This window comes from Bemisia tabaci, chromosome 9 (genome assembly GCF_918797505.1).
Source record: "Bemisia tabaci chromosome 9, PGI_BMITA_v3".
Lineage (NCBI taxonomy): Eukaryota > Metazoa > Arthropoda > Insecta > Hemiptera > Aleyrodidae > Bemisia > Bemisia tabaci.
In genome coordinates this window covers 859,376-915,771 of record NC_092801.1, presented here as the reverse complement: position 1 = coordinate 915,771, position 56,396 = coordinate 859,376, and the positions used below count along the sequence as shown (strand labels likewise).

At 38.4% G+C, this 56,396-nt stretch overlaps 4 protein-coding genes and 1 long non-coding RNA gene across 13 annotated transcripts in view; 3 read left to right on the top strand and 2 right to left on the bottom strand.

Moving 5' to 3' along the window:
- Positions 1-7,521: 7,521 nt before the first annotated feature.
- LOC109038977 (uncharacterized) lies at positions 7,522-18,730 on the bottom strand. Its single transcript, XM_019054263.2, has 4 exons — positions 18,285-18,730; positions 15,566-16,355; positions 12,579-12,990; positions 7,522-8,278 (listed from the first exon to the last, which is right to left on the bottom strand). Exons 1-4 carry the CDS (start codon positions 18,342-18,344, stop codon positions 7,582-7,584), a joined length of 1,959 nt encoding a protein of 652 aa, XP_018909808.2. The 5' UTR covers positions 18,345-18,730; the 3' UTR covers positions 7,522-7,581.
- On the top strand, positions 17,394-19,943 carry LOC109038982 (uncharacterized). Its single transcript, XR_002009659.2, has 2 exons — positions 17,394-17,772; positions 18,962-19,943. It is a non-coding gene; the product is annotated as an uncharacterized lncRNA (long non-coding RNA).
- Positions 19,594-35,550, bottom strand: LOC109038979 (luciferin sulfotransferase). 6 transcript variants are annotated; one of them, XM_072304630.1, is made up of 8 exons: positions 35,395-35,550; positions 31,636-31,852; positions 27,403-27,499; positions 26,487-26,667; positions 24,684-24,804; positions 22,729-22,823; positions 21,085-21,393; positions 19,594-21,021 (listed from the first exon to the last, which is right to left on the bottom strand). In XM_072304630.1, the coding sequence occupies exons 2-7, from the start codon at positions 31,841-31,843 to the stop codon at positions 21,094-21,096; spliced, it is 1,002 nt and encodes a 333-aa protein (XP_072160731.1). In that variant the 5' UTR covers positions 31,844-31,852; positions 35,395-35,550; the 3' UTR covers positions 19,594-21,021; positions 21,085-21,093. The 6 variants fall into 6 exon arrangements, with proteins under 6 accessions (XP_072160731.1, XP_018909812.2, XP_018909815.2 ...); XM_019054267.2 differs by having other exon boundaries at positions 19,594-21,393; positions 35,395-35,549; XM_019054270.2 differs by lacking the exon at positions 35,395-35,550 and adding an exon at positions 35,241-35,388 and having other exon boundaries at positions 19,594-21,393.
- Positions 35,551-42,039: 6,489 nt separating this feature from the next.
- On the top strand, positions 42,040-51,202 carry LOC109038980 (luciferin sulfotransferase). 4 transcript variants are annotated; one of them, XM_019054273.2, is made up of 7 exons: positions 42,044-42,245; positions 43,279-43,515; positions 44,473-44,569; positions 45,068-45,248; positions 47,040-47,160; positions 47,978-48,072; positions 50,737-51,195. In XM_019054273.2, the coding sequence occupies exons 1-7, from the start codon at positions 42,104-42,106 to the stop codon at positions 51,034-51,036; spliced, it is 1,173 nt and encodes a 390-aa protein (XP_018909818.2). In that variant the 5' UTR covers positions 42,044-42,103; the 3' UTR covers positions 51,037-51,195. The 4 variants fall into 4 exon arrangements, with proteins under 4 accessions (XP_018909822.2, XP_018909818.2, XP_018909817.2 ...); XM_019054272.2 differs by having other exon boundaries at positions 42,109-42,245; positions 43,299-43,515; positions 50,737-51,194; XM_019054277.2 differs by lacking the exon at positions 43,279-43,515 and having other exon boundaries at positions 42,040-42,245; positions 50,737-51,202.
- Positions 51,203-54,542: 3,340 nt separating this feature from the next.
- The window catches only part of LOC109038981 (luciferin sulfotransferase), a 13,942-nt gene continuing 12,088 nt past the window's right edge, over positions 54,543-56,396 (top strand). Inside the window, exon 1 of the mRNA XM_072304634.1 lies at positions 54,543-56,129. The gene's annotated coding sequence lies outside the window, so the exon portion shown is untranslated. The remainder of the gene's footprint in view (positions 56,130-56,396) is intronic.

Genomic DNA, 56,396 nt, shown 5'->3' with positions numbered 1-56,396 from the left:
GACTCGGATCCGCGGCAGTGGCGTGCGTGAATTGCGATATATCGATTGTTATGCCATTTAAATCTATGGAAAAATATCGATAAACAGGGTGTTCGCTGCGAACACCTTAATAATCGATTCTTTCTCATAGGTTTAAATGGCATAACAATCGATACATCGCAATTCAAGCCACGCCGAGTCCGGTGCGAAGTGCGAAGTCCGCTTTTGACATCCCCCTCCCCCCGGTGAGGTGACAGGGCGGGCTATTGAACCGCAATGGTAGCAGTAGTAATGTTTCAGAATTAAAAAAATATGTCCATGAAAAATTTTGGAAATAAAATATGTTCAAATCATATCAGTGTATTGTTTTTTCTCCTTATGCGTGAATAGCATTCAATAAAGAATTTTAACAAAAACAGACTCCTATCACTCTTGCAGATACTCTTCTTTCTTCTGATTCAATGGAATACGAGATAAAGTTAGAATCAAAGGACCCTCGCGATACGTGACGTCCTGAAATTTTCAATTGAAATTCGTTGGAAATATAAAAAAAATTCTGGAAATCTGAGTGATTTACTTTCCAGCTCGGCTGAAAAAGAGCACAACTCTTAAGTTCACTACGTCAGCACGACGCGTAAAAACAGGCGTTTGAACATAGCTGTCCTCTCTCCATCAAACCTCTAAAAAATATATCTCCTCTGTACCCGAGAGGCGTGTTTTTTTGTGATTTTTTTCCATTATCAGCGTTCGCTAGTCTGCACTTTATTAAGCCGCAAGTACGATGCAAAAATTTTGTACTTTCTCGTACCAGTCATCCTCTCAACCTTCTAAAGCAGAGAAAAATCTGAACTTTCAGTCTGGTAACGTGACAGTGTTTGAACAGAATCGTTCGAGTAATAACAACCTCCGATTAAAGACCAAAAGTGCCCTAATTTCGACTTAGCTGGAACCCATGATATCCCCAGCAAAAGATCCGATTCCAGTCTTGGGCAGTATTGGTAACTCTCATCAGCAGTTGTCAGCCTTGCCTTCGGCAGTTGGAACAGCTCTGCTAGTTTTTAGGGAAGATGCGTACCTCAATTTTCCTTTTGCTATGCCTGTTTGTGCTCTTTGTTTATAGTGAGGTAAGTTTAAATTTTTTTTCTGTGCGAAAAAGAGAAATATTATATTATCGACAAAACGTCAGCCAGTAAATCTAATTCGTTGATGTAAGTCTCAGGTATAATGAGAGTGTATTATGTTTAATTATTTGATTAAAATGTAAAAAAAAGGTTAATTTTCCGAAACATGATCGTCCTCATGATAAAGGGACCTTAGTCCGTGCTCTTAATTAGTACCGGCGCTTAGAATAATGTCTTACAAACACTCTGGCACAGAAAACGACATAAGTTACCAATTCCAAGCGATTACTATTACTATGAAGTTTTAATTTCCAGGGCTCAGTGAATGTTGTTTTGAAAAAAAAGCTATTAAAAGCTATATAGCTATCCATGTTCAGGACAGATTACTGTAAGATTATGCAACTGTATTACTGCACATCATTTATTGGTGCAAGAATAAGATAATGCACACAATAGGTCATCGATGGCAGCTTAAATTAACAATCCCAAATTCGGTTTTTCAACTCGATTTTTTGTGGCGTAGGCCTCATAAAAAAACCTGTAAGACACATTGAAAAAACTTCCAAGTCGCAGTAACTTGGGAGCACAACTCGTTAAATAGTTTTAAAAAAGAATTTTGTATGGATTCCAATTTTATGATGAAAAACCGACGAATTAGGTTTTTGTGTTTACTTTTTTTCAATCTAAAATTTTTACTTGTAAGGAAAGGTGGCAGAAGCCCGTAAATCTTAACCATTATTACCAGTGAATTTTTGAAAATTCGACGTGAAAAAAGTTATACAAATTACTTTTTTTTTAAACCAGATATTCCTGATACCTAGACTCTCAAAATACTCGTAAAAAATGTTTAAAAGAGTTGTTGATTCCACATCTGCTTTTCATGAGGATTATGCAATTCTGTCTTGACGCCTCATTCCCAGAGCAAACCATAAATTTTGATTTCAGGAGCGAGAAGACCCAGGAGGAACATTTAATAATCGAGTTTCGTTCCGTGAAAAACTCAGTGCTTCAATGAAATCAGCAAAAAACATTTGTTGTAATTATTGGTATGTGGCAAATAAATTAATATTTTTTTACAGAATGAATGATATTCTGAACTTCAACCGTCTCATATGGACATTTTACGTAGAGGTAAAACATACTCAACCAACTTGGATCTTTGTCATGTTCCTTTTCAAGACCCATAGGGCTGTTTACGGTCATTGAAATCATGGACCGTCGGTAGAGCTTTTAATGCTCTCTCGGTACTCGCACATCAATTTGGCCACGTTTTGCAATTCGGAATTATAAACTCTAGCCCGGAGTAACAACAACGTATGTGCTATTAGTTTCCATATACATATAAGTGTTTTTCCAGAAGAGCTAGAATTTATAGTTCAAAATTGCTAAATTTTAGTCCAAGTGGGCTAAAAGGAAGTGTCGAATGTTGCACGCAATCCCTATGCCAGGGTAGCATTTTTCAAGGGAACAATCGCATTATTTTGAAATTAAGTTGCGATTTTTTGGCGGTAAAGTAGCTAGGATCATCAACATCTGACCGGTTATCCTCAATCTTATCTCAATTTTATTTTCATAAAATCGGGCTTGATAAAATCGGAATTTATCTCAATTTTCCAAGATTTTTTGTTCATAATATTGCAATATACCGCTGTCAATTAAACCGCGATTTTATTGAAAATGTATGCAATGATATCGCAATTTAGCGCAATTTTTTATGCAATAATATTGCAAAAAATTGACGTCAATAAACTTGCGTGCATTCTCCGATCAAATCGTCTTTTATCGCGATCACTGCCACTTGAGTGGACAGAATTCCTTTTTAGCGTAGCTACATCCAATTGGACATATTTAACTAGAATTGGACCGCATCAAGCATAAAAGAACCAAGCCACATCAGCTATGGCCAAATTTAAAAGGGTAGTTAAACTTTTTACACGAAAACGAATTTTCTGCAAATTTTCAGCGCATTTTCTGCATAGAACATAGAAAATTCGTTAAAATTTTCAAAAGTATTCGCACAGACGTTCTCTTGTTAAAATGAAATCGCCCAGTTAAATTTGGCAAAAGCTGATGTTGCTTAGTTCTTTTCTGCTTAACGCGATCCAATTACCTTGATTGTATATCACGGTGCCTCATTTCCTCTCAAGTTGCATTGTTTGCAGGAAAATTGCGCAATATATCGCCTTGAAACTCTCCATAGAATATGACGAATATGTTCGAAAAATTCCACGGCGAAATGTCCCTCAGTTTTCATTAAACAAGTAAAGCATAAGAAAAATTAGGCAACATACGATATGGATGGGCTGATTATACACATAGTTTGCAATTCAATTATGAAACGGATAGCGGGTATAGAATATTATTTTCTTTACTTGAGGGTCGTGCGAGTGAATTTTGTGATTTTTATCATTTCCTTTTATGATTTTCTTTACTTGGAGATAACTGAGTGACGCGGAGTCTCTTAATGCTTAAAATTAGTTGACGCTTCGAATCAGATATAAGTAAAAGCTAGCGCAGAGAAAACATACATAGCCAATCTTGTTATCTGGCGACACTGGGATGGTTCAAAAAAATTTTAGTCCCAGATTTTAGTTTTCAGTAAGAATTCTGGAAAATACGTGACAATGATAAAGCTGAGAAAAATGTCGGGTCGATAATGTTAACACACTTTGTGCGTTAGAAAATCGGCTCCCAGTCCAAAAACTGTAAGAAGCAGAATACCTAAGTAGAGCTTTGCAAAATTTGGGGATGATCAGATTATTTTCAGGGGGTAGGGATGCGCGCCCCACTTACACGCGAAAAAACGCAGGTTTTGCTCATTTTTCTACGGATTCAGTTCGTTTCGAGCCGAGGAAGTATTTTTCGACGATCGTTTGTTCGGTGGGTGCGCTTGCACACCTCCAAAAAATAATTCGATCGTGCCTAAATTCTTCACGACTCCAATATGGTACTTGTATATTTCCATTGATATTCTACTCAGAGCCGATATTCCAAGCACACGTGTCTAAATATCCCGAGAGCGAGAAAACGTAGAACCAGAGGCGGATTCAGCAATTTGGCAACACTGTCTTCCTTCCATTTAAACCTGTGGTGGATAATCGATTCTTGTCGGAGCACCTGGCCCCTCCTAGAATCGATACATTTCCACATGTTTAAATGAGGAAAAAACAATGTTGCCTTTCTGGATCCGCCAATGCGTAGAACTAGATTTTTGTCTGAAAAAAGAGGCTGCGCAACCTCGAAAAATTGTTGCACGAACCGAACATTTTTCTCAGCTCTATTATTGTTACCTTTCCTCCAGAATTTCTACTTGGAACCAGAATCCGATACGAAAATAGTTTTTTGAATCACCCTATGGCAACACTTACTGTTTTCTATTCATATACATTGTGAGTAGTCCGATTTAGACAAGGCAACCCGTCTTTGCAGCTATTGTCTTAGGTGCATTTGAATAGACAAAACTTATTATGTTATTACCTGATTTATTTTTTCGTCCTGATTATCTTTTTCTTCTATTCAAGTAGCGATGTACATTTCGGAACACCTTATTCCATCTTCAGGCCACACATATTTCACTAGCACTATAATCCGTGCGCGTTCGAGTTTCGAGAATACTTTAAAATGTTAAAAACCGAAAAATAAAAATAAAACTACACGTAGACTAAAATTGACTGAGAACTGCACGAGGCGCGACCGATTTATTGATAAATAAATCAGGTAATAACATTTATCAAACCTGATAAAATGGAAAAATCAAATAACAAAACTTATTGTTCCCATCCTGCAAGGATCGCAACTAAATATACTTGAATCATTGACAGGGGCCGTAGGAATAGATCTGTCGAGAGAAGTCCATCATCATCGTCTTCTGAGGCACCATCCCAGGCATCACCACAAATACGTCAACAAACATCATTACGGGCACCGCAGCCATCACTACCACAGTCATCGTCACCACGGCTATCACCCCCGCAGTTATCACTACCACAGCCATCGCCACTACGGTCATCACAAACACGGGTATCACCGCCATCGCCAATACCATCACAACCACCATGGCAACGGATGCTACCATCACCGACCAGGCCATCACCACCAAGGCGCCGGCAGGAACCATCACGGAGGGGGGAATCTCCACCATTACAGCAATCACCTCTTCCGACAATAATACGAAACTACTCACCCGAACCATTACCACCGAGACAACCAACATTTCAACCACTACAAGCTTTCAAAATATGCCGCGACGAAAAGAAGAACGTAGTGCTGGATTGTGGACATAGAATTTGTGCTACGTGCCACGAAAGGATTAAGAATGGACAACCTGGACTTAGACGTGTTCGATGCCCAATGTGTGGCGATCGTTTTAGAAGCCAGGTCCAGTTCGGTGAAGAGCTACATTTGAAAGGAGGATTATGATGCAATTGATCGGATGGATTGAATAATGGGATAGTCATGGAAAAAATGGACATATTTCTACCAAAGAGACCTATGTGGAGGTGAGAAATATGGGATGTGCTCGTTGAAGCTGCATAAGAAGCAATGTAAAAGTGGGCGTGATTCCTTTTGAAGAATTGGAAAAGCGGGATATTGCATTCTATCAAACAGACCTATGTGTCAACTGGATGCGGAACTCATGAGCCGCGGGCATGGCAAGAAAGCGTTGTGGACAGGGCTCATGAGTTACAGCGCCCCGACGATGATCCCCGGCTCGTGCTCGGTCTCCTTCATTGCCGCTGACGTCACTGGCGCTTTATTATTCTCATTCACTCGCCACGCAAGAGAACTAACGAGCACACCCCATATTTCTCACTTCCACATAGGTCTGTTTGGTAGAAATACGTCCAAATAGGAGTTTACTGATATGAAAATGCCATTTAAGAGGAGGAGGAAGGAGACTGAGCCATGGTACCCAGGCGAATTTTACCAGCAATTCTACCGTGCTCGGAGAAATAGCTGTATAAAAATTCGGATGGTAAAATAATATATTTTTATAATATTTCATCTTGAAGAAAGCTGTGAATGTCCTCCTTTGAACTTTTCACATAATTTAAGTTAAAATTTCCAATAAAAAGAAAATAAATTAATACATTTTTTTGAATATTTTTATTCGTACGATTTTTATATATGTTAGTCAACCTAGCCTCTCGATGCAGTAAATCGTATCCGATACATCAAATCGACTTACTTTTGCTGAGATAGTATCGATTGGTTTAACATGTGCACATAGCCTAAAAAGTCAATCGAGTGAGTGAACGGGTTTCCTTGATTGATTATTGATTCGTAGGAGTAGAAAAACTACTTGGCTATATGTAAAGTGAAATTGTTCGGAATTCTGTCTGTTTCAGCTTTTCTAACTTTGTTCCTAAAATTTTTGTCCGAGGTATGTTCTCCCTCATTTTATCGAGATGCATCTCTATCTTGTTGGAAGTCAAAATAGTTGTATCACCTGTTGCTCCCTATCCAACTTTTTTACCCTGCATTAAATTCTCTGAGTCACCCGAAAAGAGATTCTCCTTCAAGTTGTGGATACGCAATTTTACATCCTTGGAAATCGGAACATTATATCGTGCGTCTCACCCCATCCAACTTTTCTAATCCCACGTTAAAGTCTCTGAAACAGCGAAATAAAAGTCTCCTTCATTTTGTGGGTACGCAATTTTACGCTCTTGCAAGTCAAAACTGCATATTGCGTTTCGTCTTGTCCAACTTTTCTACTCGCGTTAAAATCTCTAAGTCAGCGGGAAAGAGATCAAGCTCTCATTTATCGTTGTGGATGTGCGAGAGAGTTTTGTTGCTTCATATATAAGACCGGATTTGTGAAAAGGAACCTCATCTCCCGGAACAAAATGTCCGTAACTTTGAACTCATTGAAGTTTGCGCGAAAAAACGATCGGGGAAGCGCCTGCGAAACTGTGAGAATACTTCAAGCGGTACGCCGTCTTCGCGAGCCCGATCACAAGGCTTACTCTCGGTTCTTATGTAGCAAATCGCACTGAGTACCGATATGCGTACGCTACTCGGAAATGCGTAGAGTAGCACGCGTGCACAACTTAAGAGGGGTTACGCAAGGATGGAGCGCATCTCTATCAAACCGTAATAAATGATGTATCATTTATTACGAAAATTTCAATTAACTATAATTCTCACAGAAATGAAAAAGACAAAGAAGAGAGTTTCACAAAATTTTCAAAACTTAAAATGAAGCTTAGGGGCTGGAACCGTGTCTTAAATTGGATGTATTTATGACAAAATGAGTATCTTTCACGCAAACTCTATTCACATGGCTCTTTTTAGTTTTAAATTGGTTCAATTTTTAAAATTGACCGAGAAAAGAATCGCAATAGCAAAAAATACTGATTCATTAATCAATATTTTTTTGTTTCTATTGCGCATAATTTCTCAAAAAATCTACGTTAAGTAATATTGACCACGTAAATTTATTTAGTATTAACAGCGAATCGTAACAAAACTTCTGTCGTCAGTAGTGTTTCAGCGTCGGCCACATTTCAGAAGTCGAATCGCCTTTGAACGTAGTATAATTAAAATAACCGTAGACTTCTTTATCCTCAGTAATTATTAATCGTAAATCAATCTTATCCTTCCGATTGGGCAGCAGATCAAATTTTTTATCCACCGGTGCTTTTACAATCTGCCCCACGGCCCGTTTCAGGTCCTGAGGTCTGCATCTCAGCGTGACCACGATGGCTGCGTTGTCCCTTCTCCTCTCAGCAACAGCATCGTATCTGAGAAACGGGTCATCGTGCTTCTCTATCCGATACGCATAAAATTTGTCAGAATTCACAAGGGGGTAGAGCAAGACAGCCTGCATGAATTTTTCTCCGAGCGGAGCTTCGCTCCGAAACAAATTCCTCACGGATTTAACAACATCTTGAAACGTGCTGATTGTAGAATTAAGCTTGTCCATCGCTGTAACGTATTGTTTCTCGTCTTCTTTGGTGTAATTGTAGCGTTTATACAAATATGCGGTCCGATAGAAACTCTCGATCATTTTCGTTTGGACCTCGTAATTTGGAGCAGTGATGGTTCGCTCGTCCCCGTTACGTTCCAACGGCGTGAAATAACCGCTTTGGAACAGGAAAGCGAGAATGATATCACTCGTCACAGTGGGTTTTTCCGGTGTGAGCAATGACTTTTTCAGCTGCAGTAAATCGAACCTGTAAATAATGTAAGTATATAATAATTTTGTTTAAAAAATACAGTCGTTTTGATTATTCGCGGTGGCGAAACAGTGCTCAAGGAAACTGCATTTTAAAGACTCTGTTGAACGAGTTGTCAAATGGTGGATAGGAATGTAATTGAGGCGCTCACTGGAAAAAAACACATTGGATCTAGAGTTCAGAGTCTTGAAATCATTGACAAGGAAAAATACTCTTGATTCAATCGGATTTTTGCTTGAATCAAAACGAAATCCGCTTAAATTAAGAGGCTTGGTTCTTGATTTAAGCTAGATTCTGATTGAATCAAGGGTACTTTTTCTTGTCGATGTTTTTAAGAGTCTGGACTCTAGATCCAATGTGTTTTTTTTTTCCAGTGTTGGGTGCAGAAAGTGCATTTCTTGGTTGGTGTGTTTCAGAATCTCCACTGCTAATTCATATTTTAGAGAGGAAACTATCGGGTGAAGTTTCTAACATTATCAATGAAACATTGTCAATGTTGCCAACATGCGTTGGAAACGTGTCTTACTGCACGTCGGCGAGAAAAATCAACAAGCGGGAAAGCTCTAATACGTGGGTATTAGAGAAGCGCTCAGCGATGAGCGCAATTTTAATGAGTCCCAGATTTAATTTACTACCTATTAACTGAGTATGTTAAAATTTGCAATAATTAAAACATCTAAAATTGTGCTTCCTCCCCCCCCCCCGAAAAAAAATCCAAGATCCATAAGAAAAATAATGATCCATTACTTAAGTACCGAAATATTAATACATAAAAAATCCTCGATTTCTCATAAAAACAGAGAAAACTATTACGGCTCCAAAAAAATAACTTTTCTAGATCATTTGAAGAAAATGTATCAAAGATGAACGTATCACTTAACGAGGCCAAATTAATTGTTTTAATGATGCCCTAATTGGACACGTAAAAAATATTATAGGTAAATAAATGAACGAAATATAAATATTAATAGGTAAATGATGAGACAATAAACGAAATCAATCAACTGCAACTGATTGTGAGTACTGAAGGTAACTTTTCGCGAATCGAAGGCACCATGTGTCCGCTAGGTTGCAGCACACTACGCTAAAACCTTCTAATGACTCATGATCAGACACAACCTTTCCTATGTTTATTGTTTATGCTCTATGATACTCTGTCTTCGTGATAACAGGATTTCATACAGATACAATACAATAATCTAATACGTAATTACGTAAATAGAGAAAGAGAATTCTTGCAATACCAGAATTATAACCAGGGTAAACGGAAATTACATTCATTTTTTCCTCCTCATATTATGTTGAGCCTTAGTGAAAAATCTTTCCCACTTTCCTTCCGCAGTTTTCCTTCTGACAGCAAATTGTTAATCATGTTCTCCTGAAATCCTTGCTTTCATTTAGTAGATTCGGAATTTCTCATTAATTTTAGGAATTTAAATGCGTTTACAGAAATTTCTGGCCAACCAAAGGCAGAAGTTGCCTCTACGTCTTAATTTATAAAGGTAACTTACGTTCTGTGTAATTAATAAACCATGCTGGCCCAAATATCTGAAACCCTCTACTGTGATAACATTCGAATCAGTCACTGTTACAGGGACAGTAATATCTTCAATGTAATCTGTAGGGATATTGTAGGTATAGGTATATCGTAACAAGTCAACAGTGAAACTAGCAGACCATGTATCTCGTTTGCGGTGCTTAAAAATCTCCGCTCCCATTTTATTCTTTTGGACAGAGAACAAATCATTTTCCTCCTTGGTTTTCACAGAGTTTTCTTTGCACAGAGAAGAAAAATTGCAGAAGTTTTTATAAATTGATGTTGGTTGGTTTTCCGTGTAAAGAAGAAAGTATGAAAGGAAGTCTACGACGTCGCAAACCGAGATACGGGGTCTGGTAATTCCACCGTCCAACTGTATTTTACAGAAATTACATTGTGAGTATGGAGCTGATCACTAGAATTACTATGCATAGATATGTACCTAGGATAAGGGTGGTTGCAACAGTATTTGTCATGAATGGTCCATGACACCTGCAGAAAAGATCGGTGGTTCCTGAGTGATGATAAGAGGACTCGTAGGTTTCGTTGAAACGCATGATTCTCATATGTATCTGTAGAGGTATAGAGTTTTGGCCTGCTGAGGAGTTGAGTAAATTAGGAGCCATTGCTCATAAGCTGATAAAGTTAGGAGGAAACACGATGAAACTGTAGAACTTTTGATACTTTGAGAATGTAAACAAAGACTCAACCTCAAAAATCTTTCACAATAATATTGTGTACTCAATTTCCAAAAACTCTATGGTTCATGAATTTTTTAATCAAAGGTAAGTAAAAGTTCTCCAACTGGATGAGAGATGGCCGTAGTGATCATTCGACGAAATTCTCTCTGAGCCATTTTACCTATTCATGGAATCAAGTAAATGTAGGTCCCCGTTTATTAGACGATGCGACGCATTAAAAAATGCCAGGCGAAAGCAGTATCTTTTGTTATTGTAAGTCATAAAATCAGGTTATAGGTAAGAAAACTTCCTCACACATGGAGGTGATGTAACTTTCAACCTCATCTCCTACATAGTCTGGTGGAACACTTATTATCGTCTTACGGTAAGTAATGGAGAAACCTTGTTTTATCGTCTCAAAGCGAGTCCTTAAGGAAGGTTATTTACCCTCTTTACTGAAAAGTAGACATCAGGCCAGTTGAAATTTTGCTCTCATTGAGCGTTCAAATGTCTGTGTTAGGTCTGCGGAGATAACACATAAGGTGTCTTGCAATGAATCTGACGGAACCAAATTCACCAGAGAGTGAATGAGTAAATGAGTCATGAAACCTAGAATTTTTAGTACAAATAAGAGGCTAACACATACCTTTGTTATGGAGCAATGTGAGAGGTAGAATGTAGCGGTTTCAGAGTAGAGTGTTATAAGGAAGATTTATGAAACTGTCGGTGCCGCAAAAAATCTTAGACTTTGAAAGTACACAATTTTCTGTTACTTCAGATATCTCAGATTTTTTGACACCTAGTTAAACTCAATAATTAGAAGTTGTGAACTGACAGGGATGTGATGACGACATCGCTTTGAGAATAACAGATATTCTATGATCAAGGATACATGAGGTGGTGACAATTACGAAGGTACAAATCCCTGCGCTGGAGCTGCGCAAAATGCTCCAGTCGTTTATCTATGCTATTCAGCATAAAAATGCAAACCGTGTTGTAATTGGTGCTTGAGAACAACTTTGGTACACTAGTATAATGAAGCATTTTGCATGTATCGCAAATGGCAGATCTCCTACCTGACATACTTTAATTAACCCAAAAACACTAAAACAGTCTCTGAGGTAGCATGATAATTGGTCAAATAATTTCACAGCATTATACTTCAGAAACTTTCACAAACTTCACGAGGTGGGCAGAACGAGTCTGAAGACAAGACACATACGTTGAATAATTCCAAAATATTATGCTTCAAATTTCAGACAATTTCACAATCTTAAATTTCACAACACAATCTTGAACGAGGCGGATGGAGTATGGAATTAATTATGGATGGAGGGAGATGGACGAAATATGAAAACACAAAGTAGTAAGCGAGACGCGAGAAGCAAATACGGGAGAGTAGTGTCATCTGAATCTGAATCGCGGCTATGTACCTACAGAAAATGAACATTGATCTTATTAAGCCAGAAGAGGGCCAAAGACGCCAAAACTCATGAACCAATCAGAGAAGGGCAAAAGGATGGCAATACTCTCCAGTACCTAGGTCAAAGACACATAACCTAGATGTAGGCGAATTCTACTAAGGTCTCCGAATAAGGTTATCACCGGTGGAAAAGTTTTCGGAAAACAGAACGCGAATCTTGAACTTTCAGAAGTAATTATAGGATAACTATAAACCGCATAGCAAAGAGAGTTTTAGGACTGTTATTTATTTCTTACGCTAATTTGCATTTAATCGTATTCACAGAGGCATAATGAGGTAATCAAAAAAAAAAAAAGTAAAAATGGCGTTTCGTGCATCGATGAGTTGGTGCGCCATTTGATCGCTTGAGCGCCCTACTATACTAGAGCTCTAGTGGCAAATCGAAATCAAAAAGCGCCGCCTATCGGCTGAGCGCTTAACACGCTTGTCAAAACGACTCGCGCATGCGTTCAACCGCTATCTGTTTTTTTTTTGGAAAAAAGATTTGCTCCTCCGAAAAATGTTTTTTTTTTAAAAAATTAAAATCACATCTTTCTACCGATTCAACATATGTTTTCATCGATTTTTTCAGTGAAAAATCAAATTGAAAAGTCTAACCTTGAAATGTAAGTCTCCACGTCAATACTACAGCTCCTCAACATGCACTCTTCGAAATCGGTCGCGTACTTGTCGGCTGTGATGAGCGGTATGAGCGGAACTTCCCCTGAAGGCCACCAGGGTTTCAAATCCACGTTTTTCAAAGACGCAAGAACCGAGTACGTGTTGTAAATCTTGGTTTTCGGTGCGACTGGGGCCCATCTTATGTACAATCCCGTATCAGCAGCGAACCTGTTATCAAACACGTTGTATCCCTGGTAATACGATCTCGTCAGCTCCATCTGCGACGGGGGAACATGCAGCTGCTTTTGGAGTACCTTGAGATCGTCTCCCGTAAGGCCGTATGCATTGTAGAATATTATTGCGTCGAATATTGAATAGTATTCCACGTTGGATGAGGAAGTATCCATGTCTGAAAAAAATTGAGAAATAATAAGTGTCTGCAATGTAGCGAATTTCATGTTCAAGATGCAACTAGTAGGGGCACGGGAATATCCTTGGTTTGTAAATTGAGCAGTTATCGATATGACAAAATAACCTATTTTCTGATCAGTGCCCCAGAGCCATAAAATACCCGACTCGCATTTTTGGAAAAATCAAGTTTATGTTTGTTATGTTGTATGTATGTTAAGTTATTTCGAAATCTTCATTAAAGGTTCCGTGTTCGTAGAATATTTGATAGCCCTATTTGACGCCTAATTCAAGTTATTCAAGGCGCGATATCTCGGTCGATATTCAACATAGAAAGTTGCTGTTTGGTCGGATCCAATTATTCTTAACTAGTCTACAAGAGTCAAGAATCATTACAAAATTCTGTAACCAGCGCAACTGACCTATTGAGGAGTTATCGATGTGAGAAAATAACCCAGTTTCTGAAAATGCATCGGTACCCCAAAACCATAAGGGGCCTATCTCACATTTTTGGAAAAAACAAGTTTATGGCATTTTCGAAATCTTCATTACCGGTTCCGTGTTTGTAAAATATTTGATGGCCCTATCTGACGCCGCTTACGAGATACCGAATTTCAAAAATTGCGATCATTACTGCGGAAACAATGAGGCCGACGTGCGGTTTTCCACGAAAGACGAAAAGACTAAAAATCTCGAAAAGACTAAAATGGAGTTAGGTACCTCTCGGCTCTGGGGCACTGGTATATTTTTAAATGTCGCACATGTCGCCTGATAACGTTACAAGGCGTTGGATTTTCTCTCTTCTTAATAAATTTTCTTACAATGTTCCACGTTAAAAAAAAAAAAAAAAAAAAAAAAAAAAAAAAAAAAAAATTATGAAAAATACTGCGACCTTAGCACTTTAAGCACTCTCGGATGAAGAATTTCATTTTTCCGTGAAAATGGGTCTGTGTTGCACGCAAGAGGTACACTGGCACAGCCAACTGAATACATTGTTTTGGGGTAAATTCGTTCGAAATTCACGTTTGGCACATCAGAAAAGTCTTAAATCCACTCCTTAGCGCGCAATCTGCGTAGTTTTTTTTTTTTTTTTTCTGTTGTTTAATGGCTTTGAATCTGCGTAGTTAGTAACACGGTTTTTTCAATTCACCGCTTTGCGGGCAGTTTCTCTCGGTGGCCCGAAGTCAGGTTTGCCCAAAGAGAGACCTGGAACCTAAATAAACCTAAAAAATCTCAAGGGCTGTCTTAAACTCTCCTTGCGTAAAATTTCAATTGATTCAACGCTTTTGCTTTTGGAGTATAAGGAGAAGGAAACAAGCGCTTGAAAATAATTTACATCATTGCGACAGTAAAAAAGTCAGAAAATCGTTTGTTTACTCGGATAAGTTTTCACTGATTATGTTCTGATTGTGCCAACTTGGTCGGCGGCGACTGAGAAAAACTGCCCGCAGACGTGGGAAACTTGGAAAAGCGTGTTACAAACTAGGCAGATTGCGCAGTAAGGAAGACTGCGCCGACTTTTCTGCCGTGCTCGACGTGATTTTCGTGCAATTTTACCTGTAAAGAGTAGATTTACTTGGTTCTTGCTTGCAGCAGACCCATTCTCCACTATTATAGAAAAAGTTTCAGCACAAATCTCGGAAACATGAATACGACTGAATAAAAAATGCAGAAATGTGTGAAACAAGGCTTGTTCAAAATTATTAGTTTCTTCTAACCGGAAGTTGCCGCGAGTTTTCGTTGCTTGTTTCCAGATACGGTGACTAGGTACTGCCCTCAGGATGCTAGAAATTGGAAGAAGGTATTTCCAAACCGTGCAAATTATTGAGGAGTTAATTTGAGACTTTTTCAGTGTGGCCGTCGAGATTTTCTTGGCGTTTCACCCCTAAAATGTTGTTTACACGGTTTAATGCGTGCAACAGACCCATTCCCAAGTAGCACAGATTGCAATAAGTGGCAATTACATTGTTGAAATATTGCAATTCCACTGAGTGTTCCGTATGTTGCCTAGCTCCTATTTGAAGGGGCCCCATTTATTGAGACTTTGCAGTAAAATTTAAATAAGTATAAGTTGCAATTTTTCGTTGCATTGCACATTGCCTTTCTTTCTGACACATGAAGGTCATGCTATTGATTGTTTAAAATCGGCATAAATCGACAAAATGATGTAAAAATATTGCAATTTAAAGGTCTCGATGCGCGATCGAATTCCGAACCAATTCTGATCAAAGTAGACCACTCGATGACTGATGGTCACCATGCAACAGTCCTTTTTGATCAGAATTGAGTGCCACCATGCATCATTTTCTGTCAAAGGAAACATGTCTGCCAAGCTTTCATTTTACAATCAAGCAAACTAATGATTTTAAAACGGATGACTCTTGACGCTTTGGTAGTAATTGATTCGGGAATTTGATCGTGTATCGAGACCTAGCTGGTAGAAAAATTAATATTTTATTGGAATTTAATTGGAATTTAATTTCAATATTCGCGTTGCACTGTGTTACTTGGGTTCTAATTGTTATTTTTTGTCGTTAAAGTTTCTCTAATAAACAAGAAGGAAAACTAGTACGTACCGTACTCCAGGGTGACTGCTATGGTACCTGTGAGCACCGAGCGGTATATGTGGTCGCTATGCTTGGTCATGGCGTTCACGAAGGCTCCCATAAATTCGATTATGTTAATGGTGTCGTCCTGCGACACATGCGTATCAAGGACAGCAGAAATAACGGGATGGTCGTAATCATCTATAAGAAGGATGCTTTTTGTATCATGGTGTCGCCGAATGAGTTCCGCAAGATTGACGCCGAATTTCATCAACTCCTCTTTCTTCCATTCGTAGCTTTTCGAGAAACTCACGGTCTTCAGCGCTGAAGACTCCCAGATATTCGTATTGTTGAGTAAGTAACTAAATTTTGCCATCAGAGGATGAACGCAATGCTCGATAAAAGAAGTTGTGAAATCGTGAAAGGTTTTAGTTTTTACCGAGCCTAGGTCAAGGTAAACGACTGGGTATCTTGCAAAATGCTTCCAGAATAGTGTTCCGTTGGAGAATATGCTTTTGTCTCTGAAGAGTCCTAGTTTATGGGCCTTTTGGGGGTCTTTCGCCAGGTGGTTTTCGCCCAACTCGTGCTCGAAGAAAGTTTTGAGCATATTTAAATTTGTGGATTTGGAAAAACCCCGCGGGCCGTGGATGACGATGTGGGATGGAAGCGGTAACAGATCCAAAATGAGAGGAGTTTTATCGATGTAGCCGGACGAATGGGTGACAACCTCGAAATCTGTGGTGTTGATGATGATTTTCTCAGCTTTGGCCGCGTATATTTCTGCAAAGGCATCGTGAAGTGCATTATCGTTCGTGCTCGTCTGCGAAAGAATAAGAATAAGGAATTTCAAGAAAGTATTGTCAACATTCAGTAGAGTCTCAAGTATCCTGCACGCTTCGCGGCCATCCGCAAATTCGTATTATCCGCAGTCTCTAATTTGAAAATGCATGGAAAGGATTACATCCTAAAAACATTGCGATTCTAAGCCGCAAGCTTCTGTGTATAAGGGTAAAGTTGAAGGTAAAATTTTTAAGTAATAGTTATATTTAACAAAATGTGCCTTGTTAAATGAAACTATGCCCCTGAAGTGCTGAAAATCACTTCAACTTAATTTTTTTAGAAGAGGGTGGACAAGTTTGACGTGCTTTACTGCCGTACTAAGGAAGAACGCTGTATGAACATTCGAGAGTTGCCAAATTTCCTCCGGTAAAATGTTTATTTTTGAGGAACGATATGAATATTTTTTTCTTTAAATTTTCAGAAACTTTTGGTGAACAAAATCATCTGAAAAATTGGAAAGAAAGCATCCTCAAGTTTATCAGGAAATTCGTGTTTTACTAAAGGAAATTTGGCAACGCCTGAGGGTCCATACTGCGTTTTTCCTTTATCTTCCACGCCGATAGCTTAAACGTCTGACGCTATGCGAGGTTTTCTTTAAAATATGAAGTTTGTGTAGAAAGCAAAACCGAATGGCCGAACATGAGTTCTTCCAAATGCGACGTTGCTAATTTTCGTTCAAGTTATATTTTTTAAAAGATGCTGAACAAAAGTTTTGCTCAAAATGTTCTGCGATTTTTCGTGTCCTGTTCAAAGGATCCTCGTAGAGAATATAAAAGAGGAGTTCAGGTTAATTTTCTCAATCGGAGCCTCACAAACGTGGTAAAAAAGTAACTCATTTTTTTACTTTAGTTAGCAAAACAGAGCTCCAAAGTAATCAATTGAAAGTGGTGTAAGCGTTATTTAAAATCCTTTAAAAGCAGCACAAAATAGGAATGAATCATTACAAATTGCACAACTTAACTGCCTGCAGAAAAAAGGCAATCTAGTGACCAGCTTCGCAAAATCCATACTAACTGATCATTATTGAGTGGGAAAATAATTCGAAAATAATCTTATACAACTTGATCTCTGTGTGCCCTCTTTCTTTATCTCTTCTTGTGTTATTATCATTTTCCTCGCCTATATCTCTTGTAGCTCATTCCACTTTTTATTTCCAATAACGCTGCATTACTTTGCTCTACTAAATACATCATATGTATCATTTTACCTATTTCACCTCTGAATTTTATATTCGTGTGGTTGCAATTTCATAAAGTATGCTATAGTATTGATTCTTTCTATTCTCAAAAAATACATATTGGTGCTTCTGAATATGACCAAAATTCGTCGTTTGGATTTTTGAAAGTTTTGTAGTGCAAAACGCTTTCTTATGTGTTGCGTTGCAGAACGTTATCATGGTAAGTACTTGCGGAATATTTAATTTCTCGGTTGATTATGGACTGCATGTCAGCTACAATATATAAAACATTTATTCGAAATCATAGTTATAATTAATTTCGATTGACTTACAAACATCGAAATAATGCGAAAGCATTACGCATGGATTCAAAAATTATCTAGCTAAGGGGGAGTAGATTTTTTCAACTTGGTCATCCCATGTTGATACAGGAATCAGTTATAGATTTTGTGGGTTTCCTTACCATAAGCGGTCGTAAATGTGATGATTTATGGTCAGATCAATAATCATTATATTTTGCGTCTACTTCACAACAAGTAGGCAAATGGTAGGTAATTTAATCTTAGATTCAGTACACTTTTATCTTTATGATCCAGCTTGTGTCATACATTATTTACGCTACATATGATGGGACCGCATATGGGGCACATGCAAACATGTGGTTTTTGTAAATAATCTAAGGTCCCCTCATGAAGAAATTAAATGATGTAAATTATTCAAATAATTACTTACCTGACAAATGAGGCTCATGTAAAACAGAAATCGTAACATTTTAAGTGGAAAAAAGAACATAGTTTTCAATCACGACAAAGTTGAAGATTAGTGACGAACTGACTCAGTTTAAAGCAAAGGCATCATTATAAAATAAAAATGAATGGTGATAAGCAAGCAAGATTAAGTGAGTGCTTCTAAACGGAAAGAAAATCAGCCGGAGTTCTCACTTTTGGAATCCCAGCTTTCAATCATTAATTTCTCATGGTGTGTGATTAGAAATTCTCTGTGATGGTGATGTGTTTATAAGTCCAATCAGATAGAGGATGTATGATTTTAGAATAATTGTTGTGATTGTTTGAAAAAAAAAAGAGATTAAAAACAGCTGTAAATTTAACAAATGAATGGAAATGAATTACTACAATGGATTTGAAATCTCTTATTGAGAGAAAAATGAGTCCACCATTAGACAAATACTCTAATTTTGTACTGTAATGATGCAGTAATGTTGTGATGTTGTACTAGCAATGCGTATATCTTAATCGATTATAGACAAGCTACGACAATGTGAGTGACCGCATCTCGCAAAATTTCAAGCAGAACACGATTTGCGCAAGAAAAAATATTGAAATTAACTCTCATACAACATATTGTTAACACTTTATTCAGCATCAGTCACAAAAAATTTGAATTTCCAGCACATATGAAAAACCAGAGTCTACTTGAAGCAAATCGCGCACCACTACGAATTTGCCAGACTTCTCAATGAGCAATATTTATGTCCCAGCCTGGATGTCTACAACAACATGCAAAACAACATTCATCAACATGTTGTACGAAACAACATGCATCAGCTGAGCAGAAGTTTCGATTTGCCACCTTTCTCAATCGAGAAAAGGTTACTTTGATGTCAAGTCAGTTTGCCTTCAATTTTTAAGGTAGGCAACACGGGCTCCCGCATGGACGAACAGTGAATCGCAAATTTGAGGAAAACACAGATGATATGTGCTAGCGTTCTAAAGGTTTGTACAGAACACATCAATATTCCAAACCATGGTTTAAAAGTTTGACCCGCTTTTGAAAACATTCAATATCGAAGTCTGAACATTAATATTTTTCCCCCCAATTTTTTTATTTTTCACGCCACACGTGAATAAAATTCGAGTTTCCACTCTAGAGGCCCTTTTGGCTGACTGCGTCACGTTTTTTAAGCATTTTACTACTTTAGTAATATACGTTAGCTTTTGATACTTTAATGACTGTCACCGGTTAAATGTTGGTTGAGGAATAATAAGTCAAAGTTAATTTTATTAAAATAACAACGCAAAAGTTTCGTTCTGGAAAATAAATATGTTTAATAACGTTATTCTATCATCCATACAAAATTGTTACATATAATTTTGCTGCTCCAACCAACGTTATTTCACCTGTGAATGTAAGAAGAGTATTTTAGGGGTGGATTAATACTTACTCTTTTTCATTTTTGGCACTTCTTGCTTAAAATTAAATGCACTTGCAAGACAATTTAAAAAATATAACATACAAAAATAATAAACTGCGAACTCTTTAACCATGAAATAACTTTGATTTTGGTTGCTTAAAGCCTGAGTGAACTATAGTTGAGACAGTATCAATGCTTCCGCGACATTCCAAAAACCATATCTTCACAATATTATTATTTATTATTAAAAAAAAGAACAATCAAACAAGTTCTTTAAAATGAGTTGCAATATTTGTCGCCCTTAAAAGTCTATCTTTGAAGGACATTCATATATATGTATCCTTATCGTACAAAAATTGGATCTAAGTTTTAGGTGGCCGCAATACAAGTTCGTATCTCCTGGCCTGGGCCATGTCCTAAAACCTGATTAAAACAAATAAAATTAAAATTATTGAGGTTTAATACTAACGCTTACGCAGAATTAAAGCATGGTAAGCATTTTTAGCACCAAAATAGGATATTTGAGTAATTCATTGCAGTACTTTCGATTTCCAACACGAAATATTTCATTTGATCTCTACTTTCAGTAAGCGAGAGCGCCTCTTTATTTGAAATTCAAAACAAAGAAATAGGACGGCATATTAATTTCACACATAAAAGTAAATAGCATGGGTCCGTACTTTGCATATTCTTAACTTATTTTAACTTATAAGCTGTTTATTGAAATAAAATGTCTAAACTGGACTTGTGTCCTAGAGATGTTTCGTAAGCAATTTCTGCATTCAGTTGTGAGATAAAATGCACAAGATGTTTCAGATGAGAAAAAAACCCTTGGATGAAGGAATTTCAATTTTTCCCCTTATCAACGTACCTTCGATAAATTTTTAAGAGTTACAACCTCCTTGAAATCCAGGATTGCGGTACGACATTTGGACCGAGTTTAACAGAAAGGAACCAAGCCACATCTGCTATTGCCAAATTTAACTGGGCAATTTTATTTTTTACGAGAGATCGTTTGTGCGGATTCCTTTGAAATTTTTAAGGAATTTGCTTCAAATTATTGAGTATTTTCACTGAAATTTGCACAAAAATCCGCACAACCGTTTTCATGAAAAAAATTAACTTGCCCGATTAAATTTGGCAATAGCTGATGTGGCTTGGTTCCTTTCTGTTTAACGCGGTCCATTTGGCAGAGGGGATCCAAGTTATTTGGATTACATCCTCTCCTGATAAACCTGCATCACCTCGGCATGGAGAACTCTCTCAAGAGACGAGCTTGATCTCTTAAGAGACGAGCTTGATCCCTCAAGAGACGAGCTTAATCTCTCTATAGACGAGGTTGATCTCTCAAGAGACGAGGTTGATCTCTCAAGAGACGAGGTTGATCGCTCAACAGACGAGCTTGAAGCCGGAGCCTTTGACTTTGGCGTCGCTCCAGGCGTCGAACTGGTCGATGGTCTGCGGGGTCATCATGTTCTTCCAGCCGCCGACGGAGCCGGAGCGCATGAAGGTGCCGTCCTTCTCGATGAGGTTGTACTTCTTGTTGATCTCCACCACGGGCTCGTAGTTCACCGCCCGGTTGGCCTTCATGCTCTCGAAGCTCAGGTGCTGCGCCAGCCGAGACACCTCCTCCTCCGAGAACGACTTCCCCAGGAACGCGGCCGTCTTCCGGATCACCGAGGGCAGGTCCTGAAAACAACACCCGATTTCGTATCAAATTAGGGAGCTTTTCTGCACAAACTGTCATGCATTATATGGATTGGATTTTGCTGGAGTCCCTTTATACCCAGAGTTAAGACAACTCGATTATCAGCTGACTGGCAGCCGGCCTTGGCTGGCCATGGAGGCCGAAACGAGTGCACCCAAACGAACGATATTGAGGGATAAGGATCAGGAATCCTCCGATGTCTGTCACACAAAAACAACAACAACAACAAATTGATCAATCAAAAAGAAAATGAGATTGGTTTGTGAATAATTTCTTAATCTATTTTCATTTTGGACCGATGGAAATAACAATTTACTCTTGATAAACCACAATTAGGTAATATTTTCAGTATTCTTGTTCACATTCGAGGTACCGCCATCTTGGTGCACTCGTTTCGGCCTCCATGAGTGAGAACCAATTAGAATTGGATTTTTTTTAGGCCACTTTCAGCCCAACCAAAAGTGAGTTGTCTTTAACTCTGGGTATAAAGGGACTCTAGATTTTGCAAAAAGGAACCAGGAGCATTCCAATGTCGCTAAGTTTGCGCAACTTTCTTTACCCTGCAAATCTAAACTGATCATCTGTACAAATTGTATCTTTACCCTCAATTAACTATGAATTCAATAGGAAAATCATCCTTGCAAATATGATTTCTTTTCATGATTTCAGTAATTTTGTTGCGGAGAATGTATGTTGCACAATCCTAGCAACATTGGAATGCTCTTGGTTCCTTTTTGCGAAAAATGCAATCCATATAAAAGTCGCTCCTACAACGCACTCTGACGTTCTGCGACACCCAAACGCCACATATGCCTGTCCTCCCAGAGACATCTCCTCGTCAACGCTCAGCCGCCAACCCTTTACGGGACGTCCCCGTCGCCTCTTCCCAGGTGGTACCCAATCTAAAATTTGTTTGAGCAACCTCATTTCCGACATTCTATGCACATGCCCATACTAGCATAACAGCCTGAACATGACGTCGTGCGAGATATCTTTTTCCACCTTCATCACCTGCCGAATTCTTTCATTACGAACACGGTCCCGTCTCGAAATGCCGGCAGATCGCCACCAAAAATCCATTTCAGTTGTCCTCAAGTTTCAGTCTCAGTTTCATGGTTATCGAGTTTTAATTCTATTAGGTTAACATTTTCAAAGCTATAATGTGTACTTTTTTCCGATTGAAAATTGGTTATTCTGTAAGCTGCATATATTTCCTACGCTTGAAGAATGTTTTCATCGACTCATAAGTGTATCACTAAATAGTGTGACGGTCTGCTAATCTATCTAGGGAAGAGGTCAACAAAAATGGAACGAACCTTTTTCATATCCTCGTACCTTAGGAACAAGACATCTGGATTGTTCCTTTGAGCCCAGAACTCTAAAACGTGCTCCCAAAAGGGTGAAAAACACACTGTAAGCAAAGAAGGCAAAAACAGGATCTTTAGAGCCCGCAGTGTAGGCAACTACATGAAACAATTGAAATGAGATGATTGATGTATTATAAATATGAAAAATTTAGTCAGTCAGCATCCTTTTTTTCGGTGTGAGATTGAGTCTCACACCGAAAAAAAAGAATGCTGACTTGACATTCTGGATGTAAAAAAGTGTGCGACGACTCACAGAACGCTGAATAAACCGTCACAGCGGTTACTATAGCAATGTCAAGATTTTAAAGTAACTGCTATGCAGGCCCGCCACATCCCATCTCGGGCCCTGGTATCAGTTTTCTGGCTCGGGCCCCTAGCACAGAGGGGGGTTCGGGGGGACTCCCCCGGGAAATTTTTGAAATTTTAAATCTATTTGGACGCATTTTGAAGCTCTCATGATGGAGATTTTCCATCAATTTCTGCAGAATAATTACTCCTTTTCTTTTACTTTCAGCACCAAATACTTTCGAACTGTTGCATTCAAAACATCTATAAATGTTTTTTTGAGGGGGGCAGATGATGATTTTCAATTCTAGGCTAAGCCGGGCCCCCCTGGACTCCCCTTACGTACGTCTATGGCGAGGGAGTTGAGCCATTGAAGTTGAGGATGCCCAGACAGGAGCCCGTTAGCATCCGTCAACGGAAGAAAATTAAAGGCAGTTGCTAAAAATATCATTCTACATATACTCAAAATCTTGAAAATAGATGGAAATCTCTAAAAAAGTAAGAAAAATTTTATAGTTCCCTAGCGTGTTTTTGAAACTTTATTCACCTTTTGCGGAATTTTTAGAGTAATTTTTTCACTTTTCCTTACGAGACAAGGGTTACACATGAATTCGTAGTGGTTTGTCACCTGCGTCACGGGCCCCTCCAGGGCCCGGGCCCCGGTACCAAGGACCCAGTATCCCCCCCCCCCCCTTGTGGCGGGCCTGCTGCTATGACGGTTAATTCAGCGTCACATGAGTTGTCGCGGTCCTAATTTCAAGGGGTTAACATCCTTTAAATAAAGGAGGAAGGTCGAGCGGAGTCAAGGAGTGAATGGAATAAATGGCGTAGTTTGGATGAATTTCCTTTATCTGTGCATAGCTTTTTAAAAAGGAACCCGTGCTTCAAATTGTCCTGAATTGGGAGCATGAAAAAAGTGACTCAAGAATAAGCAGAGCTACAATACGCTCTCAAACGATAATGCTTTGGAAAAAAAACACATTGGATCTAGAATTCAGAGTCTTGGAAACATTGACAAGAAAAAATACTCTTGATTCAATCGGATTTTTGCTTCAATCAAGAACCACCAAGCCTCTTAATTTGAGCGGATTTCCTTTTGATTTAGGCAAAAATCTGATTGAATCAAGAGTATTTTTTCTTGTCAATGTTTTCAAGAGTCTGTACTCTAGATCCAACGTGTTTTTTTTCCAGTGTGCGGAAAAATCAAATCACTTAAAATCCGACGGAATTGCATAATTATCATTAACCACAAGTGATGAAGTTTTATTCGCGGCTGTCTCGATGCATTAATGATCTATCTCTTCTTTGCGTATCAAAAAGCACGGCAAAAATCAAATTGTAAAACTACGCATTTTAACTTGTTATGCTCAAATTTCTTTGGAACCTATTTTTACGACAAGCTATTTCTGACGCGCAAGACTCAGAGCCGGATTTAGGGGGTGGTCACCGGATCGCTAAAATGAGCATTTGGAGGGAGAAAAATAAAAATACTTGGTTTCGGTTAATTAAAGAAGTGTGAAATTAAAGATTCCATATTAAAAACTATCTAGGGAATGTGTAATTCGGATCGGAATTTCGGTCAGAATTTTCACGTTGAAAAAATATTCAGGAATACTCACGCATATCATTATTAAACAATTTGCAGAACGTATCGAAATCACCCGTGTATCCCTCCAACAATTGACAATGATGATAATATGAAACGCACGTATCTTTTGGGTTACGGCACACGTATATGATCTGAAAATTGAATTAGCAAATATTTAATCAGTCTTCAAATATGAGGAGATATTGCAAATGCTTGCCTGTAACCTAAAGGGTGAGGATAATCCCTATTTATAAAAGGATGGACAATTGAATTTAATATTTATACAATAACTCCTAAGAATGCTACCTGAGATATTGAAAATATTAAGTTTATCCCATGGAAAAATAGGTTAGAAAAACGTAAATGTAGGCACGAATTATTTTTTGAGCGCCCCTAATTTTGAGTCAGTGATGAAGATGACCAGGAAAGTTCACCTTTTGATTTGACTAATAATCGAATGCAATACTCGTATTTCTTGTTCGCATAATTCTAGCTTCATTTAATGGTGAGTGGCGAGCAAAGACATTTTGGTGGCGGGGCGAGAATGATCTACTATAGATATTTCCCCATTTGAAGCTATGGTGAAGAATCGATCATGAAGTCACTACGTCACTGTTAATGTACTAATTTCGTGACTACGTCATTCTATGTAATATCGAACTCTTGTTTCGAACCAAAACAAACTAACATAAACTAATGTACGAATTCTTCATGAGCTAATAGAGAATTTTCAGTTGTCTGTAATTTGATTAATTCCGTGTTTAAGTGGAAACTACTGAGTGAACTAAACACGAGGATACCCTTGGTTCGTAAAGTGGACAATTATTGGAGACGATGTGACAAAATGATCTAATCTGCGAAAATACGAGTGTTCAAATGGGAAATGCCGCCAGATGACTTCACTAGGCGGTGCATTTTCTCACTTTTAAATCTATTTTTATACTATTTCCCATATCAAAAAACAATTATAAGAAATACTGTGAAATCAGCTCTGTCAGAACTTTCAGACGAAGGAATAACAAATATGCATGCAAATTCTCCATTGTATTAATTTATTAAAATTCAGTCATTGACTGGTCATACATCGATTGAAGACACATTAAGCACGAGAATTTTCGATTTAGTTTGTTCACTTTCGAACCGAAGGCTCGATATCATATCGAATGATGTGTAGCCACGAAATCAGTCTGTGGTTGAAAAATGAAAAAATGAAATCTCAGGGAGGAATAAGGTGAAACCTACTTTTATGCGTGGCACATATTATTCATTGCCGCAAGAATTTTAGAGTGGAATCAACAACTTAGCAGAACGTGTTCATTCCCAAAGATGATTGTTGACCTTTGATGGAGATCAACCTAAAGGGCAGAGATGGAAAATTTCATGAAATTTATTCGAATGAAATTTCACGAAATTTCATGAAATTTATTGAAACTTTTGGGGATACATTCAGGAGGCTAAGAAACGCCTAGAAACAGTGATTCTAAATTTTGAAATTTTTCACCCCAAGCCTAAAACATTCGCCGTGTTGCAAATGTTTTCGTTAAGTTTAGAGGTTAGGTTGGGGTTTTTCTCTCTAAACTCCCCTTTTTGCCCCCTCTTTGTGTCTGGCACCTTCAGTAGAGTAGCATAATACCGCAGCATCAACAGAAAGACGATCTGAAACGCTTTCAGACCTCCAAAGGTTTAATCAATAATTCTAAAAAAATTAATAAATTTCAACTTTTGTGAAATTTATTCGAGCCGTATATGAAATTTCAAAACATGAAATTTCATATTCCATCTCTACTAAAGGATGCTAATGCTTGACTTCCTCACGGATGAAGATGATACTTACTTTCGCTCGCGTCGAGAAATTTTGAAGTTTCTCAGGGAGAAGCCCGAGAGGTAGGTGAGATTTGATGAATCTACGTGTGTTCAACTCGCTGATATATTTCACAGAATCCGTGACGTAATCGGGCACTGAAAAATCTGGTTGTTCTTCATACATCGCCTCATAGTTGAAAAGTGCCGAGTGACTGAAAAATAATGTAAATTTAATGGACGTCTTCAACCAGAATCAGCCTTACCACACTGAAAAAAAAATCGGTAGAATTTTTCATTGCTTCACGCTGTATTTCACACAGTGTAAATTCAGAGTCGCAATTCTGCTAAAAGAAAGGTAAAAATTACTATATACTGGTACAGGTAACCATAACTTTGGCAGAATCGACTTTGAGTTCTTGCTGTGTGAAAAACAGCGTGAAGGAATGGTAAATTCTACCAACCTTTTTTTTTCAGTGCACCTCAGACATCGTCCAATTTGGCTCATTTTCGATTTATCCTTTTTTTACGAAAAAACCAGGTAAAATCTTGGATTATATCTAGAACATTCTTCAAATCCCAGAGGAAATGCATGGAAAGTTACAAAAACTTGCGTTTATTGGATTATCTTATAAAAAAATTAAACGTGACGGAATAGCAGGCAACAATAAATGCAAAAAGTCCGTTCTTAGATGAACCCTTATTCCAAAGTATATCCTCTCTTCTGTTCCTTACCCATAGCGGCTCAAGGCATAACGGCTGAACTCTAATAGTCGTAACCTCGAAATAGGACTGGCGATTCTCGTTTTGTATCTTATTTTTTAAAAGAAAAAAATGTAGATGAAAATATTTGAGAAATAGGAAAATTGAAGAGAGGCAAGTTGCGGTGCTGAAGACACACGCGACCAAAATAATTTTTCCTACTTCAGAGGTTGGTGATAGCTACTTACTCAAGGAATGGAAATCTTTCCGGGAGAAAAACTTCTGCTCCTTTGTAGTCTAAATCATTCGCTATACACCAGACCATTTCTTGAGTCCATGTTGTACCTGAGAAATACATAATACACACATCTTAATTGTTTAAGCTTGATTGTGAACATGTGCGCATTAACAAGCAGTAGAGTAGAGTAGAGTGAATACTTACAGGTAGAGTACTTGTTAAGAGAATTTTAAATTACTCAGTTACATGGCAACATGCGACTGGTTAAGATATACGCACTATTATTAGTGTGATACAGTGTCAAGGGCCTCTCTGATTGTGAGTCGGAGACGCGTTGCATAATAGGTACTGGAGACTCACAAGGTTGATAGAATTTTACAGTTTCATCTTCCTGAATATCAAGCGTTTCGAGTCTAGATTCCAAGTGGCAAGCACGTTTCTCGGATTAGGTCATGCGATTGCACTTCAGCTGCCTTGCACTTGAATAATAGAACTGCAGTTCTTGCATGCGTGGGTGAGAGAGCTCAGTTTAAGGAAATGACCGATAATCTCCAGTTAAGCCAGTGAATGGAGATATGAGCAATTAATTGACATAGCTTTAGATAACTTGACTTATCGATAGTGTAAGTCCGCAACCATGCTGTCTTGCTAAGAAAGAACGCCGTATATATGAACATTCGAGAGTTGCCAAATTTCCTTCGATAAAACGTTCATTTTTAAGGAAAAAGTAATGAATCTTTTTCCTTGCGTTTTTCAGGGCCTTTAGGTGAAATTACGAGGAAAGTTATCTGAAAAATTGGGAGGAAAATATTTATGAGCTGACCAGTAAATTCGTCCTTTATCGAAGGAAATTTGGCAACGCCTGAAGGTTCATACGGCGTTTTTCCTTAAAGCACGGCAGCGTGTATCTCGAATTGCGACGTTGCTGCTTTCATGTCATACTTTACTTTTTAAATAGAAAACTACTCAACAGCAATTCTTAAAAACTGTCGTGATATTTCTTCTATGTGCGGGGAAAATTCTGTAAAAACTGCAAGAGGAATGATGTCAATTTTTTCTCCTTTAAAAAAAAAACCAAATATGAGCGGAGATTTTCAAACCCCGCAGATGAGATACGTGGTTGCGGACTTACACCGTCGTTATGGATGAACTAGACATTGACCTTCGACTTGGATTGGGATTGATATCAGTTACCTACCGGAAGTTCAGAAAAGTCATTACAGGAAAAAATGGAGAAAACTGATAATGTTTTCACAGTAATTCAGGATGATGACTAACCAAGCCGTAAGTTATGCAGGCATAAGTAGGCCAACCTTGAGTTTCATCAATGTCTCAGAGGGAGAGGAGTGCAATGTTGCAATCTATGAAGAATTTAGCTCATTGCATTAATGAAACTATTTCTCTGAACGACAATTTTTCATGACTGAAATCCATTTCACCACTAAAAAACTACGCATGTTCTCCACGAAGTATATTTTATTGTAAACACATGGACATTTCAACACCGTAAAATTCCTATCAAGGCAACAATTTAGCAATGGAAAGAAAAAATATTCAGTTTAAATATAGACCAGTGTTAAATATATACCACGCAGTTCAGTGTGATTCACATTACCGCAATTTCGGGTCCTGTAACCGTGCCTTCGGCTTATACAACCAAATTACTTTTACTGTTCGGTCCATGCATCTGAAACTTTCCTGCAGTACGATCTAGTAGATTGATCAAGTATTGATATTTGGAACTGAACAACTTTTTCGTAGGTTTAAATGGCAGATCAATCGATAAATCGCAACACACGCCACGCCACTGTTACGCTTCATTCGCGAATGCTTTTAATTAAATTATTAATTATTTAATTATTATATGTAATTATGAATGATTAATTATTACTTTTGAATTAAATTTTGAGATATTGGATACGCGATGTATTTTAAACAGACCATCCGTTGTTTTTAGACGTGAAACCAAATTTGCGACGTTGTGGAAACTGTAAAAGTTAACCGTGCACCTCTACTACGTGCTCAGCAAGAATCGCATAACTACATACGGTTTTTATTGAAACTAAGAGGTTATCTCTTAACCCGTTAATATAATCATTAACTTATTTCACGCACCGTGGCTGCAATTACGAGGCGGAAATGATCGATATTTCCTCATTCGAAATCATGGCAAAAGATCGATTATTAAGGTGTCCGTTGCGAACACTCTGTTTATCAATCCTTTTCCACGAGTTTAATTGGCAGATCAATCGATACATCACAAAGTAAGCCACGCCACTACGATACTGTCGTGTCAAAAACAGAATTGACCTTGACTCACTTACTGATCAGCCTCCGAAATCCGATGCTGCCTAATTGAGAGGATTCAGTGTGTGGATCGCGTATAATACAGGGTGATCCATAAGTTTCACCTGGTGTTGGTACTTTACAGCGTTAATGACGTTTAGCTTTAGCTGAAAAAAGTAAATGATTTTAAACGTTTATCGAATTCTTCAAGTGATACACATTGCCGTAATTATGTGTCTGAAATCATAACAAGACTATTCGCCATTTTTGTTACGAGTTTAAGCTTTTTTTATGTTTTTAGCGAGAACGCAAGCTAGCATTAGGCTGCAATTTCGATGTGTTTAGTGTAATATTTGAGAGGTTAATGAGTAAAAAAGCACCCTTAAGGGCCCGGGACCGACCATAAATTACGTAACGCACTTTTTCGGCTTTTTGCCCCCCCTCCCTTGTGACACTCTTGTGGGGTAGTTCCCTACCCTTTAATACGTAAAACAAAATGGCGTGATGCTCTCCTCGACCCTCCCTTCCCCTAGAGCGTTACGTAACTTGGACGTATTTATGCTAAAAGGAACTATGTTACGCTCAATCTCTATGCACACAGTTCCTTTTAGCATAAACATGTTCATTTATGGACGGCCCCTAAGCTTCTTTATGCTCATTTCAATATGACCATCGCGATTTTCGTGGTATTTGCATTCAACCAGTCTATTCACTCGCCTGTATCTCTTGCGCACAACAGACCCAGTAACTCCCAACCAGGTAATAACGTTTTTTCTCAACACTGCCGAAAACATTGCGAAACATTGAGAAAAACATTGCTAAAACCAAGCCATTATGTTGCCCTACTCGCAGCAGTTGCCTTCTTCCGATGAGCACCGCAGCTGTGAGGGGAAACGAAACTGAAACGCCTTCAATTTTTCAATATGCAACACGCACATTCATCAAGCGCGAATAGTTGCATCCGGGCGGTGGTATTGACTGGACTATATTTTGCAATTTGGAACTATAAATTCTAGTCCGGTTTAACAACAACGTATGTGCCATTAGTTTCCCTAGGCACATAAGTGTTTTTCCAGAAGACCCAGAATTTATAGTTTCAAATTGCAAAATACAGTTCAAATTTGCGTCACGTGTCTGGCCTGAGATCCTCATTTTAGACTGTTTGAAAGAGCTGGGATGATATCTTATACCTGGGAGATTAGTTCTACGCATGGACATGGGTAAAAGGAGAAAGCAAATTGTAGGGCCTTGAGGTTACGCGGGTACTGAACTTGAGTCCCTTAAGATGTATTTGCGTTAATCTAAACTATATCAATGGTGAAACTACCAGACCACGTATCTTGTTTACGGTGTTTACAGATATCCGCTCTCATTTTTGAAGAAAAAAAAAATCAATATCATTCCTTGAAGTTTTTCCTTGAAGTTTTCTTCACACAGAGAAAAGATATCACGGAGGTTTTCAAGAATTGACGTTGAGTAGTTTTCCATTCAAAAAATAAAGCGTGACAGGAAGTCTGCATCATCGCAAACCGAGACAAGTGGTCTGGTAGCTTCACTGTCTACATGCCACTCAATTAAATCAAACGGAACAATGTACGTAGAATTCAGTGCGCCTTATATTTCCATTTGATTCCAATCATTGCTCCTAGTTCCTTCTAGAGCACAATACTGCCTAGCTAGGGAAGAACGCCATATGAAAATTTGAGTACAGCCAAGTTTCCTTCAGTAAAATGTATTTTTGTATGTATGTATGAAATTTTCAGAAACTTTAAGTGAAATTACGATCTAAATCATTTGAAAAATTGGAAAGAAAATATCTAGAAGTTTACCAGGAAATTCGTGTTTTATCAAAGGAAATTTGGCAACGCCTGAAGGTTCTTATGGCGTTTTTCCTGAGCATGGCAGAATTACCTTGTGCACAACAGACGAAAATGAAATAAGGGATTTTGATTGGTACCTGTTTTGGGATAACTGCAAACGAAGACGTCATCATCTCTGATATCCATCTGCTGAATTCTGTCTCCGAATTTTTTGAAGTAGTCGGGCATGACGGCCCCTTTGACTCGCACGTACCCATGGCGAAATTTGTTGACGAAGAGAGTGTTGAGCACTTTCCCGCATTCCGTGTCGCTTTCAATTTTCTCGTACTTGAGAGCCTCCGGCATTTTCGGCGCCTGTGTAATATTGATTGTGAAGAGGTTATTAATGTACTTATCAAAGTAAAAGTGTTTGCAGGTGTCTGGTGAAGTGGATAATTTCACCCATGAATTATGATCGCTGGAAAAAAATTGTTCATGAGGAGCGTTAATTTTTCAAGTGATTGTAAACCGGTAGGAAAAAGACAGAATGACACAGGCGTGCGCAAAAATAGGCCAATGTTTGTACCATATGCTGTACCGTTAGTTTTAGCGCTAAGTTTTAAATGAAAAAATAAAATTGAAGAAATTAGCCACTGAAAAAAAAGTAGCTTGGATAAAGCATGATGATTCTTGAATTTGCCGCCAAGATTTTTTTTTTACCTTTCTTTAGGCTGACTTTTTTTTGATACAAGAAAAATAATGTTTGATATACCAACCTTCACTTTGAAAATTTGCCGTGAAACTTAAGGGCTACATTTTGCAATGAGAGATCACTAGCTCCATCTGGCTCATCGTTGCCCTGGTAAAAATTGGCAGTAGAATCTGTGTTCCAAAATACCATAGACCTACAGCCGGCTGTAAGATTTCCAATAGCTTCTTATAGCCGGCAACACAATTTCTTATAGCCTTTTATAGCCGATGGCGATTAAGCAACAGCCTGGCGATAAAGTGTATGCTAAAAGTTACTAATTACGGATGCTAGGACTCAGTGAGATTTTGGACTACCGCTCTCTTTTTGGGCCGTAGTATCTTGATTTATTTTGCGAGAAAAGCTCCGTACTTTCGAAGGATGCCTGTCCTTCCTAATATGTTGGAGCGCCTTCAATTCCGTATGATACTGTGCAATACCTCTGGTGTGAAATAGTTGCTTCAAGCGCCGTGGTACGCTGCTGCGCGGCGCGGCGGGCGGGCAGCCAGCGCGAAAAGCGCATTGGCGCCTACAAACCTAACAGGGATACTTCACGCATTGCGCAATGCGTGAAGTATTCCTGTTCGGTTTGTAGGCGCCAGTGCGTCGCCGCTCCGCTTTGTGTTATTAGGCTCCAATATTTAATCTCGTGGAGTCAGCGTTTTTCAACTCATGACTTTGAAATGTTTGCACACTCTGTATGGATTATTTTCATTTTAACTGATGAAATAAATTATATAGTGAAGGAAAATATAATGTGCCTTTTGTAAATATTAAGGTGATTCCGTACAAACTTAAGGATTTACAAAGCACACGGATTTCTATACACAATTTCTTACAGCCTTTTATAGCCAATGCTAAAAAAGCAACAGCCAGGCGATAAAGTGTAAAGCCCGGCGATAGAAACTATAGCCCGGCTGTATAATTTTTTATCGCTTCGTGTAGCCCGGCCGTATGATTTTTTCACTTTCTACAGCCAGCTACATGATTTTCTATCGCCTTCTTCAGCCGGCTATAAGAACTCCTATGGTATTTTGAATCGCAGTTCCTATCGCCAATTTTTACCAGGGTGAACCAACTTAAGCTCATTAAGTTTCTTTATGCATATGGATGCTTCTAAGGATGTGAAAAGATAATGGTTCCTTTTCACAGAGCAATATTCAAATATTGGTTCTCATTAAAAAACACGTTCATAATGAATGCATGAGAAAATGCGTCTAAGTTATTTACCGGGTGGCAAACTTCAGTCTGTATCTATTTTTTAATCGGAACAAAAACAATTATATTAAAGAAGAATCGCTTATCTTCTAAGGTGTTTACCGGAAATAATTTTGAAAAATAGTTGAGCTTCTTAGAGAAAACAAATTTAAATCACAAATGTGGAAAATTCTAAAAGGGATGCGCGGTTTTTTTCTGTTTTTCTATTTATATGCAACGTCAGTCACGTGACATGAGCAAAACCAAACAAATCAGTTTCACTAGTTCTTTTTCGAGCATGACATAGGTATTTTCCTCAACTGTAGATCACTGATCGTGCAAAACTTAAAATCTTCAAATTCGTCACCTGCCCAGCAGTCCTCCATCATTTTGTACGATTTCCTCATGGACTTTAAAAATCATTGGAATTTTCTAAAATCCTCGACTAAATTCATTTTTACGGAGATAATCTTAACAGTGCACAGTAGTTATGTTTTGACATTTCCGTGCTTACTGAATAATTTAAATAATTTATTTTTTAAAATATATTTTTGAGGTTCTTTTCAAACAAGTTTTTAGATGTGAACTTAAATTATACTTGGAAAGTGAAAAATTTGAGGCAATTTTAACAGTGGCTACATGCAAAACAAAAAACACCAAGCAATGATAAAAAAAATATCGGTTTTTAAGTTTTGCAGGATCTAAAGGTGTCAAATTTTCGTATTGAAATTTCATATTTTTTTTTTGAAAAAAGAAAAAAATGCGTTTATCCATAACCTCTTGATAACGCCAATTCTAGATGTAGACGGCCTTTACTGAAAATAAGTTTGATCGTATGATTCGAATATTTAATGTTCCATTTCGATCATGACGTGAATTGCGATGTATCGATTGTTATACCATTTAAACCTATGGAAAAGGATCGATAAACAGGGTGTTCGCAGCGAACACCTTAGTAATCGATTCTTTACCATATAGGTTTAAATGTCATAACAACGATAAATCGCAATTCACGATAGGCCACTTTATCATGATGTTCTGTCAACCCGAACTTTCGGGTTGTCGAACCTATTAGTTTGATAGATATGGAGCACCAAATGTTTAGTATTAAAATCGAACTTTTATATCAGTGACTGCTCGAAATAGATCAAGGTAACAAATTCCTAGAGGAAATTTTAATTCGTAACCCTGACCTTCTCTACCTTGCTAAAGAAAAGCACAGTACCTACCAATGCTTTCAAAGTGAACTTACTTTAAGATTCTCTCGATAACCTGAACTGCTCCTATGTCTTTCCGGGTTTTCACTCACTATTACCTCAATGAGCCTTTAGAAAAAGTTTAAAAGTAGAAGTGTAGGTCTCACGTTTTTTCCTCGAAATCTCAATTGGCAAACGATTCACGTGATGAAAGTTTGGAAATGTATTTTTTCCATTTTATCACGAACTTTAAGTATTGTTTACAATCATACTGTGTCCAAGATTTGGTTCCCTGACTTCCCGAGACCTCGTTGAATTTTCAACCGAGAATATTAAAGTTATAGAAATTCACGTCATTTTATAAAATCGTCGGTGTATAAAAGCACACCTCTAGGTGGCAAAAGAGCATGGAGCTAACATAACAATTGAACGTCGCAATTTAACATTGACTCAGTGCGAGCCCGAACGCTCTTTAACAGAAAACATACTGCGTAAAGCGCTTTTATTCGCATTTTATGTAAGGTGCCTTTCTAGTCAGCGTTTTTTGCATCAATTTTTCATCATTTTCATTTCATCAATCATTTTTTTTAAAAGCATGAGATTTTAAAATAAAACAACATACGATAAATAACTATCTTCTCCCAATATGCTGTGCTGTTCCTTAGCAAGGTCGTATTCCAATCCAAAAAGTCGTTATAGTATTTCACAGATTATATTCCTTGGCACTGACACAAACTCCACTTCACAAAACCATGCAGCAATCAACTAATTTTTACCTATAGCTGGAAAACTCGAAGTAAAATCAGTAGTGGTGGCCGGAAACTCAAAAACAAGTAGCACCTTGTGATGAAAAATCGGAAAAAATCAACAATCACACTGCGAGATGGTGAGGAAAAATCGATGATTGAGTAATATTCCACTATCGGCGCACTCGCGTGTTCGTGTCTGCTCGTACTGACCAGTTCCAACTGATTTTACATGTGGGTCCGTCAATTCACGGCTACTATCTTCATCACTATCCGCGCACGTTCACAGATGTAAACAAACGCCGCGGAGGAGCAAGGATGTCAAATTCTGCAGGTAATTACGAATTTTTTTGGTGCTTATCAACTACATTCAGAAATGTCTTTGTAAATATTACTAAATATGCAACAATGAAAAATTTGCATGCAAATTGTTTATTGCTTCATCTAAAAGTGCCTAAGGAGCTGATTTCACAGTATTTTAAAAAAAAAAATTCTGAAATGGGAAATAGTATAAAATAATATTTAAAACGTGAGAAAATGCACCGCCTAATGACGTCATCTGGCGGAATTTCCCATTTAAAGACATGTATTTTAGCAGATTAGATAATTTTATCCTCTCCAATAATCGTTTAATTCATAAACCAAGGGTATCCTCGTGTTCAGTTCACTCAGTAGTTTCCACTGAAACACGAAATTCATCAAATTTCAGACACCTGCAAATTCTCTATTGGATCGCATTTAGCGAAAAGGAACCAGCGTGATTACAGTGTTTTCAAAAGCGTGTAACTTCTTCTTTCCGTCTAAAAATACTCAATATATGTACAGTTTTAATTTACACAATTACATTCCTTTAAAATTACTAATTTTTTGGTGGAAAACAAACACTGTTTGCTATTCCGAGAGATTTTTTAGATAAACACGAAGAAGTGACATTTTCACAACAATGTAAACGCCTTGGTTTCTTTTTGCTTTATACAATCCAATTAATCTTGTTGGTCGTCGTATACATAAGGGTGGCCTAAACCTGAGGAGAATAATAGCCTAATAGATTGATTGAGATATGTTTTTCAATTGCAAGCCAAACAATTCAGTTTTTTAAATCCAAAACAAATTCACTTCAGCTGCAACGCTGCAAGCTGCAGCGTGGATGAAACTATGAAATTCTCATTGATTGTATTACCCTAACCCGTGAAACGGTAAGGCACGGCGCGTGTAATATGCCACTGATGCAGAATCCTCAAGACATTTCCGCTTATGCAATAACCCTCTCGCGCTGGATGCTAAACTGTGCACGAAATTGAGAATGGAAACAAAAAAATTTAGAGCGAGTAATTAACGATATTATTTGGATTTATTTTATTTTATGCAATATATTGAGACAAGCAAATAATTGTGAAGGAATCTGCTCTTACGGGGCTAGTTTTGGAAGAAAGAAAGTAATAAAAAAGCAAATTCGATGAAACGAAAAAAATAAACCCCTATGTCAGCGAAGGGGAAAGGAATTTTGTTTTTTTGGCATATGTTATTCGAAAATTTCCAAAAATTGCCTTATAGACAACAATATGAAATTTTTTGGCATTACGTGGCTCTAAAGGAACCTATGTCTAAGCTTGAGCTTCCCAAGAATGTGAAATAGAAGAATCTGGCTTCCTCTAAACAATTTGCACAATGGAAAATAGGCGGACATTTTTGCGTTGCATGGCCTGATGGAAGGAAACAGAGACCAGATGGGAGTTATGACGGTAGGAAGTTCGCAGTTGAAAAAGCCCTAATTTTAAGAAAATCCATCTACAGGTTGAATCGGACATGTTTAGGTCTCAAAAAAAAAAAAAAAATAAATGGAAATCAAAAATCTTGGAAGGGTCATCAAATCGTCACCTCCCGACCTCCCGGCCAAAGTATCACAAGCGCCATGTAGCGTTCCAAGACTTCCGGGACATTTAATTTTTTTACTGAGAAATTGTTGGTTGAATCTGTGTGGAAATTTCACTGAATCTTATCGGCAGTATAAAGAAAATTCAGTGCAATTTTCCAACAGCTTCGTTGAACTATTTTTCTGTGAAAAAATAAAATGGCGGCAGAAATTTTGAAATGTCGCATGGCGCTTTTAACTAATACTTTGGCCGGAAGGTGACAAAATGTTGCTAGGGTTTTTCTATTTTTGGAGAAACCCAGTGGCTCGAGAATTTCAACTCTTGTCCATAAATAAAACCGAAATTTAAAGAAAAGAGGTCTAAATGAATAGCACATAAAACAAAAGCATTTAGGCTCCTATGAAATGAAGAGCAATTTGCGCAATTTTATCAACAATCGATGGCGCTTGCAGGTTTGGAATTTTCATCTTTAGTTATCGCATTATAAATATTTTTTTTTTTTCATTCCATTTTCTATTGCCTCTCAAAATTTCATCCAAGCTCAAGTATCTTCTACCGCCAGTTTTGCGGATGGATATCATACCGATACATTGATCCATGGCTGTTTTGGCAATGCTGCGTTTAAGAGTGAATGGTTGCTACAATGTCATCGGCGGTGATGATTATAATAAGTGAAGGTCGCACTGGTTTATGTTTTAGAACCACACAGCACGGGCACGGTCGCAGCCGGCCGGCGCTCATCACACAAGTTACGACGCAATGTTGCCAGCTTTGAATAGAAAATATATTTTTCAGTCTTGCCATCGTCTTTAAGGAGGTATCCCCCCCCCCCTTCATAATTATTCGATGAATAGAAACATCGGCATAAGAAGTTTTTTTATTACATGTTATTTAATTTCCAGTTACGCGCACTTTCAAAGTTGCAATAACTGGTTCATTTTTCTTGTATTTTACTCAGTTATTCTATATACGGTGCTCCTAAACATGTTTGAAATCGACGTTGGTCGTGAGCAAAAATTTGAGTCGGAACTCCAAGAGGAGCACCACCAGATGCTAAAAACCGCAATTTTTAAATAGGTTGTGGAGGCTCTGCAAGAAATAGAGATTTAATGGTCTTTAAGGTTTTTTTTTTTTTTTTTTTTTTTTTTTTTTTTTTAAATAGTCTCATACCTACATGGCAACATAATCCCCCCTCCCTTGCCCCATTCCTTTTCGGCTGGACCCGAAACTTTTGGATGTTTTCTCCGGCATGAGATACGAAAATCCTGACATTTTCATAGCAGGGACATTTTTTCTCTCATTGCAACGTTGCAAAGTTGCAAACTTCCAAACTGTGGATTTGACCATATTATTATAACATTGGCCCCCTCCATCTAGTCCCTATTTCCTAGACGCACCCACGAATGCGTGTCACTTGTTCAGTCGAAATCGCCTTCAAGAAGCGAGGTGGCAATTTGTGCGGCTTAGAAGCACGCATAGTCGCATGCAGTAGTTTTGCTACATTTTCTAAACCCATATAGATTACGTGGATGTATTTCTGCCATGCGGAACTATAAGCATCAAGCCATGAGATCTGACGCCCATAAGAATATATGAATAACAGGGCTCACGTCATAATGAACATAGTTCCGTTTGGCAGAAGTATGTCCACTTAATGGTGTTCCTCGTTGCATGCTGTGCAACGAGGAGGAGGACTGCGGTTTATTAGGAAAAATTCGAGCACATACATCTTCAGTCGAAGTAACCGAAGTTATCTGTCACAGAATCCAAACTTCTGTAGAAGCACCGAACTTTTTGTGAACTGTACTTTAAGACTCATATTCCTCGCTAAAAATGTCGGCTGTCGAACTGCAGTTCGGTGTCTATGCCTAATAATTTCGATTACCTGTACTGATATTTTGACGTTCCAGATGAACCTAAGTTCGGCCCGGTCTAAGTTTCTACCTACGTGCTAGAGAAAGAAATTTGGCAAACTTTTACCAGTCGAGTGGTGATTGTTGTTGATTTCGCGGTTTCAACTTGCTACGTTATTCTCTTTGTAACATCATTTATCACATCTGCACGGTCTTACGCTAGCAAAGGGGCCCTAAACAGGCATATAATTACAGAAAGGTAAGAAATTATGTCATCGAGAGGCTCATGCGGAACGGTTTTTCTTTCTTTCACGCGTGTCAATTTGATGTCCTATTACAATGTATTTAATGCAATTGCTGACAAGAATTGATGAAGCGTTGATTTTTCCAACCTGTTGCAAAAATGCTCTCGTCTAGGTTGGTGCGGCCTCTAATTCATGGTCCGAGGACTTTGAACCTCTCAGTAGTAGTGACTGCACCGAAATTGTTTGTTTGTCGTATGAATGCAGATTTCGTTGTTAAAAAATGAATGACACATTATTTTCTAGGTTTAAAAAGCTAATCGGCAGCTAAAGGAAAAAAAGTTTAACTCAGAGCACAACGTCGTAAATCTCTGCTCATTTTTCATATTTTTTACAAGAAAAATAACAAATATAGCTTATATTGAAATGTTCTGTAAATTTTTGTCGCTCAGTCGGAAGAAAACCATCCCACGAAATTGCATGGACATATTTTGACTAGTTTTTCTCGCAAAATATATACCTATGAAGTATTATTGGACATTAAACGATGGAACTGAGATACGTATGTTTCACACTTCGCATCAACAAAGGGCTATCAGCTATCCTTCAGGAGAGTAAAAATCAGAAATCAATACGTAAAGCATTAAAGGTATTTGAACAGTCATAAATAAAATATCGTAGAATACAAATATCAATGCTGAGACATATAGACCACATAATCCGACTTTAATAACGGTCACGGAGATACCGATTTTCGTTTGTCTAGTGAGAAATCCAATCTCATCTGTTTTTATACTTTTTTTTTGAAGGAGTCGTATTTAAATATAACGTAACTACTACAATTATTCCCCAGTATCCATCTGCATGGTTTAAAAGTTAAACTGAACGAATAGCATTAAATTTACAGGGTAACGTTAGGTAATACGATGATTCCCAATCTCATCTGACTTTTTCTTGACGGCAGGGATTGAAGTCGATCGGATCGGATCGTTACGCGACAATTTTGGCGAACTCAATTAGCTGGTTTTGAGAATATCGATTATGGCGGAAAAATCAGAAACGTCGGATGAATCTCTCAAAATATCGATTATTTTGACCTGATGTCTGAATTTATTAGCTTCCCCCTGTCCGATGGAGGATCGATCCTCAACCACGGAATTTTTCCCGCTATCCACGATGAAGGCTTAAACGAAACTTTAAAAAAATGTTTTCACTTTTTTACGCAGCACCACCGTCAATGCAGTCATAAAAAATTCAAAATAATTCTATCAAGAGGCAGAATTGTTAAATTAAAACTCTTTTAATTCAAAAGTAATCCAAACTTTTTTATACTTACAATGAAGAGAGAGAAAAACAAGATGGTGTCGCGAGTTTGACAAATTGAAAAAAATAGAAATAATGGTTCGTGCAATCTCAACAAATCAAAAGAAAACGCGTACCATCATGGGCAAACATAAAGGACGCTAAAGTCCAAGCACCAAGCTGTTTGGTCTCCAACCAATTTTATCCGATTTTGTTTCCAAATTAGTTTTGTGGCCAGGGATGGATATTGAAGTGCACTCTATGAACACCGAAGCGGATGATCGTAACAACCGTAAAAAAAATAAAAAAAAATGTATAGTTTGAAAATTATTCAGGTTTTTAGAAAATCCAAGTATGTGATGCCAGAACTTAAAGGTTTAAGACATTCCAGGGCCGGATTAAGAGGGTGGCCACTTGGGCCGCGGCCCATGGCGGCAAAATTAGGGGGCAGCAAATTTTGCAATTTTTTTTAATTCAGGTACAAAAAAATCGGTTTCAGAAAAAAATTACAAACAAGAAAAGGTGAAAAAATCTCTCATTTCCTGAGAGTTCATTAATTTCTAATTTTGTCGTATTTCGGTGATACAAAAGACTGCGCACTTTTAATTAGTTTAGTTTTGAGAGAAACCAAACACGTAATTTGGCCTGAAGTGGCGCGGCACAAAGAGAAATGATGACGAGGACTTGAGATGAAAAGGAGAAGTCCTCGACGCGGCGGTCCGCATGTAACACATATTAGCGCCTACGAGACTGCATGAATACTTCACGCATTGCGTCAAACACAGTACGGTCAACAGCGGTCGGCGCGGCGTGAAACGCACAGTGCCTACAAGACTACATGAATACTTCACGCATTGCGCCAAATACAGTGTGGTCAGCGCGACACGGTGGCGGAAGTTAAAATTATTAAACCACGTTTATGTTTGTTCTTTCTTAATTTTTTAGTTCATTTCTTACAAATGAAAGGCTTTGTCCCCACAGAGATAGGTTTACGGAATTGAACTTTTGCTAGTAGTGTTGACAGGGCTTACGCAAAAAATGTGTCCAACACGAGTGAACGCGTCTTATGCACCCTTCTCCCTCCGGCACGTTTACTTGATGGTTTTTATTGATGTTTCAAAATGAATGAGAAGAGGGCGGCAAAATGCATAGGCGACCCATGGGCGGCAAGTAGATAAATCCGGCCATATATAAGACATTCCTCTAAATTTTTTCAGGCTTCTACGTACATTTTAAGAGAATAGAGTTTGACTGTTCTCAACACAAATCTAAAACGCACTTCCCTCCAGTGTAACCACATAACATACTTTGTCTTAAGCTTTTACCGCCGGAGGGGGGGGGGATTAATAAGCAATTCAAACAATTACATTAATCACTTGCTTTCTTTCAATCATGCATTCAGCTAAAACGACCGTTATCTCCGTAACAATAGAATGACCCAGAAACACTTGCGCATAAAATCTTGGGCATGGAAACATTTCACTATCTGTCGAGAATTTCTAGTCTTCGGCCGGTGCTTTCCTGTCTTCGGTCTATTCTTACAGCTCGAAGAACAAAAGTTCGTGCTTTTCTCGTCAAGTTCGCGAATGAGTTAAAGAAAAAGTACAGCGGTGAGAATTATTTTTACACGTATTAAATTTTTCCTACGTTTTGATTATGTATTATTCAATTATATAATAAAAATTTACACATATTTATATCTTTAGAAAGCCATAATTAAATTCTTAGGACATAACCTTCTCGCAATCTATATAAGAGACAGTTATTCTTTCTGCTCTAGCTGATTCAACAGGCTGATTTTTTGGGCCAACGATCGATAAAAGATATTTGCGACTATCAATCGATAGAAGATACTTAGTCTACAGATGAGCCCGTTCTTTTCAGGTTATCTCATGAGGGCTCGCGAAGCGTGCCCCATAGTGCGCAAAGCTTCCTCTGGGGATGAAATCGAGTAGGGGCTAGGGGAGGTAGCGCTCTACTAGTTTTGTTTAAAACCAAAACTGCCGTCCTATCAAAGAACGTCGTATGAACAGTCGAAAATTGCCAAATTTCCCTTGATAAAAAACGTATTTTTGATGAAATCAAGGTATATTTTCTCTCGAAATTTTCAGATTTTTTAGATCAAATTGCGTACATAATTGAGATGTTGCAGCTTTCGAGTCGAGGCCAAAATGGAGAAGATATCCCACCCTACCCTGAGAGTCCACCTCTACGTCAAAACAAACACTCCATGCAAAGATAGGGAGCAAATGCATTAGCAGGGTTGCCACTTTATTTGACGACTCTAAAACTGAAAAAACGGCAACCCTGCTAATGTATTTGCTCCCTATCTTTGCATGGAGAGTTTGTTTTGACGTAGAGGTGGACTCTCAGGGTAGGGTGGGATATCCCCTCCATTTTGGCCTCACTTTGAGAGCTTTTTTTGAGCTTGGGAGATGATTTCAGAGAAAACCAGTGGCACCATCGTGTTTCTCGCAAACTTTTATATAAGAAACAATGGTCTAATCGCAAATCCTTTACACATGCAACATCTCCATTGTCTGAAAATATTGGAGAATAATATTCAGAATTTTCCCAGTAAATTCGGTTTTTATCGGAGGACATTTGGCAACGTCTAAAGGCTCATACGGCGTTCTTCCTTAGCACGGCAGAATATTTCACAGGTGCCGAAAATGCCGGAGACATTGAAATACGAGAAAATTGAAAGTGACACGGAATGCGGGAAAGTGCTCAACACTCTCTTCGTCAACAAATTTCGTCGTGGGTACGTGCGGGTCAAGGGGGCCGTCATGCCCGAAGACTTCAAGAAATTCGGTGACCGAATCCAACAGATGGATATCAGAGATGATGACGTCTTCGTTTGCAGCTTTCCCAAAGCAGGTGCCAATCAAAACCTTAAGTTCTTACGATATCGTTTTCCCTGCTCATTCACAGATAATTTCAACAAGTCCTACATTTCCTATATTACTTCATACCTATACTGGAAAACGATTAAACGGTGCCTTGACAGCTGTGATTTTCTACTCAATGTGAAGAAAATTCAGGAAAAATTCTAAATGATGATTCTCCATAATATCAATAAGAAACTTGAAACCAGATAATAGATTTGGAAACAGTGAAATTGAAATACGTGGTTTGAAAAGTCCATTGTCGATATGTCATGTACTATCCTTTAGTTATTTGTCGTGGTGTCACCAAGTTTCATTGAATCCGAAAATAGTACTGAAGTGCGGATGAGGTTTGAATTTCCCCCCTAAAATAGGAAAAGAGAGAGATTACAACAAAAAAAGAGAACAAATTCCAAAATTAATGGGAGCTAAATTTTAACCGAGCTTTTATCCCGCCTGACTCCTTGTAAATGGATTTCAATAATACATTTTTTTGTTGAATAAAAGCACATAGAAACCTTGATTCCGTATCTCACCAGCATAAGGGCGTATCTAACCCAGAGGTATGATTTTTACACAAGAATAATTGGACCGCGTTAAACAGAAAGGAACCAAGCCACATCAGCTATTGCCAAATTTATCAGGGGAATTTTATTTTCTACGAGAGAACGCTTGTGCGGATTCCTTTGAAAATTTTAAGGAATTTGCTTTGTATTATGGAGAAAATCCATAGAAATTTGCACAAAAATCCGCACAACCGTTTTCATGTAAAAAATTAAATTGCCCGATTAAATTTGGCAATAGCTGATGTGGCTTGGTTCCTTTCTGTTTAACTCGGTCCAATTGAACTAAAATTTACTTTACGAGTACATTACCCAACTGCTCCTTCATGTTCGCAATCTGTCACAAATAATAATTGGGAAATGAGTAGGTATTTTCTATTTTCTAGGCACAACATGGGCTCAGGAAATGGTCTGGTGCATTGCGAATAATTTAGATTATAAAGGAGCCGAAGTTGTTCTCCCGGAAAGATTTCCATTTCTTGAGTGAGTAGTCAATCAATTCTTGATTTAAACGGGGGATGTTCAAACAGAGTTTTAAAAAAACATTACGTATTTTTTTAAACGTTTTCACGTATTTTACATTATTTTTCAAAGTTCCTCTTTTAAAACAATGCTTTGACAAAGGATCTTACTAACCTAACCGAATCTACCCTAACATGACCTAAACCTAACCGAACCTAACCGAACCGAACCGAATAAAACCGAACCGAACCTAACCTAACCTAACCAAACCAAACCTAACCTACCCCCCCCCTCCCCCCTGGCGTCCCTGAAATTTACAGAGGGTCTGAAAATTTAGGTTTAGAAAGACTAGGATTAAAAATATGCAAAGAAAATCTGAAGGGGGAGCAGAAAGTGTCGCATTTTAACAAACTCTTTCCTATCAATTACCCGAAATTTTATTCTTGCATCTATTCTTGTATCGTCATGTACTTTCTCTTCAAAACATTGTTTTAATAATTGACTTACATTAATTGACAGTTACTCAATTATTTACAACCACGAGGTGATGTACGAAGAAGACCCGGATTTCTCAGCCCCTGACTATGTCATGCAGTCGGTCAAATACGTCAACGAGCTGAACACACGAAGATTCATCAAAACTCATCTACCCTTCAGGCTACTCCCCGAAAAACTTCAAAATTTCTCGACGCAAGCCAAAGTAAGGATCATTGAAGTACTCCTGGATCCCTCCTCAGCAAAAAGTCACGAATCACCCTTCGTAGCTGTTGATAGAACTAAAGTTCCTTCATAGTAAGAGTCCAGGCAATAGAGGATGGAATAGGGGTTTACCTTGCAAAATTTAGGTGAAATCAGGTTATGGTTGATTCCTATGTAATTTTTTACGCTGAATCCGACTTTTTGGTTTCCCAACAAATTTTCCTTGTGCTAACTCCGAAAAATCTAGGAAAATCCTCTAGAAAAAGAGAAGTTTCGGAAAACCGCGGGAAAACGGGATTTTCCGCGGTTTTTCCGATTTTCCGGAGTTAACACAAGGAAAATTTGTTGGGAAACCAAAAATTCGGATTCAGCGTAAAAAATTACATAAGAATCAACCATAATCTGATTTCACCTAAATTTTGCAAGGTAAAATCCTTTATTGCCTCGACTATAAGAGTATAAACACTTACATGATCAAAATTAATTGGCCTCAGTCATATTAGGCTTCCTGAAGCTCTTACGATCCTTAAAAATGGCGGGCGTTGCATAGAGATGAATCAAAATGGCAGAAAATGAGATTTCATGTACTTGTGTAAATCGTGAATCTTACTCAAACTACGTTGTTAAGCGTATTCATTTAGTTATGAAAACAATTTTGTGAATTTCTTTCGAAAATATCTTCTTAATCTAGACTACTATTGTGACAAGGTCTGCAACAAGGTCAGTAAGTGGCAACCGGTAGAGATTTTTAGCGGATTCCAGAGGGATTTGCAGAGTCGCCGACATTTCTATGGATCCCCATGCAGGATCCTCACGGAACGAAGTTTCCCTACTCTGTTTATTAAGTTACTCTAATGTTGAAGAAAATAAATCTAAAACCTTTTATCAACAAACGCATAAATATCACTGACTACGACAAGGGCCTAAAAATAACAAAGTGAAGTTGGTAAGCTGTACAGATTGCATAAAAGAAAAATAAAAATAAAATAAAGTATCGCCTCTGGCTCCTTGCCCTTGGCAAAATCCAGATGACCTGATCCAGAAAGTTGCATCTCTAGGTTAAAAATGTAACTCTCGTCCACTATTATCATTATTTTAGTCACTTTTATTTTGTCCCGGCAAGGAATACACGCTGCATAATCTTCTCACCAGGTGTCTCTCATCCTGTCGAGTTCGCCTTCAATAACCGTGATGGCAATATGTGTGGCATGGGAGCACGAGTGGTTGCGCGGGGTACCGCCGTGCCAAGGAAGAAAGCCATATGAACATTCGAGAGTTGCCAAGTTTCCTTCGATAAAATGTTTATTTATGCCGAACCTTATGAATATTTTTCCTTGAAATTTTCAGAAACTTCAGGTGAAATTACGAACGAAATCATCTGAAAAATTGGCAGGAAAATATTCATAAGTTTATCAAGAAATTCGTGATTTATCGAAGGAAATTTGGCAACGCCTGAAGGTTCATACGGCGTTTTTCCTAAGCACGGCAGAGTAGCTTTGCCGTTTTCGCTCACAATCAGTGTAAGTAGGTATATCCTGGCATCTTGATGCCGCTTGAAATGAGTGAAGCATGCAACACTGCGCAACAATGTATGGAATTACTCAAATTCAACAGCATTTCAGGTGCTTCGAAGGTCTCAGACACTGCCATCTCCAACCGCATTCTTCCACCAGGATGAGAGGTCGGCTGATTTGGAAAAATTATTTTGAAAAAAAAAAAAAAAAAAAAAGTTTCAAAGATTATTTTGTTAGAACATTAAACTTCAAATTCATTCGTAACTTTGCGGTTTCAGATTATATACATTTGCCGTAACCCAAAAGATGCATGCATTTCATACTACCGTTATTATCAGCTGATCGGTGACTATTCGGGTGATTTTGATACGCTTTGTAAATCTTTCAGGAACGACATGCGTGAGTAATCTAACATATTCATTTAAATCTATTAATTCCAATTCTAAACTATTATATCATATTTTCTGACAACAATAGAGACCACCTGCATGAGTATTCGAACAGGCGTTTCAATCTATTTACCTGAATAAAATTGTAAAATATAATGCCTCATTTCCGTAAACTAGACTATCTACATTTATTAAAGACTAGGCTAATCTCGCCGAAAAATCGATCCAATTACAATTTCATAGATGGGAAATATATGTTATGCAACACGCATTTACTTAGCAAAATTTTTCATATTCCTTGGGAGGGGCCAAGTAGATTTCCGAGGGAGGAGGCAGGCTGCTCCATCTCTAGGTCCACCTATGCGTATGAAGTCGTCATTATGAGGAATAAAGGACAATTTTTTAGTAAGTTGGAATTTTTTAGCCAAAGTGTGTTAAAAATTAACATAAAGCTGAAAATCTCAATACAGAGGGAAAAAGCTCATTTGAGCACAATTTTCCCTCAAAGAGATACGCTGTTTGGTGCAACACTGGTAACGACCGTTCAGGAAGGCGAACTATCACTTGTGTTGCCCCTGCAGCGTAATCTCTTCGGGGGAAAAATTGTGCTCATATGAGCTTTTTCCCTGTGTCTTGAGATTTTCAGCTTTATGCTGACTTTTAAAGCACGTTGGCTAAAAAAGTCCAACTTACTGTTTTACGACCCAGCGGCTACCGCAATCAGTTTGTGTACAATTGTTCACTACTATACAGTACCAATCGCTTCCTTTTAGGTTTTCTGTGCTCCAAATTTTAAGATCCTGTAATTTTTCCTTTCCTCTTTTCAGTGCCTTATTCACCGTTTTGGCAGCACGTTTTAGAGTACTGGGCTCAGCGGAATAATCCATGTGTCTTGTTTCTGAGGTACGAGGAGATGAAAAAGGTTTGTTCCTCGCATTATACATTTTGGGTTTTCCCGATCATCAGAAAATAGTGGCGATGAAACTCACACCAACAAAAAAGTTATCGGATTTACATTTATACGTGAAATTACTCAATCTCATGATTCTTTTATACAAAATCTTCAAAAATAAACAATGTCTCCACAAAACCTACTGCCGTTCTAAGGAAGAACGCCGTATGAACATTCGAAAGTTGCCAAAGCTTCTCGAATAAAACATGTATTTTTGAAGAAAGTCGATTATGTTTTCCCTTGAAATTATCAGGTATTTTAGATTAAATTGTGAACAAAACTGTCTGAAAAATTGGAGGAAAAATATTTAAAATTTTCCCAGAAAATTCATTTTTCATTAAAGAAACTATGGTAATGCCTGGTTGATCATACGGCGTTTTCCTTTAGCACGGCATAATAGAACACATGCGGCTGAAAAATTAGTTTTTTTGGAACGCAGAGAGTTCTGAAATATGACCATTCGAATTGTCAAATGGAGAAAGCGAATAATCAAAAATTGATGGAGAAAACGGACTTCAAGTTATAAATTGCTCGTGGAAGCAATCTACCGCATACACTAATCTTACAGTACTTATTATGGTACGAGACAAGAGACACCTATAGTATGGTTCACAGACCGAGAATCATTACTTCATCCACGACTTTTGGTGGTGTTCTAGATGAACCACTACTTGGTTTATAAATCCTTAGAATTTTATCCGTGTGTGTTATACTCTGTATTGATAATATTTTGATATTGTCAGGAACACAGGTTCCTACAATTTCAGCAATATCTCCGTGTCAAATATGTACGTTAGCTTGAGTAGCGTATGCAATGTCCGCCATTTTTTTCTGTCCCTGAGAGCTCCATGAAACCTTAGACGGCTGAGCCATTAAAAAAAAAAAACCCGATGACAAACTCTCCCTATTAAGGTACTCCACTTCTCTTCCGCGATAGCGAAGAGAGCGGCAAGTGTCGAATTTTCGAAATTAAGTCTCCTTCAAAATTCGTCTAAACTATTTTGGATGAAATCACTGAAATTGCTAAAACAGCAAATATTCTTCCAGAAAGCCAATGAAAACAGTGCTTTCAAGTAAAGGGCCGTCCTCTTCTGCCAATTTTTTAAGCTGAAAGTATGTTTGTTGTGTGTCCAAAACTCAATCTCAAAGGCATGCAGAAGATAGCACTTACGACTGTCTTGCTTAGCAATAGTTTAGCATTGAAATAGAAAATACCCTCTTTATGTAATTGAAGCAAAATCGGTCGATTTTCAATCTTCCAAACGATTTCTAGGAGTCTTCCGAATGATTAGTGGCAAGTTAACAAAGAGTGGATGCCTTTTTCAATACAATGGTTCAGTCAGACGCTTCCAATTTCCGAGCCCGTTTGCTCAAAGCTTCATTTTTGCACTTACTGCTCTCTACGCTATCACGGTAGCGTAGTGGCGTACGCACAATGCGTGAAGTATCCATGTAGTCTTGTAGGCACCAACAGTGCGCACTGTGGAGTACGCGCAATGCGTGAAGTATTCACGTAGTCTTGCAGGCGCTAACATTGCCGTGATTTATTAAGGTAATAAAATCGGTCAATTTTTAATCATCCGAACGATTTTCTAGGAGTCTCTCGGATGATTAGTGGCAATTTGACAAAGAACGGAAGCTTCCTCCAACAAAATTTCCCGGCCAGGAGCTTCTGAGCCCGTTCTCTCAAATTTTCATTTCTGCACTCACTGCCCTCTTCGCTATCACGGTACAGTAGCGCATGCAACGTCAGCTATTTTTTTATCCCTGAGAGCTCCGCGAAATCTTAGATGGCTGAGCCATTCGAAAAGGATACCCCACATACTTATACACATATAGGTCGCTTTATACCACTCCCTCGCGCTCTTTGACTCCTAACCTCCACTGCTCTCTGTCGAACCACAAACCTTGGATCTCCGAGCACCTTAACATTTCTGCTTCAATCATCTCCCTCCAACCTCTAATCGGGCGCCCTCTGCGTCTCCTTCCAGGATGAACCCAATCAAGGACCTTCTTCGGCAACCTGTCTCCTGCCATTCTCTGAATTTGACCATACCAAATAAGTTGTACCCCAATTACCAACTTTCCAAATGGAGATGTTGCATGTGTGAGGAATTTGCGATTTGACTACTGATTCTAATGTAAAAGTTCGCGAGAGACAAGATGGTGCTACTGGTTTCCTCTGAAATCAACTCCCGAGCTCAAAAAAAGCTCTCAAGTTGATGCCAAAATGGAGGGGATATCCCACGTTATCCTGAGAGTCCACCTCTGCATCAAGACAAACTCTCCGTGCAAAGATAGGGAGGAAATACATTGACAGGGCTGCCACTTTATTTGGGGACTCTAAAACTAAAAACACGGCAACCCTGCTAATGTATTTGCTCCCTATCTTTGCGCGGAGAGTTTGTCTTGATGCAGAGGTGGACTCTCAGGATATCGTGGGATATCCCCTCCATCTTGGTCTCAATTTGAGAGCTTTTTTCGAGCTTGGGAGTTGATTTCAGAGAAAACTAGTGGCACCATCGTGTTTCTCGCAAACTTTTACATAAGAATCAATGGTCAAATCGCAAATTCCTCACACGTGCAACATCTCCATGAAGGCACTCCATTTCTGATGGACGCTGTGGTTTCCAGGACCTGCCCTCGGTGATCCGGAGGACGGCAAAGTTCTTGGGCAAGTCGTTGTCCGAGGAGGAGTTGCCTCGGCTGGCGCAGCACCTCAGCTTCGAGAGCATGAAGGGCAACCGGGCCGTCAACTACAAGCCGCAGATCCAGATCAACAAGAAGTACAATCTCAGCGAGAAGGACGGCACGACGATGCCTTCCGGCTCCGTTGGCGGCTGGAAGAAGTTGATGACGCCGCAGACCGTCAAAGAGTTCGACGCCTGGAGCGACGCCAAAGTCGATGGCTCCGGCTTCAAGTTCGTCTGTTGAGAGATCAACCTCGTCTGTTGAGAGATCAACCTCGTCTCTTGAGAGATCAACCTCGTCTCTTGAAAGATCAACCTCGTTTCTTGAGTGATCAACCTCGTCTCTTGAGAGATCAACCTCGTCTCTTGAGAGATCAACCTCGTCTCTTGAGAGATCAACCTCATCTCTTGAGAGATCATCAACCTCGTCTCTTGAGAGATCAACCTCGTCTCTTGAGAGATCAACCTCGTCTCTTGAGAGATCAACCTCGTCTCTTGAGAGATCAACCTCGTCTCTTGAGAGATCAACCTCGTCTCTTGAGAGATCAACCTCGTCTCTTGAGAGATCAACCTCGTCTCTTGAGAGATCAACCTCGTCTCTTGAGAGATCAACCTCGTCTCTTGAGAGATCAACCTCGTCTCTTGAGAGATCAACCTTGTCTCTTGAGAGATCAACCTCGTCTCTTGAGAGATCAACCTCGTCTCTTGAGAGATCAACCTCGTCTCTTGAGAGATCAACCTCGTCTCTTGAGAGATCAACCTCGTCTCTTGAGTATCAACTCGTCTCTCGAGAGATCAACCTCGTCTCTCGAGAGATCAACCTCGTCTCTCGAGAGATCAACCTCGTCTCTTGAGAGATCAACCTCGTCTCTCGAGAGATCAACCTCGTCTCTTGAGAGATCAACCTCGTTTCTTGAGAGATCAACCTCGTCACTTGAGAGATCAACCTCGTCTCTTGAGAGATTAACCTCGTCTCTTGAGAGATTAACCTCGTCTCTTGAGAGAGACCTCCACGCAGTAGTGATAGGTTTATCGGGGAGGATCACGTTGAAGCGGACTCCGGGTTCATTGTTAAAATTGATGGACAAAGAAGAAAAAAAGGATTTACAGCATTGTTCGAAATTCACCTTTGAGTGTTAGGAGCCATGTGGCGCATCAAGCTCGACTTTTAGGGGCCATTGAAGATTTTTTAGGGCCAGATTGACTTTTTGCCTATGTATCACGGCGTATTCAGTGAAAAATTAGACGCAAGATGTTTTAGTCACAGAACTATAGTAACTGTAACCTGGGGGACATTTTGAAAATTCACAAAAAAGAAAAATTAGGATTTTTTTTGGGGGGGGGGAGGAACTAGGGGAAGAACAATTTTTAAGGGCCACGTTGGCGCAGAGCCATCATTTTTTAGGCGCCATGACCGATTTCTCAGGCGATTGAATTTGGCGCGTTGGCGCCTGTGAGTTTCGAACACTGATTCAGAGGGATCCTATTCAGTGGCGAGGCGTGAATGATCGATTTTCGATATTTTCCCATGTGAAACCATGGTAAAGGATCGATTATTAAGGTGTTCGTTGCGAGCACCCTGTTGATCGATCCTTTTACATAGGTTTAAATGGCAGATCAATGGATATATGGCAAAGCCCGCCACGCCACTGAACCTATTGGTGGAGGTGGTTGGTTGCAATGGACAAAAGAGGTAGGTAATAGACTAACTGGACTGCATTTTGCAATCTGGACCTATAAATTCCGGCCCAGCTTAAAAACAACGTATGTGCCATTAGTTTCCCTATGCACATAAGTGTTTTTTCAGATGAGCCAGAATTTATAGGTCCAAATTGCAAAATGTAGTCCAACTAACGGCAACTCACGAGGATCCATTTGGACTACATATTGTCATGGGAACGGAGTTCCCCATGATATTAGAATCGTTGCTTTCGCTATGGGATTCCCTATACCTCTGCGACCTTGAGCGTTTCGCCCAGTCTCCGATTTTTGGTTGATTTTCCGATGTATCAAAAACCGTTGTATTTTTTAGCCAATCATGTCTCTACGTCAAGTTGTGTTGATTTCTAAAATTCGCTTTCAGCGAGTTTTTTTTCCACCTTGAGATGTCGTGTCTGACTGGTAAATCTGCGCAGAACCACGAAGTTCCGTTTTTAGGCAAATTCTTTTTTTGGGAGGTTTTCATTGGCTATTTTTCGCCATCAGTTTTCTGTTCGTTGGTGCAAAAGATCGCCTACCTCGTTGCTCTTGAGAAGCCGCCATTATCCCACCTCAAATTTTAAACATAGATATAAAGAAATAATAACCATCGTACAAGGCGGAAAATGTTCTGGAGGACCCGTTATGGATATATGAGCCAAAATCAGAACTCGATTGATGGATTTAATCCATGAATACAGAAATATTGCCTCAGCTTACTGTCGCGATAGCAAATGCATGGTGAGATGAACCTTGAGACACATGATAGCATAGGTAAACAATGTCTCACAGAGAAAGGCGCTTAGCTCATTTCTTTCATATCCCGGGAGCTACAAAGCGTCGAAAACAACTCTTGTGATAAGCCCCGCCCACCGTCAGAGTCTTTTGTATGCTATTTTTACACCACTAGCCGCGGAGCCGTGATAGCCTGGTTGACTTAGGCGTCACATTTTTATGAAAAGGAGCGGGCAATAGGCGATCGGGAGTTCGATACCCGGCGATGGGAGTTAATTTTTAATGGTTGTATTGAATGTTTTAGACTACTCATCAAAAAATAATTAATACTAGATGATAAATGTACGAACATTTTCTCGTGAATTAATATGTTAAACATAAATACTGGAATATACCCTCTTCATATAATCAGCCACATGTTCCCCCACATTAATGACGTTATTTTCTTTTTTCAATAAAGTTAATTTGCATTCAACGTTCGTAAGTTAAGCAAAAAGTACCTATTGATACAAATAGAAAGACATGAAAATAGTATGTCTAACATTTCAGTTGTTTTTTTTTATTTATTTTTTTTTTTTTTGTTTTTTCAATAAAACAAATTGACTGGGACTAGAATCATTGTATCTCTGAAGACAAAAGCTAAGTTTTTTGATACAGAAATACTAATATCTTCATCCTTTATATAATCAGGGAGATGTTGACCCAAATATTGATGTATATTTTCTCTGTTCGCCCAAATTAATGATGGTATTTTCTTTTTTCAATAAAATTAATTTACATTCCACGTTCTTAAAGCAATATTTTCTCCAAAATTCAGCAAAAAATAACAATTTATACCTACGCTAAAAGTAAATAAATAAATAAAGCAATGACATGAAAGTAGTATAGGTAGTACACATCTAATATTTCAGTTACATCTATTTGAATGAAAAAAATGGCAACTTAGGAAGCACATAGGTCACTTATGATGCGTATTCGGGCATATGCGTAGAGTAAAAATATCATACTTTACGCCGAAAAAACGAAACTGAAAGTTAAATGCGTTAACTTCCAAAAACCATACATAATCTAACGAAAATAAATAATTGGTAAATAACAGCTTTCTTGTATGCAAAGAAAGAAAATTAAAAATGTTAAAAAAGAGATGTCCACACAAAATTACATAGCCCCTTCAATTCTGAAGATACTACAAACGAACTGTACCTAAACATTTTCATATCCCAGAAGCAAAAGTTCCCATGACGAATATTGCTATCGCTAGCGATTGCAAAAACCAACTTGTTGCAATTTGGACCTATACCTAAATTCTAGCTCATCTGAAAAAAACACTTATGTGCATAGGAAAACTAATGGCACATACGTTGTTTTTTTACCGGGCCGGAGTTCATAGGTCCAAATTGCAAAATGCAGTCCATTTAGTTTGTTCATCATTTACCCCCTCAGTCTTAGAACCGTCTCCCCTCGGTCCGGAGGCACCCACATTAACCAACTTGATCGCTCCATACTCATTGTATCCGCTTTGTCCACGGCTTTGTCACAAGACAACACGTCGGAAATGCTTATAATGAAAAAATTCCTTACTATTTCACCTTGCGATACCATTTAGTGCTCATAAGAATCAAACATCTATCAGAAAAACCCCGTTTCCTCAGATTACTCGATTGACTTTTGAGGCTATGTTAACATGTTGAACCAATCAATATCGATACAACCTCTCCTATTTGATGTATCGAAAACGATCTATAGCCTGCACAGTTAAAAATTTTTCGGCAGTGACCGCACCCCGAAAGACTCGGCCTCTGGATCAGAGATTTTGGGTTTCGAATTCCGCAAACCTGCGAATTGCTGACAATTTGGCACAGTATGCCGAGTTTTCGGCAGTTTTACCAAAAACACGGCAGCCGGGATCGAGAATTTCAACTCCAAGCGCCAAGTTTTATGAGTGGAGGTATTGTTAAACATTTTGTATTGCGTGATAAAAATATTCTATTATCAAGAATGACGTCCAAGATTGAGCTGAAATATTTTAAACTATAAACATGTTTATCATTAAAAATTACGGCACTCCGAGGTTTTCCGCTTACACTGCAATATACTCAACATTTGTGAGATATTGTATTTATAATGTGACGAAAATTGAGAGATTTAAACAAGAGCTACAACGTATGCTTTGATTTTTCCTGGGCTCTTTGTACGCCCACAATTTTTTCTCGGCTAAAACAAGCAGGTGGCTCTATATATAATTGATAAAGGTTTGCACACAGTCGCTGATAATAATGGCATGAGTGCAGTATTCCAACTCCCGCGACAAAGTTTGCAAATTGTAGGCCCTTGTTTATCTCAATTGACCACTTTACCTACTTAGAATTCTGAAAATCACACTCAAATGATTAGATACCATGGCGTCAAGTTTTTTTCTTCAAGTTTTTTAGTTTTCTTTTAAATCAGTAATACATCTGCCTCAACAAAATCTATTGAAAATTCAGTGGTCGTTCAAAAAGTTATTTCCAGAGGTAAGTGAACAAGTAATGGCAACTACCTTTTTTAAAACTATGAGCAATAGCTCTCGAAGCTCGCAAGGCAACACAAGTTCATGTATTTTTCAAAATGCGGGTAACTCTTGTTTTGAGAAATTTACGTATGCAATTTTCTCATAATTATGCCAGGGATCGTTTCAGGGTTTCAATAAAACATTCCTCTCTACGACCGCACGCTAAATACCTATGCACGTGCATTCGTCCATGTTTAATGCATTAAAATTGAAGCTCTTTCCATTCCGTCAACAAATTTCTTCTGAGTGCGCTAATCTGTGTGATTCACACGGTTACAGTCTGATTTCAAAGTGGAGCCTAGTTACATTTTTCTTCGCTAGTTTTAAAGGATACTAAATAAGAAAGTCGGCCGGTAAGAAGTAACAACTAAAACACTAGAAAATACTGTTCCAGATATTCATTCTGGAGAAAGTTCATCGAAATCAATCAAAATTCGTTGAATTCACAATCTTGTTGATCCTACAAAAAACAGTTTAGCCGGCACCGCCGTGATAGCTAAGAGAGCAGTAAGTGCCATTTCTGTATATGAGCCATGATTAGCACATGCTTTAATGTATCCCGAGGCTCATCTTAGCATGAATTTACTGCTCTCTTGCCTATCACGGCAGCCCTTAACTGA

Bases quoted from the DNA above. Each gene is read 5' to 3' on its own strand.
- LOC109038977 (XM_019054263.2), bottom strand. From the start codon at position 18,344: ATGTTCTTTTTTCCACTTAAAATGTTACGATTTCTGTTTTACATGAGC. The intron at 12,991-15,565 runs GTACGTACTAGT...AATTTTTTTCAG, and splicing joins AGCAGTCACCCTGGAGTACG to ACATGGATACTTCCTCATCC. The intron at 8,279-12,578 runs GTTAGACTTTTC...CATTATTTACAG, and splicing joins GTGGAGACTTACATTTCAAG to GTTCGATTTACTGCAGCTGA.
- LOC109038980 (XM_019054273.2), top strand. From the start codon at position 42,104: ATGGAAACATTTCACTATCTGTCGAGAATTTCTAGTCTTCGGCCGGTG. The intron at 43,516-44,472 runs GTGCCAATCAAA...TCTATTTTCTAG, and splicing joins TTGCAGCTTTCCCAAAGCAG to GCACAACATGGGCTCAGGAA. The intron at 44,570-45,067 runs GTGAGTAGTCAA...ATTAATTGACAG, and splicing joins GAAAGATTTCCATTTCTTGA to TTACTCAATTATTTACAACC.
- LOC109038979 (XM_072304630.1), bottom strand. From the start codon at position 31,843: ATGCCGGAGGCTCTCAAGTACGAGAAAATTGAAAGCGACACGGAATGC. The intron at 26,668-27,402 runs GTAAGTAGCTAT...ATTATTTTTCAG, and splicing joins GAAAGATTTCCATTCCTTGA to TCACTCGGCACTTTTCAACT. The intron at 22,824-24,683 runs GTGAGTATTCCT...CTTTGCTTACAG, and splicing joins ATTGTTTAATAATGATATGC to TGTGTTTTTCACCCTTTTGG.